General features: G+C 41.0%; 1 protein-coding gene across 1 annotated transcript; it reads right to left on the bottom strand.

The window, feature by feature from the left end:
* Window positions 1–13,396: 13,396 nt before the first annotated feature.
* Window positions 13,397–69,279, bottom strand: LOC140304046 (contactin-4). Its single transcript, XM_072383060.1, has 22 exons — window positions 69,219–69,279; window positions 64,063–64,186; window positions 63,135–63,310; window positions 60,014–60,109; window positions 55,209–55,412; window positions 54,691–54,793; window positions 54,421–54,605; window positions 51,626–51,768; window positions 51,413–51,542; window positions 50,975–51,125; window positions 43,738–43,865; window positions 42,991–43,163; window positions 38,884–39,001; window positions 33,285–33,443; window positions 31,425–31,574; window positions 29,970–30,040; window positions 27,941–28,175; window positions 27,714–27,829; window positions 21,096–21,276; window positions 17,463–17,575; window positions 16,443–16,611; window positions 13,397–13,488 (listed from the first exon to the last, which is right to left on the bottom strand). The coding sequence occupies exons 1-22, from the start codon at window positions 69,277–69,279 to the stop codon at window positions 13,397–13,399; spliced, it is 3,078 nt and encodes a 1,025-aa protein (XP_072239161.1).
* Window positions 69,280–72,089: the final 2,810 nt, after the last annotated feature.

Here is a 72,089-nt window from a genome sequence, read left to right as displayed (position 1 = left end):
CACTGACAGACGAAGAAATGAGAATTGTATTGACAACAGTGCAGAGGGGGTATCTGTATAGCTGTGTTACAGAGATGGAAGAATCTTCCACTCCATCTGAGTCTGAACACATTCTACATGTTGTGCCCTTCTACTCAGGGGATGGCTACATGTGAGCCTGAGTTTCAGGAACGCAAGTGCTCAAAATAACACCAATGACTCACTTAGACTGCCCATTAAATCAGCTTTCACACAAGAGAACCTACTTCTCTATAAGTCTGTACTGAACACAAAAGAACTGCAGAGGGAAAACAGCTGGGAGGCAATAAACTTCTTTCTCCAGCTTCAGGTTGAAAGGAAAAGCAAATAGGAAGAGAATTAACGTATGGAACCATGTGGCCACCAGAATAAGTTATTTCCTGAACACTTGTGTATGGGGGAGGTCAAACAAAAACACAGTTGCATTTTTTATCAGCGCGTAACATTATCAATAACATGAAAAATTGGTCTACAACTCTGATTTGAAGTTCCGGGATCTGGTTTATATTGTTGCTGTTGGAAATGGCTGAATTGTAAGAAAAACACATGTCTCAAGCAGAAATAATGATATTGATCATTGAACTTTTGAAAAAAAGAGGTTTACTTTGAAAAGGTTCATTCATAATAGAACAATAAAACCTAATATTACTCAGGCAGTACACTCAGGTTATTGCTGCTGTGGCCTCACTCTGTCGGGGATGACATTTAGGTCCAGATGTTGCTAGATATCTACGACTGATTCATTTGTGTATCCTTTAGAGGTTTAAAAAACACACATAAAAATAACTGTGGAAAAACTGTTAATTCTGTTACTGTTAATGAACTGTTAATTCTGTGTTAAGATTATGTGGTTATTTTTATGTGTTCTTTTTTTATTTAAAACCTAAAGGATACATAAATGTTCTCAGTGTAAACTCACAGTAAGAAGATTTGATACCCTTTGAAAATAAACAGTAACATTTTGGTCAATACTATAATGTCTGCTATTATCTTACTGTCAAAAAATCTAATCAAATCAAAAAGTTACAAAATACAGTAATATACTGTAAAATGAATTACAGTAAGTGCAATGTAAAAGGAAAATTACTGACATACTGTGAATGCTGCGGCTATTTTCCATCTCTGCTTACTTCTCTTTAAATTTTTCACACACACTGCAGATATTTTACAAAAACACATCCAGCCCTGGTTGTGCTGCATCTTTAGTGCATTCTGACCTTAGGTACGGTTTCCACTCACATTGACCTTTTGTAAGGGAATCACAGCTCATGAGATGACTCACACCTTTAACGTCTCCCCACGTTTTTCACTACATTATGACGCACACACTTTGCACACTGCTGATTTGCCCATGTATAAGGATGTAGAGGGGGAAAGATGGCGTTTGGTAGTAGCCTCTTGACAACAGGATTCAGACTAGTCTGACACATTATTTACAACGGTCCTCGGGCTGTCCTTTATTGCTTTCTTTCCTTCTTTGAATGGTTAGTGTTAGAAGTTTAAAACACACAGTTAGAGGGACGCCGCTTAGCTCAACTGGTTGCACAGGCGCTGGGAGTCCTCGAAGCAGCCGTCCCCGGCTTGACTCCTGGCTCGGGGCCCTTTGCTTCATGTCCTCCTCCTCTCTCTCTGCCCTCATTTCCTGCTGTGCAACTTTCCAATAAAGGTCACTAGTGCCGACAAAAAACACAGTAAGAGAAGCTGGGTTGTTAAATTTATATACAGGGTTAAGTTTAGTTATTGCTAAATGCATATATTCAAGATTAGGAAAATATACAAAGATAGAGCTTGCACATCTTAATATACATGCATTGGTCTTATATTAATGTCATGTGGATGCTCTCCTTCACAGAATGACAGCCTACACATACTTTAATATTTCAGTATTCAACCCTGAACTTAATGTGCTACATTGTGAGCTTGTGAACATGCGTTTGTATTCCGTCTATTTCTTTGTGAGACTGGAGTGATCATAGTGGTACATCATTTTTTTTACTCAGTCGATCAGATGAGCTCTGTGTTTGCAACTATCTGCCACAGAGAAAAACATCCTGGTAGTTAAACTCTTTAAAGATCTAAGCCAGGCATCAGAAATACTGACTCTTCAGATTGTGAATATGAAACTGTGCACAGTAGAAGAAAGGACACAGGAAAGAAATATCATTAGCAGTTAAAGAACTATGTTGCATTTAAAGCTCATGCGCAAGGAAGATGACAAGTAGGCAATTCATGATAGGATATGAACTCATGTTTCTCTAATCAATAATTTACAGTGGAGCGATCAGTGCAGCAGCATCCAGATCCCAGAGGATGTCCAAGGTTAATGGCATACACGCATTAAGGGGCTGAAATGCTAGAGGTCGCTTGACAGAGCATAACAGATATGAAGACATTATTGTTCTGATGTGAATGACAGAGCAAGCAGTGTGCCCGTGGTGTCGTGAGGCAGCTCAGAAGTGAAGACAGAAAGCTCAGAAGCACCAAACGTGAAAAATGTCAAATCTGCTTTAAATAAAAAGCCTGATGGCAGATTTATGAGATGATTTCTTGCTGTTACAGCTCTCCAGTAGGTAATCAATAATGGAAGGCTGACACACTGGGTACAGCATACACTTACCAGGATTTCATATACGGTGTGGAGAAGACGTGCTGCACGATGCGACAGCATCGAGCAATACATTCAAAGTAAAGAGTCATATCAGCAGTGCTGTTAGTGCAGGCATTCAGAGAAGTAAAATGGGCCACAATCACAGGGTATGTCTTCAGTGCAGCTGAATTGCTTCTTAAATCTGACTTTTCTCAATGTTTTATTCACAGCTATTCTTGGATGTAACCAATATCTGAACCCAATACAAACTGACAGTCATGTGGAAAGGACTTGCGTGAGGGCTGACAATAACCAAAGATGTCACATTTCTGCAGCTTTGAACACATTCTGGTTTTCATACCTGCCCTCTATTTTTGGCTTGAATTGAGGCTTCTTCTCAGATAGCAGTCAGTTCCACCTCCTCACAACTGCTTTATTTTTTTATTTGCTTGTTGTATCTTCAGCTTCTCAGAACAGAGAAAATCTTTGCTGAGCCAAACCTCTAAGCAGAGGTCTGAGACGCAGATATTGGATGGCGAAACTTGATTTTTGAGAAAGGCAAACATTCTAATGAGCTGAAAAAATTAATTTCTTCAGCAGTGCTATCAGTTTTTTCCGTCTGTTTTTTTATCCAGTATCCCAATAACAACTGAATAGAAGGTGATGACGTCAATGTTACCCTGAAATCCTCCTAATGATCCAACTGAACTTTGTTTTGCCGTGAAAGCCAATCTCTTCTCATTCCCAGTTCATTACATGCCTTGTAATACCTGTAAGAACCTTTTGATCCAGCACAGTCTCGCAAAAAAACATGCAATAGATACATTTTCACAGCATGCTCAAAGCTTAGTGTAACAATAAAGGTGCAAAAAGGTTTCGACTTGTTTCCATGGTGCAGCAGTCCAAGTGTTTTTTAACATGTTCTAGCTGAGTAGTTTTACTTTTGTGGAGGTTTAATGTAATGAAGAATGTAGGCTCATTAAAATCTGCAAAATAAAACATGTACATGTAATGCATTTATGTGGAAATGTTGTCATTTCACAGTTTTTGCTCAACCTTTTCACGTACTGTAGAGCAAATGCCTGCACTGTAATGAGGATTTTAAAAGGCAGACGTGGTCTTGTAGCATTTTCTAACCTCAGAAGTGTGCTAATTACAAACCGCATTACTTCATGACAGAGTTCTATGACCAGGGTTGCATCGTTTCTTTCAGCGCACTTAGTAATGGTTTATAACTTCAATAGTCCCTCAACAACTGAAATGGAGATGCAACGAGAATAAAGAAGACAAATTGAAATCAATTAAAGGTCAGATGGGGGATTTTCAGTCTTTTGAAATGTTCCACCCCATGTTCTGCGTTTTATTCCTCCACAATGCATCCACCCTCATGTAGAAATGAGTTTATATACCATCATGAATTGCTTGTCATGAGTTTTAAGGGCTTCATAGTCCTTTAACTACTCTCTTCCACTCTGTATAGTTTGATAATTACAATCCAAAAACAATATTTTTGTACATGTCGACTCAATAAATGCAAGTGTTGCAGGCAACCAGTGAGCAAATTTGGCCCAATCCTCCTGGTCCTACCGGTGGGTCCTATCCCTTTGTTTGCATGCCATCATGTAGCATAGGATTACTCGTTACTGTTGTGCATTTATGGGTAGCTGACCATCATGCTTCCCAAACTGGAAGGCTGTGTCAGCTCATAGTTATGTCAGCCCAGTCCTGTGATAAAATAATAAAGAGGAAAAACAGAATTTTTGGAAGTGTAACAATCGCCCGTGTCTCTTGAAATTAGTTTTTCCCTCCATGGTATTATTGGCTCAAGATTTATTTTTGTTTTTTGACATCTGCCCCAGCACGATAAATTGTGTAACAATATAGATATGTAAAGAAATGTCAGCACCCACGGACCCCAGTGAAGAATGAAAGTAATGTGTGCAGTGTTTGTCTGTCTGAGCCTTCAGCAGTGGTCTTTCTCACAGAGCTGTTCTTTGAGAATCAAGGAGGAGAGCTCTACAGGCTGCCTGTCAGCTGTCCCATGGTGCTCAGAGAGGGCTCCTGGTCTTTTTAATTCCCAGCCAATCTTCTGTCCATCACACCACTTTATCCTTACTTTGGAGCTCAGCTCAGGTCCACACCCTGTCACTTTTCTGACATATCTCACAGCCTGCACCTCGACAATACTAAAAAATATTGTCAGCTCCTCCCCATCTCCAACTCCCTTTCAACACAAACAACAAATCATATTTTCGAACTGGATGTGGGAGAAGAGCTTCCCACCTACCTCTCCACACCAATTCACCCCATACTGTACGTATTCTTGGCAGAAAATGTGTGCAATGGTGATGCAACCCCAAAAAATGACAGCCTTGGGTTTTGCTAACGACGCAGCACCCCATGCTTATCAGGTGACCCAGGCAGTTTCTGGGGATTGTCCCACAGGAGGCGTCGCATGTTGATTATAACGAGCGGAAGTGGATTCTGCACAATGTGCACAACCCAGCAAAGGTAAGGAAGGCACTCCTCGAACGCTGCCATTCTCAGGAGATTTCCATGAATAAAGGATTAGCCTCAAGCTGCGAGTCAAGCTCTGGTTCTTCCAGTTGCTTAACATATTTAAGGCTGCATTTTTCACCAACAGAACAGGCAGCTTAAAGTTAAAGAAGATTGTGCTGCAGTTTTGCAAAGAGAAACTAGCTTTACAGAAGTAGAGGGAGGTAAATTGCTGTAATTGATGAGGAATATGCTTTATCATGTCTTAATTCAAATGATGTGTCAAAGAGGGTGTGCGGAATTATATATGCCTCATCCATGTGGAACTTTATTTTTCTTTTATATATCACCTTAAAAATGCAAATGTCACCTTCCATGTTTGACCTGGTACGCATTATTTAGAGTGAATCAATGTTGTCTCAGTCAAAAATCTTGGAGTGAACTCGGTAGTAAGTCATATTGGTGTTGATTTTATCTTCCAAGAATAATGATTAACAGATACATATCCTCATGCATAATCCATTTAATTGGCTTAGTCAATCAGAGCACGCCTCTGATAAAAGTCTCACTGCAGGTGATATTATAAGACAGTATCTTGAAATACCTGCTCTTTGTTTGGTAGTTTGACAGTTCGCTCATTATGACTAATCCTGCTTTTTTTGAGGTGTTTTGACAGCTGACACATCTCTGGCTTTATTGGAACAGAATCGTGACTATTGGTGTACTTTTAAAAACACAAAAGAACTCCAGTAAGTAAGAATCATCAGCGTGTACTGGCGTGTGTCATTGAGGGTGCTGTTACCACCGAGAATGTATCAAGAACAGTATATAATTGGATGAGTAAGGTCAGGAAATGATAATGATTTAGGAATGAACTGTGAACAACTTCAAAAGCTGATGATTTTCACATACACTATTCTAAAACAATGTATTGCTGTCACCCGTAGCAGAAGATTGAGAGACACGTCTACTTCTGGGTGACAGCTCATACACTACAGGTATGTGTTGTTTTTTTTTTCACATCTTGAGAACATGAATACCTGAGAGCTGGCAGCTCTGTCATTTGACATGTTACAGTTTAAAGAGCTGACTCTGACACGGTGGTGCCCTCGCCAGTGTCTCATCTCCACAGCTGAGTGCTGCCATGCCAGCAAGCTAACATTAGGTGGGCAGACTGACAGTCGGCTAACATCAATGGATCAGTTTGGTGTCAGAACAATCCCATTTTTAGATAATTTAATTTTAGCTGGTTTGGCTGGAGTCACTGGCTGAGCAAGTTCACCCAGCATTCGCTAGACTGTCTTTTCTTTTTCAGTGATCTTTTTTTTTTCTTTTTCTTTGATCACAGTTAAACTAATTGGCATCTTTCCCATGTCTGTAAGTCAGCCAAGAATGCTGTGAGATGTTGGACAGAATCACCGATATAGGCTTAAACTAATCACCTGATTCTGTTAACTGTATGGTGATCAGTTTGCTTCTAAAAACACAAAATGTGAGTTAGCAGGACCATACTTTCTCCTGCTCATTGAATATGGAGATGCACGATGTGAGACCTGCATATTGAAGTGGGTATACATTCTAAACTTTGATATTTATACAGTAGATTGAGTGAACCAATAAGGGTTGACTATCGTCTACATAGATCCTTCTTCAAAGATATAGAGATAAAGTGAGTGCGACTGATTTTAATTTGCTTTCTTATCCTGTAAAATCACACTTTCCAGCAAAAGGAAACCTTTACTTTCAGCTGAATGTAAGTCGATGATAAACTTTCAGGTTAAAAAAATCTGTCTTGGTCAACATGACTTCTGGAAATGAATCTTTCGGTAAGTTCTTCTTGATCTTGTGGGAACACTCTAATTCTGTCTGTACCTTTCTTCCTCTGCAATCCCTCAACATAAGGAGCCTTCAGTGTACTTACTCACCATATTTACTGTGATTCTCCACTTTGCTCTCTGCAGTGCTGCAGAAATCTCTTCAGACCAATTTGGAGAGAAATAAAGCACTGTGTCCTGGTGAGATGTATGATTCATCCAAAAACAAAGACGTTGATTAAAAGGTTTCAATGTGAAACTTTATTGACTTGTTCTATAATCTCACAGAGATATTTTGATAATACAACAGTATTACATTACAGAATTAACAAACTGCAAACAAGCCTAAAGAAAGCACGTTAATCATGAGGGCAATTTGGGACATCACAATCATTCTCATAATATACATATTCCTATTTAACTGTTTTCCATCTCAAAAGAAGCTGGGATGCACCGTAAAAGGTAAATAAAAAATGTCATAGGCAAATATTAATTTACATCAGAACATAGAAAATAGACAATAAAATGACGATTTTATTAAATATCAGCTCATCTTGAATTTGATGGTAGCAGCAAGTCTCAGAAAAGTTGGCACCGGACAGGTCAGTAGCATGACTGGATATGAAAAGAGCACCTTAAAGGGGCAGAGTGTCTCAGAAGTGAAAATGGGCAGAGGTTAGGCATCAGCAAAAAACTACAAATTCTGTTGCTCAATGTAAAATTGTTGAATATTCCATCATCTACAGTATATAACATCAAAAGATTCAGAGAATCTGGTGACATCTTTAAAAGACATGGATCAGTTATGAATGCCCATGAATTTTGCCTGGTCAAGGCATGATTCTGTTCATCAAAGAAATGACTGCAGGCGCTCAGGAAATCATCTTTTCAGAAATCGTGCTTGTGAACACAATTCACCGTCCCCTCAGGTTAAAGCTCTATCGTGCAGAGAACAAGTCTTACATGAATATAATCGAGAATTGAACTGAAATTTTGAATGAATTTTGGAAATCAAGGACATTGCATCGTCCCCATTAAAAAGGAATAGGACCATTTGGCTTGTTGTAAGTGCTCCGTTCAAAAGACTGCATCCCTGAAAAGGCACCATCAATGCTGGAGAGGATATACAAGTTTTAGAGCAGCATGTTCAATGCTAAACCACATACTGTATCTATTCCAACAGCATGGCGACATGGTAGAAAAGTCTGGGTGCTGGACTGACTTGGCCGCAGTCCAGACCTTTCACCAACTTAAAACATTTGATGCATCACAAAGTGGAATGTTGAGCAGCTAGAATCCTATATCAGACTAAATAAGGTGACATTCTCCTCCCAAAAGTCCAGCAGCTGGTCTCCTCAGTTCCCAGATGTTGCTGAGAGAAGAGGGGATGCAACACATGGTGGCGAACATGACCCTGACCCAACCTTTCTGAGTCATGTTGCTGCATTTCAGGATGAGCCAACATTTTTCAGGAGATAGTGGAATGACTCATTTTCAACATGTGATACGTTGTTTGTGTTGTATTCTGAATAAATGTTGGTTAATGAGATTTGCAAATCATTGCATTGTTTTTACGTTTTTACATTGTTGGAACTGGGGCAGTGCATACCTAAGAGTTAAATTAGAAAATATGAAATAATCAAACGGAAGATCTTATAAAGGACACTTTGAACGGTTACTGTTAAATTATCAATATAAATTCAAATAAAAAAATAACGGCACTGTGTATTTACGACATTTAAAAGAATAATGCTTCTAAGCAGACATGTGGGACAAACTAATTTACACTCCTAACTGCATCGTAATTTTCTGCTTAAGATAAAATCTAGTTGTGTCACATTCCATCACAATATACACATTCTAAACAATGACAAATCATATCATGTGATTTAAATGGTAATAGTCATATGAGACAGATGTGTTTACTGTAGTTTATGTACAATGTAATGGGGAGGCCTCAAATGATATGAAATGAAAGTTAAAGTTTCAAATTTGACTTTCACTAAGTTCACTCAAAGCAACTGCTGTCTTTCATCCAATTTTCTCTGAAGTGTATTTTATGAAGATGAAATCTGGCTGAAAAGAAATTTAATCTCCTACAGTAATATTTTGAAATGAAATTTGACTAAGCAATGTCTTTTTAATCATATCATCATCGCATTTCCGTAGAATCCGTAAAATCATTCCAAAAAAGGGCTTTGTCTTGCACTTGTGTTTCTAATGACAGATTCAAGTATTTGTGCTATTAAAAACAAGACTTATTTGGAAAACTCTTCCTCTGGAGAACGTTTATACTAACTGGCCTTTTGTTTTTTTGGGTGATAAGAAAAAAAAAGGTACACCAATCAGCCATGAAATGATGAACCTCTTCCTGTTTTTCAGTAGGTCCGACAGCCCTGACCCACAGAGGCACGGACTCCACTGAATGTCTGCAGGTCTGCTGTGCTATCTGGCACCAAGCTGTCAATTCTAGATCCTTTAAGTCCTGCAAGTTGCGAGGCGGGGCCTCGTGGCTTGGACATGTTTGTCTAGCACATCGCACAGATGCTCTACTGGACTAATACCTGGATCATTTATCCCTGTGCATTATGCAGGTGAAAGAGGCCACAACCACGAGGGAATAGTGCTTGACTTTGAAGGCGTGTAATGTTTAGGTCGGTGGTAAGTGTAAAGGAGTATCCACCTGATGAAAAACAAATAGATATTTCGCACCAGGCCACCTTCTTCCACAACACCGTGGTCCAGTTCTGATGCTCCATTGTGGGCTCTTTCAGCAGTGGACATTTGTTAGCATGAGCAACCTGCAGCTACACAGCCCCATACTCAACAAACTGAGATGCACTGAGATGTTTTTCGTGTCCCTTTCTATCTGGGCGAGCGCTAACTTTTGCAGCAAGTTGAGCCACAGAAGCTCTTTTATATGATCGGAGAACACATGCCAGCCTTCGCTTCCCACATGCATCACCGAGCCTTCGCCACCCACCCTGTTGGGGGTGCATTCATTTTCCTCTTTTGGACCACTTTGGTAGGTCTTGACCATTTCTGACCTGGAACATCCCAGAAGAGCTGCAGTTGCGGGGAAGTTATGCACCCATTTGACAGCCATCATAATTTGACCCTTGTCAAAGGATATCCCACTCACAGTATAAGTGCAACTGTAACTGCATAGTCTGTGTTTTTCACCTCACTAGTTGCTGTTCAAAATGTTATGGCTGATTGTTGTACACAGAAGCCACATTTAGTCTGTCTTCTCTTATCCTATATTTTGCCTCCACCAGCACAAATCCTTTACAACTGACTTCACACAGAACGACTTAGAATACAATTCAACAATTAAAACACAGTACATAACAATCTACATTCTGCCATACAAAAGCCTGACCTTTTGCAAAATAACCACAATCATTTTGTTTTAGACTGAAGCACAGAACCAGTCGTGAGTTTGGACACACCTACCCATACATTACCTTAATAGGGCAAAGCAGCTTGAACATATCATTGCATTCACTGGATCTTACTCATCTTTTTAAGCATTGAGTCACAATGTTTCTTGATACGCGTTACAGCATCTGAAGCTCAGACAGTGTTTCATTTACAGCTTGGTCAATCTGGCTGTAACTTTATGCAACCTGTTAGTTTGTATTAGCGTTGACCAATAAAACTGCTTCGTTTTTATGGATCTGGATACACACTGAACCCTGTCACGTTTTGCATTTAATTGGACAAACATCAGAGATATTTGAAAAGTGTACACAGCTAAAGTATAACCCCAGTTAAGTCAGCATGTTTAACAGCATTAGCTAGTAGGTAAGACGTGGATTATTTGAATAAATCCTCCAGCAGAAACAGAGAAGCTGCTGGTTTCTGAGATTGAAAACCCTTTTCACTGAATACCATTGCTTAGCGACATTGGTAATTACCTCCTGTGATGGGATTATGTTCATGTGTGAAATGGTCAGGATAAGTTTCTGCTTTATGTGCAGCTTTTGTCTGAGGCGAACAGTTGGACTCGTCATAGGCAGAAAAGCACAGCTGTGATTAATGACATTAATGATGCTCCACTCAGGTGCACAAACAGTGCCACAGAGGCACTGCGCTCAACAGTAAAGATCTTTCTACACCAGGCCTGGACGCACCATCTGATATTGTTGCACGTTCTAAAAATAAATATGATGTCACATAATGTCATTCTTCATTTTAAACAGGATTTTGCTACTCGCACTATGAAGGCTGGGGCAGCAGGATCACATTTACGGAACAACTCTGAAGCTTTCTCATGACGTAAACAGGTTTGATTTTATCAGTGTTTTGTCAGTCGAATCCTTGAGAGTTGTTGGATCACTCACCTTCCAAAGAAAAGTCAAAGTCCAAAATGACATCTGACAGACTGATTCACTTCCGCAAACAAAAAAAATCGAAAGAATTCAGAATCCTGCAATTGGTGGAATTCTTTTAAATGTGTGGTTCTATTATTGCCAGCAGAATGAAACTTTGCCACTGACCTACTGACACCTGAAAATGCTCAGGATTGTTCTACAGCTCTCACGGGCTGATGAAACTCCTTGCTACTGAAGCAAGATTGGACTGTGTTTTGTGATTTAGAGGTGAAAGGACCGCTAAATCCTCCACTCTTACTTGATGGCTCCATTTTACTTCACATTGCAACTGTGTGCCCTGTGATGGACTGGCGACCGCTCCGGGGTGTACCTCGCCTCTCACCCAACAGCAGCTGGGATAGGCTCCAGCCCCCCACGACCCTGAGTTGGATTACGCGGGTATAGAGGATGGATAAATGGATATGCAACTGTAACTAGGTAACTATATGCAACAAAGATGGATAAAACAGTTCATACTTAGCTGGCAAACTTTCTGTGGCCAAGGGGGCGGGAGAACCAGAATGTGTAACATAAGCGTATTGGAGAGGATTTCATCAGAGTTCATTCCATGCCGTGTTTAACCCACGGTTACTGTGAGTTTTGAACTCTGTTAGCACAGAGGCTGACACTGACTGCGTGAGTGACTGGACTATAGAGATTTGGAGCTAACTAGGCTAACCAAGTCGCCGCGTGTTGGACTGCCTCATGCCACAAGACGCTGACCTGCACCCAGAGAGGTCCAGCCTGACCAGGGGAAGTTTAGCCGCGTCACTTTGCTTGGATTTACACAGCAGCTGGCTTCAGAAGCGGCTGCCCCAGCTGTTGAGATGATGCCGTGTTAACGTGAGTAACCCTGCTTCTGTTTGTCAACGCCAGCGCCATTTTTTCCGGCAGCTCAACAACATCCCCGCCACGTCCAGGCCTGCAATGGGTAACTCACACTTGCCGGATTTTGGTAGCTGGGTGTAACAAAAATGTTAATCAAAGCCGCACTCGCTGTTTGACTGTTCTCATAGTACGAGTCATTGTTCTTTTCAGAGGTCACAGTTAAGTGTTTATAGTAAGTGTGTCTAGTGTGTTTCAGTAAGTCTGAAAGAGCTGAACAGTGTTACACAAGCATAACCCACCTGAATTGTGGAACAGTTATCTGGTTGTCAAGAGCATTCTGATTATTGTAGCTGCCAGGTTTGTGGATCTAAAGAGACTAAACTTCTTTTGGGCTGCATTTAATCGTCCTACAGTGTTGTCGAGAGTATAGCACAATGGAGTGCTCTCAAGTCCAAAAAATGCTGCTCAGAGCTAATATAAACTATAACAGGCTGAAGCTTGGTATATAATGCACTGCAAAAAAACACATTTCTATTTACAAAAAGCGTTGCATACAGATAAATATGGGATGGACCACTGTCAAATACACGTACCAGGCCCCATCAACCAGAAGGTAAGCCGCACAAATCTATGGCCTGCGATGACATCCTCACATGCACGTTGACAGCTTAGATTTGTGACATTTTGGTAACGTCTATATCACTATTATATCAGTGCACATCGGTTATCTCGGTGCAAAGACAGCAGACATGGAGACAGCCAGAAAGCAAAATTACTTTTCCTAAAATGTCAAATTCTTCCTATGAGCCTCTGATGGGGAACGATTTAGTTTCACATCAACAAATGCTAAGAAATAAAAAGAAAGAAAGACTTTGTCTTCACAAGGAAAGGAGACTTGTCACTTTCAAACTGCATGTGGAGAAAGTAATTGGAAATTGAGGCAAAATGGGTGGAAATGTAGAGTGAAATGGGAGAAACTGGGACAAGAACCTGTGCTCAGGCTCACTTGCTAGAGTAAATAAGAGAGTCGTCTTTCCACTAACGTATGCACACCAGGCAGGGGTTACTCTGACAAAGAACCAAAGAGAGGACGTTTCAGGGCTGTCAGTGAGTACCACTTGGTGGGTATATCAGAGAATTTTCAATCATTCAGTTTTAGTTTGTAAACCAGTGGGCGACAAACATTCAAGTTGCTGATGCTTATTCCACAAATCTGACACGTAGAAGAAAAACACTCATTGCATTCATTTGAATGTCCAGGGTCGAATATAAATGCATCAAAGCCACAAAATATTCAAGGAAACTATAAAAAGCATTAAACAGCAAATGTTAACAGAGACTGGGCAGACGCATCCTTTTGAGTTAAGACCTAGAAGGAAAAGAAAAAAAGATGTTAGCTGCGAATGCGTCTCCGCACAAACCTGCTGTGTATGCTTCTGCCACACTAAATCAAAATCAGTTGTAGAGAAAATAGCAGAGATATTGTAGCTCTGAGCAGGGATAAATTGCTTGAAATGTCAAATAAGTCTGGCTCATTACCGCTGTGTAACGGTCATTAGTTTTGAAATATTACTGTGTTGCACTTTATAGTCAGAAAGCCATCAAGTATGAAATATGTTCAATAACTATGGCAATCCAAGTGCGATTAATATACGGGAGCTATGAACATCTGCATTTCTGCCATGAATGAAGAGGTTGCTGAAAACTGGTGAGAGAAGAAACAACCCTGGAAATCTTAGAAATCCACAAGGACAAAAACACACTGATGTGAGGAATCTAAGCACAGAGGAGAAGCCAACAGTAAAGAATGTGTCGTGTCAGGTTCATTTCACCAAACTTCCAGGGAAACGTTCACTATTTTGGGAAATTCACATATTTGCATTCTCATTTATCTATCTATTGTCTGTTTAAATCAGTCAAATTGGGGGTATTGGCTGGATTTTTTTATTGTTTTGTTTTAGCTCTTTCTACCTGTCTTAATGCTAAGCTTTATGCTAAGCTAACTGAACACTGATTCCAGCTCTGCCACTCACATAAATGATCTCCTCACTTCAGGTTTTATTGTACAACAGATAATGCATTGGCACAAACTTGGCAATGATTAATTTTACACTTGGTGATAACTGCTCCTAGTGGAACAAAATGGATATAAAACCAGAAAAGGGTAGATAAAATGAACCTGTGTATGGGAACATGACCTCATGTTCAGGAAAAGAAGCCACACGATGCTAAGCACCAAAACTTTGTCTTTATTCTCTGGTTGTTTTGTACTGTGACTGCTTTAGCTGGGACTTCTGTGTCCACATTTTCACCTTCTTTTTGGTCTCTTCTCCTAAGGATACTAATGGGAAAAGTGAGGGAGTAACGTTCCCAAATGGCAAAGAGAAGCTTGAGGGATAAAGTGCAGGGTTCCCAAAAGGAAATGAAAAGCAGTGACAGAGTACAATAAACGCCGGCTGTTACGCAAAAGTTTAAATGATTTGCTTGTCCTTCCTAATTTTTGTTTTTATGAAATCTATGTGAAAATGAGAGCTTAATTAATAATTTTTAAATATTTTTCACAACTTTCGAGCTTAAGCAGTGCCGCATGCATGCGCACCACCACTGCGGTTGTGGTATTAGAGGAAGCGAGTTGCACCCTTGTTGTCAGTGAGCTCCCAGGACCTGATTACCAGCAGATGTGTTTGTTTGTCACCCCATGCTGATTTGTTATGCTCTTCGTAGATTGTTGCTCATTATTAAGTGCAGATGATTGATGGAATGTTCTGCAGAACACACCTCTCCCATCACCATGGTTTCTGAATTGTGTTTTTTGCTGATTTGCCCCTGTTGGATAATACCAACCTGAGACTTTTTCTGACACTGTGTAGCACTTATGCACTGCTGCACTCCCTTTAAATCTAACATTTAGCAGTAATTTGACCCACTGGTTTTTTATATATATTTTTTTAATTTGAATCTCAGCTCAGTAAAATATTTCAATGGCTTTCATTATTATAATTTCAAACCACTTTGTGCCTTCATTCCTTTTAAATATAGACCGTATAAGACTGCTCTCAAAGGGAAACGTTGAACTCAAGTAAACCCTTATAATGACTTGGGCTTTAAAGGAGGACGCGTCAGACTGTTAGAAGGAGTCTGCATTGTGTGCCAGCAGAGGGCGCTCCAGTTTCATTCCGATCTGCGTGCTGTGCTAACCTTTAATAAATATAAGCTAATATTATTTTTATGTCCACACTGCGATGAAAATAGATGACACGAGTGGGCAAAGCCATCTAATAAATAAGCTGAAAGCGGTGTTTGGAAGTATTTTGCATTTACTCCAAAATAGTAACGAACGAAGATAAGGTTGTTTTTTTAATCTGTGTACAAAGCAGCTGCCGTACTCTACAACAGCAACAAATCTCCCCTGCAAGCTCGCTCCCCAGGTAGCGACGGCACCATTTAGCACCACGTCAGTGTCGACTGTTTAACGCCATCTGCCTGTTTTTCAGCACAGTCGGCTACACCAGGTCGCCTTTGCTGACAAAATGGTGAGGTTTATATGCCAAGATGCGTGGCCCATCGGTTTGGGTTTGGGAGAGGCATAAAACCAGAGTCTCGATATGAAATTTTATGTTATGCTACAATCCCATTCCACATAGTACAGCTTCATGACACCACGCAGGAAAAAAATGAAGATGATACTAAAGGACGGACACCTGCCCTCGCCACACGTGGACTGACAATCCCGGACGCCCATGTTTCTGTGGCCACTCAGAGCTCATTGCATTTGGAACTCATGGAAACTTGACAGTTAAATTCTGAGAACTAAGGAGGGACGTTTGGATACAACTGAACGTTTATTTCCAATTTCAAATCATAAACCCTTTTCATCATTGTTTATTTTCATCATCTACTAGCAGCTGAGGCACTTTGTGCACATAATTTGTTTTACTGTGAAGCACAGTGAGCTTATCTTCATGTATGAATTTCATTCTTATTATATTTCCCAAAACATTGAACTGTTCCTGTTACGCATTTTAGACAGCTAACAAACAAAAGCAACTCAAGGCACAAGCTTTCTGTTGGACATATTATACACACACACACATATATATAATTTATTTTTTATTTTTTTGGTCTTATCTTCCTGCTTTTAAGACACATTCTTATTGCAATTTGTGTGTGTATATGTTCTAAAGACCATTCTCAAGCAATGTAAAGCTGATATACTGTATAAGTCACTTAGGGGATTAGTCATGCATTGTGCTTCCATCCCACTGCTTTTTTGTCTGTTTCCAGCGCTAATCATTTGTATGCTGCAGAGTCTTTTAAACTCACTGGACATCTTTGGTATGCGAATGGAACCACTGCTGGTGCCATCACCGCCTTCAGTCAAGGGTTTGATCTCAATTAGGTAGCCCTCTCGGGAAGGGATTTGCAGCTCCACACTGGTCTTATTGGTTTCAAGTACAGTAGTCCTGCCAGACCAGTTCTGGCGATATGCAACCTTGAGGAGGGGATAGATCCTAAGTCAGAATTTAAATTCATCTCCTGTAATGGTAGGAAAGTCAACCTCTATGGCTTTTCAATGATAAGATGTACGTCTAAATCAACATACTTTGTGTGAAAAACGAAGAGAAAACATAAGAATGTTGATGAGGAGATGCAGCCAAAATGTGGTTCTGCGGTCCTTTTCTCAAGGAGGTCATGATTTCAGAAATCCTGAGCAGATCATTTGTCCCAGTGACTCAACCGAGGAAAGCAGAGGGGTTAAAACAGGACCTCAGACAGCCTTTTTTTTGTATTTAGTCATCCAAATATCATCTTTGCCAAAATGCTCTATTCTGACTTATAATAAAAACATGTCGCACAGACAGATAAGCTGCTTATCTAGTTTTAAAAGCATGAAGAATTTATATAAAATGGCTCCACTCCTCTTACCCATTTTGTCTTTGCCAAAATCTTAACACAGTACATGCGCTGGGTGCGTTCTTACAACAAAGCCCATACTCATCACACTCATGTAAATATATATACATACTGTAAATATATATATATACACATCTTTTATTTGTGGAAAACATCCAAAAAGTATGTGAGGTGGATCAAATGTGATTTATTGTTGCACTGCTTAGAAGAAGCTGAATTCTCTCTGCAGGATGACACCTTTCATTTTATCACCTGGAACAGATCTTTTAATTTTGAAAGGCCAGCCAGGGCCAATCCACAATATAACTTTAGAGTGCTGAGGTCTATCTTTCCACTGCAATGAGAAAACCATTTGTAGAGGTGACAGCTGCTGAGACTGTATTTGTTTCCCCAGTTCTGGAGTTTCCACTTTTTCTCTGACAAACTCACCTTGTATCCTGTCACTTCAGACTCATTCTCCATTGCCTTGACATGTTCCCAATTTAGAAAGATCTTAGAGTTGGTCAGGTTCCACTCAATGCTGCCGGGAGGCTGCCTTGGAGCTGCAAGATATGCAATTACACAGACACAGGGTTTACAAATGAATACACTGATGTCATCGGTAGTCTTCTCAAACTCTGCAGTTATTCATGATTCATTGCATTTCATCAGATTTACCTGAATCAAGTAAATGCTCTTTGGCCTTTTGTTTGTGTGTGTAAAACTCAGCTAATAAGGATGAGATAAAAAAGTTCACCCTGAAGCAGCACACAATACTGCATTACACAAATTATCAGTGCTATTATAAACAATATAATTAAAAAAATGGGAAAAAAAACATTGAAAAAACAAAAATACACAGGGCTGAGGGAATGGCTCCGGCTTTTTAGAACTACTGCTGCTACTACTAATAAAAGTCTTCACTGATTTAATGCGTTTGTGTCCAAAGTGCAGTAAGTCTGTAAATGAAGAGATGCAAAATCCACTTAACTGACTGCATTCATTTGCATTCAGAATGTCTTGAAGAATGGGTCCACAGTCAATCAAAATTGATGAGAAATATATTTTGTCACGATTTGCTGCAGTGTGGCCCCCAGAGCGGAGACACAGAAACGGCTGAAGTAGCTTGTATTCCAAAATGTTCACTTTATTGAGGACTTGCACACACAAACATCACCTGTGGAGTGGACAGAAGCAGGTAGGCAACAAACTCACAGGTGAGCTCAGGCAAATTATTTTTTGGATGTGGGAACCCAGGTCAGCTAGCTTCTAAACCAGATCCAGCCGTGGCTCTGCTCGACCTTGGCTCTTTTGTCTTTTCCACCTTGCTTGTGCTAACTTCTCTTTGTAACTTGCTCGCCTTTAATTCCATTGGTTTGTTAAGGCACATAAAGATTTGCTGTACAGCCTCACCCCAAATCCCTGAAATAGTCTGCGTAAAACATACGTCTGATCACACTTTTCTGCGATAAATGGAGCTCTGGAGATTCAAAGCAGAAATCATCAGCCATTACATTCATGGCTGATTTTGCTCATGATATATATTGTAAGATGGAAATAAATTTGTCATAAACATGCTGATGAGATTACAAACTAGATTTTTGTTAGACAGATTTTCTCTACAGAATTTTTAGGGTTTGAACCCCCAAACACCAGCTACTGTAACTTTAAATATAGGCCTTCTATGATACATTAGTTTGGTGTTAGAAAGCCATGACATCTAGCTGTGTATCTTACAACTGGATAGCTTAATATTATGTCTTCACAAAAATACATCTTCTCTGGATGCCAGCATTTGCAGAACTCGGGCTGCTTACTTATCTGCAAAGGAATATTGAGATGAAATTTGAATTAATTAATCTTTTAATAGCAAAGCTGAAATGTGGCACCACTGCAGATCTGGCAAAACACCGTCTTGGAGAATGAGATATATGTCCAATAGATTAAAGTTTATATTGTAGACCAGAGCTTTTAAAGGATGGGCACTGAAGTTAAGCATAGTGGATTAATGAAGAGCCAACACCCACTCTGAGAGCCAGACAGCTTGAACCTACTCTGAAAACCAATGCTGGAAGATTAATTAGTGTCATTTCAGCCCAGTGGACTGACTTTGTGCAGAGCAACGATAGACAGCTGGGGATCATCACCAAAACTTGCCTTTTTTTCCCACCAGGTTGTTTAACAAACGCTGACTTGATACAGCTGGGATTAACGGATACACCAATACACAGCTGCAACAGATGCACCGGCCCCTCCCGCTCCTGCTGGTGTGCTAATAATGCTCTGATATCTAAGCAAAACCGTGATAAGACATTCTCACCGTGAGAATGAGAATGTGAATTGCACAATTTTAAGTGTTAATATGTTACTCTAGAGCCAGAGGGTGCTACTCAATATCTGCAGCCTGACTATAGAACTTCAGTTCTAAACAGCTGGCTTTGGTTAAAATGAACTTTCCCATTAGCCCGGGTCATTTGAGCTGATCAGAGACCTGTCACTCAGGCTGTTCAGTGGACACAACCTCAGCATCTGAGAACAGAGAGCAAGTCTCACTTTAACATGATCTACTTTTATTTACTTGTGATTATTCTAATTATTCATGTTGAGTGAGTACAACATAACATTTTTTTTTTATGATCTGAAAACTCGGTAAGCACACTTATTTCTGCTTTAATCAGACGTAAATGTAACTCCCTTTTTATCACAAAGGAAACGGAGCAATTATGAACACAGTGAATATTTCCAGTTTTGTAAGATATGTACAACTTAATGTTTGACTGTACAAGTAAACTGTAAATGGGTATATTTTAGTTAAAAGGAGTGTAGCAGAGGCATCTGTGCTGCAGGTGTGTGAGCGACTGTTTATGTAAAGTGTTAAAAAAAACAGCTGGGACAGATGTTATCAGACTTCAATAGTGTAGCAATTTACTGCTGGAGGGTGAACTGATGTAAGCACACACAGTAAATGCTTCTTCTTCTTCAAAAGATGAATTCACGATTCTTATCTGGTAGAATATTACAGTTTGTGTGCTGTGGATAGCGGCGCATGATATAATGTAAATCTTAGGCAAGATAAAAAGCAGAAAATAAGCTGCCTCAACAACCATGATCACATCATCATCAGTGACTGTACTTCAGAGCAATGGATTTGATGTTTTGTTCTTAATCAGGAGGGTTTTTTTTGACACTCTTGGTGTAACAATGCATTTACTGATTTTTATTTTTTGCACATCTCATCTATTATATAAACTGTGCATTTGATTCTCAGAGCACTTCACAACCACCAGTAAAAAAAAAAACTAGTAACAACAATGTGTAAAATGGGTCATGATAATGATTGAAGAGAGCAAACATATGAGCAGTGAAGGAAGTCTGATGAAAGCAGAAGTACATCTACTTTCAGAGTTTGCCACATGACAGGTGAATGTGTTATTAAGAACTCAGCCAAACAAATGATTAAAACAATCTTCAATTCAATGAAATTAAGTCTCAAAACAGCAGGAAAACGAGCAGCGCTTTCTGCTCTGACGCTGGGGGGGGTTTCTGCACAACACCCTGATGGACAGACCTCAGATCAGCGAAACTGAACCGCACTAACCTCGGAGGCAAACTGCTTAGATCTGAAATCCCAAACCCACACTGTAGAAATGAAATGTTTTTGCTCTCCTTCCATCTGTGAACTAAGTTACCAACATTGTAAAATCGTGAAACTTGCCCTTCAGGGGGGCTGAGGATTCAGCAGACATACTATATATTGGCGCAGTGTGAGGACACCAGCAGGCGAGTGAGAAACTCGCTACAGTGGTTGTAAAATACTGGCGTAACTGTTAGTCCACAGCTAGTCTGGTTCTCTTATAGGGTATAAGAATAAAACGTAGCAGGAACAATAAAAAGAATCATTTACGTCCAATTTCCAGCCCAAAGCACAAGGACTGAGTCCTGAATTAAAAACGGAGTAAGTATTATCATACATCTCCAGCATATGTAGAGTTTGACATATACGGCATATATTACACTTGAATCAGTCAGAAAAAGGTTGCTTCAGTAAACATATGCCATCTTGCGTGCTGTTTGCAGACTCACGTGGTTTCTTTGTGGCGATGTTGAAAGAGGAGCTGCTGGGTCCAAGTCCAGCGCTGTTCTGGGCCCTGACAGAGATCACATAGACGGTGCTGCCCTTCAGGCCAGAGAGCAGAGCCGTGTTGTTGATAACCCTTACTCTGTCTGCTTCGCTCTGCTGAGATCCCTCCTCCCAAAAGAGAACCTGGACAAGAGACGAGGGGTGACTAGACCTCCAGGAACAGCGGATGATTTTCCCTTTACACCTGCTAAATCCGTCAGTTGTGATTGTTCTGTTTTCACACCATTCAGTTACAAGAAGCTTATTGTAATTCCTAAAAATATATAAGCAGTGATACTATCAGGCAAAAATAGTAAAAAAAAAAGGGAAAATACAGTGTGGTATGCTATCAGCTCAGATACCTTAGGTCCAAAACACAAGTCCCAACATGATATCTGAAAATCAGCAGCATTTAACAGCACTGAAAGTGAGCAGTATAAGGATTAGAGGCTTTTCAGGTTCTGTAATTTTTAGAAAGATTATTTAGGACCCCAACACGAGATAGTGACAGGAAAATGTCAAACAGATGGTTTGAGAGCAGGTACTTCTCAGAGATCTTGGTCGGGAGAGGCAGGTCAGAGAGCCTGGAGCTACTGATAACAGATGCATCCAGTGTTTATTTTTTCATTTGTTTTTTTTCTCCTTCTTTTTCCACCAGCAGTTTAATTATTCCAGTTTTGAAAGGCACTTGGGAACATGCCTGTTTACGGTTTTCCACCCACTCTGTTGTTAATCTAAACGCAAAGACTGAGAGCTGTGATCTAAGAAGACTTCTCCTGTCGAGCATGGCTATAGCGCACAGAACCACAAAAATAACATGTTCATGTGAGGGAAGCCCAGACTGAATGCAGCTAATTTCAAATCTAAGAAAAAGCACCCGTGTCAGGGTTCCCCAATTTGGACCGAAGCAGAAACTTTCATCCTGGTTCACTTTGTTTTCCACACTGGCTTTTTATTTAATCTTTTTTTTTTTAACCAAACCAACAGATGTAAAATACTTATTGATAAGATAACACCCCTTCATTGTTGAAATGCACAACCCTCCAAAGCAGAGCTGTATGATGGGATGAATTCACTTGGATCAAAGCAGGCTTTAACATTCATTATGTGTGTAAGCCTCATTTTATTTGCGAGTTATGCACATTGCAGTGTCATCAGACCGAGCAGCAGAGAGGTGCCCCCAAGCCGGAGTGAGAAAGAGAAAAGATGGCAGTTCTCAGGTCTGTCGCCTATGAGACTGCACAAACAGCTCCAAAATGACTGACAATCAACATGTGACCAATTACTGCCCAGAGCTGGGAGCCATGACATCTAAAAGACAGTTTGAATACAACACAAGCAGGAGGAAGAGTAAACTAAACGAGGGCTTTCTTGAGCGTCACTCAAGAATATGTTGGCAAAGATAAAATGTAGAAATTTGGCCACACGATAACTACACTTGGGCTGCATGGTGGTGTGGTGGTTATCACCGTCACCTCACAGCAAGAGGGTTCAATCCCTGCCTGGGGCCTTTCTGTGTGGAGTTTGCATGTTCTCCCTGTGTATGCGTGGGTTCTCTCTGGGTTCTCTGGCTTCCTCCCACCATCCAAAAACATGCATGTCAGGTTAATTGGTGACTCCAAATTGTCCGTAGGAGTGAGTGTGAGTGTGTGTGGTTGTTTGTCTCGTTTGTCTCTGTGTGGCCCTGTGATGGACTGGCTACCTGTCCAGGGTGTACCCCGCCTTTCGCCCAATGACTGCTGGGATAGGCTCCAGCCCCCCCGCTACCCGGTTAACGGATTGACGGTATAGAAAATGGATGGATAACTACACTTCAGCTGCCATTCCCGACATGACAAAAGTCCAGTCTCCGTATGTAGGCCGCTGGATATTCAGTTCTTTCCGGTGGTAGACATCATAATTAGTGCTGTACTGTCTCACTGTTATTTTAACCAAAAGTATGTCACAGATATTTCATTAAGGCCCCTGGAAAATGTGTCAGCTTCTGAAAAATAACAGAATATGCCTCCTTTCTCATCTGAGCTCAGAACTGCAGAGTCTGAGATGCAGCTCTTGGGTTTTTTGCATGGTCTGAACTTGAGGTGAACTTGCTACGACGTCCACTCCTGGGAAGACTGGTAACTGTCTTAAATGTTTTCCACTTGTGAATTGTTTTTCTCTCTGTAGAATGATGGACTCCAAATAGTTTGGTAATGGCCTTATAACCCTTCCCAGATTGATGGGCAGCAGCAGTTGCTTCTCTGAGATCATGTCTTTCCTCCTTGGCATCGCATTAACACACACCTGAATGCTCCAGACCAGCACCTGGCTGCTACTTACCTGCTGAATTCCTATGAAAGCAGTAAGGATGGACTTGGTTTTTCACACACTGCCTCTGGATTTTGGCTTATTTTTCTGAAAACATGACAACTGATTAAGGATGAGCTTACTTTTTCACATTAAAGTAAGTGACTCAGCGTAGGCAGCACCAGAGCCCTCAAAAACCGAAGCAGAGACATGGAATTTCATCATCAATTCTAGATTGTAATTACTCGTGCGCTTTACCCACTGTGGTATGTCAACATAACATAAGCAATGTGTTCTGCGCTGATCAAAAAATCATGTTATCATGTATTATAAAAGCTTTTTTTCTCAGTGAAACCCTTTTTTAGGCGTGTCCAGGTTTTACTGCTGCAGTGTTTTTGTTCATAAAGACGAAGCGGGGTTGCAGGTAGCTGGATTGAGGGCTGCGGCGATGACTTATTGTCCCATCAGCCTGAGACATTGTTTCCCTACGCCTTTTAAACTCTTGTTCCGATCCGAGCCGCATCAGACCGAAGTTGTTTTTGTGCTGATCCAATTAAGATCCCCCAAAAACTTTTAAGTCTACAAGTTGACTGTTACATTTCTTTATATGTTATCACTAACCGAGAAGTCAATTTTTATCTTAAATATTGGGCTAATTAATAGTCTGAAAGTTAGAAAAACCACTACTTCTTGTTACTTGGGAATCATTCATCAGTTCAGGATAAGCCTCTTACAAAGTAACTGTGCGGAGCTCTCTGAGTGTGAGGACAGAACATAATAAATGACTAACACGCTCGAGTTCCACTCTCTATCCCTCCCTCTTTGTCTGGAGAGCAGAATGCACTGTGGGAGAATTTCGGTATCCTCTTCTGGGAGATTCAGGAACAGCTACAGATGGAGGTTATTTTTGTAAACTCTCCAGCTAATAACCATAAAGTTTAAATTTCACCTACTTTCTTGGTCTCAGGATAAAGTAGGCAGCATTCTGTCTTTCTAAAGTGCTATCCAGCACATCAATACACTACCTGTAACAAACCATTCTGTCTTTGAAAAACTGCACAGACCAGTTTAATGAGAGAAGATGACATTCCTCTGTTTAAATGAGCGTCCTCGTTTAAAAAGCGTAACCCAGCCAGATGCTCATGTTCACAGTCTTGAGTTGATGATTTACTCAATGCCACTGCGGTTTATAGTCCGAGATGAAAAGTCTTTAGGTCGACCTAAAAGTGTACTTCTAACAGTGTCTAGCATAGTGTCTACACAGAAAACAAAGTAAATGATAGCAGAGCTGCAGTGGGGTCATCTGTCTTCCGTCTGTGTGCACAGAGGAGACTGGTGGACAGGTCACCATTGGGCTGATGAACTAAGTTCATCTGACCGGTTTTGACATGTGTTCTGATAATCTGTGCCTCAGCGGGAGATTGCTGGCCATGACAGGGTTGTAGGGTGGGAGAACTATTTCAATGTGATCTGCTACGGTGGCCCCACATGTCCATCCATCGTAGGCGGTGAGCAAAGGGTCACGTGAGTCTGCCCCCAGCTCTGCAGTTCGTCAGTCAGAAACAGATGGAACGCAGATGCTTTAATAAGAATGGATATAAAAGAAATACAAAAAAAGCAACAAAAAATAGAAGATGAAAATAAAGAAAAGCTACTTTATGCATTTGTCATTTTCTATTCTTTTTCTAAGCAACAATCAGCTTTTTTTTTATTGTTCTCCATGTAAGATTATAGGCAATATTAAATTTGTCCAAATTTGATTAGACCAGAGATCTGCTAACATTTCAAGTAAGTGTCAAATGTCTAGGGCTGGGAACATTTACGCATTATTTTTGCGTTAACTAATGAATTCCTTATCGCCGACAATTATTTGTCTCCCATTGACGCAGTTTTTATTATTTATCATTTTTATTGTAAACGTCTGTTGCTCACTGGCTTTTATTTTGAAAAAGTTCATTGTGAACGAGCCTAGTATGTTGCTTACTGCTGCGGTGCTACCAGGAAACAGTCAGAAAAGAAAAGAATGGCGGATGAAGCGGGCTAAACAAACATGGAGAAGGTTACAGAACTTTTACACGGCCATTTTCATTTCAAAGTTCTTCCAGACGGCGCAGTCGACAGAGCCAAAGTTTTTTGTAAGCACTGCAACGTTGAATTGTCTTATCACCGGAGTTCTTCGATCATATGACTGTACAGTTCCAATAAAAGAGCGTTATATGCTACTTTTAAATTCATTATTGGACTTTGCATATAGCAATGCGATTAATCGTAATTAATCACAGGAAATCGTGCGATTAACGCGATTAAAAAATGTAATATTTGCCCAGGCCTACTTAATACTTTCATTTATTTCTTCTGCTGAAGGGCTCTGAGGACGTGATGACTTCCCTTGAGAAGAACCACACTGGCGTTTTTGTAATTCTGAAAATATGTTTAAGTGACTTGATGTTCTGTACTTGCAATAAAGAGTCTCCAAAGACGGATAACCCCGAACAAACGTCTCATCAGGAGAGCTGACCAGGAACACACTCTGGGGCCATCTTTAGCTCGAGTCTGCCACTGCACACAGAGGGCACTCAGCAGCGATCGTGGGTGTGGTCGACCTACATTTCAACAGAACTCAGCCCAACACACGATAACTGAATTGGAAAAAAAACAAACTGAGAGGCCAAAAACAGAGTCATGGAATCATCCAGCGAACATGGCACAGCTGGTATCTGCTACAGCAAAACCTCGTGGATTCAATGCAGACTTGCACGCTTGTAACCGGTATGAAAAGAACTGCATTATTTGATCATCCCACATCATCTAAGTGGAAAAGCATTGCACTGATTAAAATGTTTGAGCTGGCAACAAGGCATTAAACACTAACTGATTCAGTGAGTAGCTTCTCCTGCCTTAAAACAACCGTGTTGGAGGACAAATCCTGTTGTTGTGGAAAATGTTATTTTGTTTCAGAGGGCTAAAACTTCTGGTCTGCTTCAAGTAAATAAAACAACTGAGGAGACTACTGAAACGACTCAAACTGGGTTACCAACTATCCCAACACTTTATTAAAAACCTGGAAGAAAAGCACTGAACCATCATCATCGATGATGAAATGTGGTCGGAAGAAGATCATCGATGAATCAAATCAAAGAAAATCGGCAGCAGAACTCACAGTGTTTAACAGTTTAAAAAGAAAAGGAACTAGAGAGGCTACCGTGCGACACACGGCATGGAGAAAGGCCACGTGGTTTCATTTTGTTCCAGTGCGATGGGTGCATCAGAGTAAGAAGAGCGGCGGATGAAGTGCTTCTCCCATCATGCTTTGTGCCTACTGTACAAGTCTGTGGGGGCAGTGTTCTGTCCAGAGTTGCTGAATATACTAAATAACCAATTTTGTCCCCACATTTTTTATTCATACAACTCTGGTCAGAGATATATGTTAAAACATTGCATCAGTGCGTGTTTAGACTTATGTGAAAGCAAACTACATGTTTAATCAATTTGTACTTTTTAATTCGGTTGTTAATCTTTAAGACCATCCTTTTCCCCATCCTTAAAGAGCCATACATAAATTCCATTCTCCTCAAGACTGTGCAGGAACCTCGGAACTAAAACTAGTTTGGTTAAACTTCACTATAAGATTGCGTTGAATTATTAGTGTACAAAAAAAAATCCCTTTATGCTACTCGCAAAAGAAAATATAGTCTGGAACAATTAATGAATAAAAAGACAAGTCATCAAAGTCAAAGTATGACTTGCTCAGTTTAACACAGGTGGTACTAACAAAGCATCGGAGCACTTTAAGCATTGGGACGTGAGTACTGTTTCTGGATTTCCTTATCTTAAACACAAACTCGTTTCACTCATTTAAAAAGCTTTGTCTTGCTCTCAGAAGTGGCTCCTCAGACTCTTTTCTTCCAACAACATTTGTACCAAAGTCTGCATAGCCTCTCATGCCAAATATCTGGGTTTTAGAGGAGACTGTTATTTTTACATCGGTCTCCCACTGCTAAATCTCAGGAGAGAGTTTGTTGTAGTTCAAAGTGACGCATGATTTTTCACACCTTCTCTTATTTGGTTATATTTTTTAATAGCAGCTATCTGACAGTTCTGGGTTCAGCTTACGGACACCGGAACAGTAGCCAGCACACCTCATTTAGCTCATGTAATATTCTACTGTCAGAGTGTCACCACTGGCAGATATCCTCAGAGAAATTCCAGCTTATTGTACTGTCACTCGTACAGGGATTAACGTCTGGTGCTTGTTTGAATATTCCACATATTATTTCAAATTTTCTTTTTCATACCTCATACGCAATGATCTTCTCTCTGCTGGACCCGGGAGGAACTGATTCCCAGGACACTTGGATCTCAGAGGCTGACAGAGCACGGGCCCGTACTCTTGATGGCGCCTCTGAGGGTTCTGCAGAGAACAGATGAATAATGCATGATTGCAATTATGAGAGAGAGCTTACACTTTCTGGAATTAACACTGCCGTGGTTATTTCTGTATTCAGTACATGAACACACTCGCCTTCTTCTGCAGAAAGCACTTTAGCAACACGACTGAACGGACCCTCTCCCATGCTGTTATACACGCCCACAGTTGCCTCAAACTGAGACAGGGGAGCAACGCTGTCATTTTTGTAGATATATCTGGATGCGTCAGGGGAGGCCAGCACCGTCTGGATCCAAGTGCTGCTGCCAAGTGGGCGGAAAGCCACAACATAGCCAAAGTCCTCTCCGCTCTGTTGTTCCTCTGGAACTGGCTGAGATAGGGACGGAAAAGTTACGCCTCTGACCAAAGCAGCTGTGAGCAGAAACTGAATGAGAAAGCTGCAGGAATTGTGTGTTACAATCAGAAGGTACACCGTCTGTCAATTCTAAGGCTTTACATATGAGGACATGATGAAAAAAATCATCTGGTCCACACCAAGTCTTAAGATTAAGTAAATATTAGGTAAATATAACCTCAGATTAAAAACAATCCATGACATATCACACTGAGTCATTATCAATCCAAAGAAAACCTAAGCCAAAATTTAGTGTGTAGAAACTTTACAGTTTCCATAGAAACTAAGATTGTAAGTGGCAGAGAGTGCTGCTAATCAAATACAATTAATGAACTGCTCATCAGCAGGTGTGAGCACCTCTATAAAAGCCCACGTTTTGGCAGTTTGCTGCTCTGCAGCATTCAGGTGTGTGTTAACACAACGCCAAGGAGGAAAGACATCAGCAACGATCTTAGAGAAGCAACTGTTGCTGCTTATCAATCTGGGAAGGATTATTAGGTTATAAGTCCATTATTTTACAGAGAGAAAGATTATTCACAAATGGAAAACATTCAAGACAGCTGTCAATCTTCCCCTCAGACTCTACAGGCCTCAGTCAGCATGTTAAATGTTAAAGTTCATGACAGCACAGTTAAAAAAAGACTGAACATGTATGGTTGGAAGGGTTACAGGAGAAAGCCTCTTCTCTCTAAAAAGAACATGGCAGCACAGCTTAGGTTTGTAAAGTTACATCTGAACAAACCACAAGACTTCTGGAACAGATGAGACCAAAGTGGAGATGTTTGGTCATAATGCACAGCAGCACGTTTGGAGAAAACCAAACACAGCATATCAGCACAAACACCTCACACCAACTGTCAAGCACGGTGGTGGAGGGCTGATGATGTGGGCTTGTTCTGCAGCCACAGGACCTGGACACCTTGCAGTCATTGAGTCCACCATGAACTCCTCTGTATACTAAAGTATTCTAGAGTCAGATGTGAGGCCATCTGTCTGACAGATAAAGTTTGGCTGAAACTGACTCATCAGCAGGACAATGATCCCAAACACAGCAGCAAATCTACAGCAGAATGTCTGAAAAAGAAAAGAATCAAGGTGTTGCAAAGGTCCAGTCAAAGTCCAGACCTCAACCTGACTGAAATGCTGTGGTGGGACCTTAAGAGAGCTGTGCATAAACACATGCTGCAAACCTCAATGAACTGAAGCTACATTGTAAAGAAGAGTGGACCAACATTCCTCCACGATGTGAGAGACTGATAACATCATACAGAAAATGATGAACTTTAACTTATTGCTGCTAAAGATGGTTCTACAAGTTACTGAATCATGGGGTGTAGTTAGTTTTTCACACACCACTTCTACATTTTGGCTTAGTTTGTTCAAAAGATAACAACACAGTGTAACATATCTGAGGTTGTGTTACGTCATTTGAAGTCTTAGAAGTAAAATATGTCCATTGTTTTTCTTTTACATGGCTGTATGTCAAACAACCTGTTGAACATTTGTACCAACACTGTACTTTTTAGTACTTTAGTACAAGCTGTCACTCAATTCTAGATCTACACATATGACATTTGCACTCGCTCTGTCTTCATTCAGATTTACACAACACTGGGGAGTCAGCAGGCAGCAAATCAGAAGAGCTGCACCTTTAATAAAAAGCCATTCCACTGAAGCCAGGCCACTGCAGACTCTGCCAGAGCTCAGTTCTCATCAAAGGAAGGAGGCTTCGTCACAATGAATGCTCAGTCAAAACAATCATCCACTTACCTCCCACATAATAACCAGTTCTCCCCGAGCTCCCCCACCTCCGCTCACGTTAAGTGGTGCAACTTTAGGAACTAAACAGAAACAAAAGAAATGTGTTCATCTTCAGATGCAGGTGTTGAAGATTCTGTTATATCATGCAGCTTTCAATTAGGTGATCACAGCCACTCTGGAGCGTCTCATCCACACAACAGAAGCCAGTCACACAGAGGGAGCTTTCGGGTTTTTCATGACAGTGGCATTAGCTCTGGTGCAGGGTGCTGTTATTAGTGAAGCACCGCATGCCAGTCCCCATGTGTGAGGCACAACAGGAAGCGTGGATCAACCAGCAGGATGGGACTACTTAACCAAGATGCTCAAAGAATGTCATGTCACTCAGTGGGGTTACATGAGTACCATCGGATCGGATTAATGGCTAAATTACAATAAAACTGAGTTATTCAGTTCAGGGCTGTAGCTCAGGAGGAAGAGCAGTCGCCCACCAATCGGAAGGTCGGTGGTTCAACTCTGGTTTCCCCAGGCTACATGTCGAAGCGTCCTTGGGAAAGACACATGTTGCCTCCCAGTGTATCACTGGGGTATGAATGTGTATGAATGTATGAATGATTAGAAAAAGTTAAGTAGTTAAGACATGCTATATGAGTGTGTGTGTGTGTGAGTGGGGTGAAGCACTTTGAGTGGTCAGTCAGACTAGAAAAGCGCTGTACAAGTCCATTTACCATGTAGACATGGTACATGTCCTTAATCTGACAAGAAAACGGATCGGGTTACATGCATGTAGACGGCAGAAGCACGAGGTGATCGGATTAAGTGCATCATCTGTGTATGCTTGAGATTTTTTCCCGGGATCATCACCCGGAAGTCGAAGGTCACTGTTGTTACTGATATTACTGTCGCGATGGAGAATGCGCCATTGTGCATCGCTTTTGTGCCATAACCAGCTCATCACCAATCTAGAGGGTTGAGCTTCATCTTGCTCTTCGTTCGCCATCTTTCTCGAATGTCTTATTTTTGTTGCTGTTGGTGGTGAAGACCGGAAGTGGCTCTATTAGCGATAGTTGAAATGGGTACAGCACTACCTATCGTACTGTGGTATTGCATGCTTTGTGCCAGTGATTCGATTCATTCACCATCATCTATCCAAGGATAATTACCCTTTCTCAGATAAGGAGCATAACCCAACTATAGCTATAATCAAGTTAATCTCATCATGTAGACCCACTGACTGACTCGTGACTTTTGTTATCAATTAACACTCCCATGTTTTTACTCCATGAGCGCTGACACACGACATAAAATCTTTTCAGTGTAATTCGGTGTCCACTTATCATGATTGCGGCCTTGTAATCAAAGCACTGAAGATGAACAACATGACAAGGAGCGCCGACGAAAAGAAAAACTAATCAAACAGTTCGGCGACACATTCCAAAGTGGGGAAAATACAAGCCGAGAGGATACCTGCTGCTTTAGTTCGAATCTGTTTAGACGGCGTGCTGGGTTCTCCAACACCAACACCGTTGATTGCCACCACCCTGAATTCATAATCCACCCAGGGGTTCAGATCTCTCACTGTTGCGTGCATCATCTGTCCAGGCACAGAATCAGGAACTAGGATTAAAGAATTAAGAATTGAGATGTGTTTTTTGTCTCTCCTTCTTTCTTTTTTTCCCCCTTAAGTTTTGCTGAGGCACATTTGTTCTCCTAAAATTATAAGAACAAAGAGATTAAAAACCAGTCAAGTACATCAAACTCGAGCGATGACGTCTGTAAATCTTTTAATACTTTTCCAATTACAGCGTGTCACCGGTCCAACAAATCTACCCGCTCTGCCACCATTGTGGATACTGCGGAGTATTTTTGGCATCTCACAATGCAAATTTAAACACAAGTGCAGTTAAATAAACAGAATTAAGAAGGTGTTGCAGGAGGTCGTTTCAATTAATGTGACTGACATGACAGCTGAGCGTCTTCCTGCACAAAGTCTTAAGTAATCGAAGATAATGTTGCAGAGGGAAAATAATGAGTTTGATTGTCAGGAAATAGCATTACCAACACAGGTCTTTTAGAAAAGATACAAGTTTGTTACCAAGTTTTCTCTTATTGAAAAAGAAGTTAAAACTCATTAAAGAGCTTTGTTCACATGTGAGAAACAGTCTTTAAGGTTATTGTAGATTCAACAAATACTGTGCAATCCTGATCCACCTCTCATTTCTTCATATTTTGCTTCCAAGCAGCCAGACTTTCTTGTAAGTGGTCTTGAACAACAGTTCTAAAGACTTCCTGAAGGTCGTTCAAAGTTTTTCTTTTGTTTTTGCTGCTTGTATCTGACCATTTTCGGAGGATGTGTTTTCTTTTTGTTAAACCACTTAACACTGACCTATGAATCATTCTAGCATAAACAAGAAGCCTAACACAGGGTATAAACCAGCGTTGTGTCTGCACATAACAAACAACTTAGCAGAGAACCAATTTGTATTTTTAGGCACTTTGTTTCTAGCAGCCTGTCACAAAGGAGCATAACTGGTTCCATTTTCTTTAGCCGTACAAAAACATTGACATAATAAAGAATTGCACCAACGAGGTGATTACCAAAGAGCTCTTAGCTGAAAACTAGGCACATGTCAGCATGGTGTGCAGTGTGTCCCTTAAAAAATTAAAGAACCTGGACAAGTGGAGGAAAAAAGAAGAGGTGGCAGGTCTGACAAACTATCTGCAGCAGATGAACAGTATCTGAAAGTGATGTCCTGAAGAAAGAGGAAAAAATCCAGCAAAGACCTGACACAGGACCTGAGAGATGCATCTGGACCTTCAGCTGATCCATCTACTGTTGGCCCAAGCCTCATCAGAAATGGTCTCCATGGAAGGGTGGCTGTCAAGAAGCCATTCTTAGGGAAGGGAAACAGGGAGAAAAGGCTGAGCTATGCCAAATGACACAAGAAGTGGACTGAAAATCAGTGGCAACAGGTCTTATGGAGGGATGAATCCTCCCCAGAGCCTGGGCCTCAACATTATTGAAGCAGTGTGGGATCATCTGACAGAGAACGGAACAAAAGGCAGCCCACATCCAAAGAAGAGCTTTGAGATGTCCTTCAAGAAGCCTGGAGAACTATTCCTGAAGACTGATTAAAGAAATGACAGAAAGTTTGTCTGAGAGGGTTAGTATTGTTCAAACTGTGTTATGTTTCAATAAATGACAGCACCTTTTCCCCGTTTTCCTGTTAATATATAAAGAAATGAAGAACGTCTCGAGTCTTTTGGCACAGAAATGTATATTACATGATAGTTCCTCTGCTTTTTTTCCCTCCAACAGTTGTTTACCTGTCCTGACAGTCTGCCAGCCAATAGAAAAAGGAGTTCTGGCTTGCACCATGTACATGGTGATAGGACTGTGGTTGTCAGGTCCAGAGCCCCAGGACAGTTGCACGGTAGTATCAGTAACATCAGTCACCAGCGGGCCCGCGGGGGCCCCGGGAGGTCCTGCAACAGCAAGAAACACAAAGAGACACTTGCATTAGCCTCGCTGCACAACAAGAACAGTATAAAAGAGATTGTTTCAGGTAAGATTCCTGCTTTGCTCCATGAGACTCCACCACAGGTGTTAAGAGATTCATAACTCAGGCTCTGTTGGGAACACCAGTCTCATCAATATTGAATATTACAGTTCAGTGGGAACTGTTACGGACAACAGGGGGGCCCGAATGCACGACACAAAGAGTTAGAAATAAAAGACTTCTTTGTCTTATATCAGGGAGTGAAGATGGGTGGAGGTGAAGGCAGGGGAAAGCTGGTTAAACGGGGCAGAGCAGGATGTAAGCGTGGCTGGATGATTGATTGGCAGGCATGAAGATGAGCAGGAAAGCAGATATGCAGTGATCCACAAAGGCTGAAACAATGAGCGGGTGATGACAGCTCGAAGAACTGAGGCTGATATACTGAAGGACTGATAGGTGGATGGAGCGATACTGATCAATATCCAGAGAGCCAGGAAGGTGAGAGGTGCGCCACACCCACAACACGCATACATTTAAAAAACAAACAGTCAGAGAAGGACAGGAGAAACACATGGGAGAGAGAAATAGGTGACACACAAGGAATAAACTGGAGATTCTGTTGTGAAAAGCAGTGTGTGAAAAACTATACCCATCCTGTGATTGAGTAGCTCGTAGAACCTACTTTAGCTGCAATAAGTTGAAGTAATTGTTTTCTGTATGATGTTATCAGTCACTCACATTGTTGTGGAGGAATGTTGGTCCACTCTTCTTTACAATGTAGCTTCAGTTCATTGAGGTTTGCAGCATGTGTTTATGCACAGCTCTCTTAAGGTCCCACCACAGCATTTCAGTCAGGTTGAGGTCTGGACTTTGACTGGACCTTTGCAACATCTTGATTCTTTTCTTTTTCACACATGCTGTTGTAGATTTGCTGCTGTGTTTGGGTCATTGTCCTGTTGATGACCCAGTTTCAGCCAAGCTTTATCTGTCAGACTGATGGCCTCACATCTGACTCTAGAATACTTTGGTATACAGAGGAGTTCATGGTGGACTCAATGACTGCAAGGTGCCCAGGTCCAGTAGCTGCAGAACAAGCCCACATCATCAGCCCTCCACCACCGTGCTTGGCAGTTGGTGTGAGGTGTTTGTGCTGATATGCTGTGTTTGGTTTCCTCCAAACGTGCTGCTGTGCATTATGACCAAACATCTCCACTTTGGTCTGGTCTGTCCAAAGGACATTGTTCCAGAAGTCTTGTGGTTTGTTCAGGTGTAACTTTACAAACCTAAGCTGTGCTGCCATGTTCTTTTTAGAGAGAAGAGGCTTTCTCCTGCAACCCTTCCAAACAAGCCATGAACTTTAACATTTAACATGCTGACTGAGGCCTGTAGAGACTGAGATGTAGCTCTTGGTTTTTTTTGCAGTTTCTCTGAGCATTGCTATCTGACCTTGGGGTGAACTTGCTGGAATGTCCACTCATGGAAAGATGAGCTGTCTTAAATGTTTTCCACTTGTGAATAATCTTTCTCTCCGTATAATGATATAGTTTGGAAATTACTTTATTAGTTTTTTTTCTTCACTGATTTTTTTGCAGTTTTTGTTTGTAAATTACAAAACAACAGTTGCTTCTCTAAGATTATTGCAGATGTCTTTCCTCCTTGGCATCGTGTTAACGCACACCTGAAAGCTGCAGACCAGCAAACTGACAAAACTCCTACTTTTGTGGAGGTGCTCACACTTGTTGATTACCAGTTAATCAAATGCACTGATTAGCATTTACACTTTTTTACAAACTGCTTCTGGACTTTGGCTTGCTTTTAATTAAATGAATAATGTCACGGTGTAATCTGTCAGATGTTTTTATTCATCTGGGGTTGCATTTTCCTCATTTTAAGACCTGATAAGAACCAGATTACTTTTTCATCATGCTCCTATATGAAAAATGTTAGAATTGAGGGACTCGTGCCTTCTTTTCCACATGACTGTAAAGAAAATCATCCTTTTTCAAATGACTGTGTATATATGTCATCATGTAGAAGTTGTATGGCGGCAGTCACAATCTGTATCTAAGTAAAGCAAATTTCCTTGCTCTAAGAATTTCATGCGATTTAAAAGTTCTTTACTGTGGTTTTGCAGTTGTTTGCCTTTTAACATTACAGCTTGCTTTGTTCTTTGTACAGCAAAGATTAAGCTGGGACAGCAGTATTAAGGTGTGCATTTGTTTCACTATGTGCACCATTGTCAAATAGGAACAGCAAGAACAGGCAACAAAGAATGTAAAAAAGAAGTTCTCCTTGTGGAGCCCCGCTTACCCATCATTGACAAGTGAAGGGAGGAGACAATTATAACAAGAGAGGATATTCATGTCAGGAATTTAGAAAAACAGGGTTATTTACTGAAATTAGCAGAGGTTCTAACATGACATCAAACCGCCTGGAAGTTGGATAACTAACATGAGATTTCCCGCTAAGCCTTGCAAATCTGCAAAGGCAGCACTGTACCCTCAGTGTGACAACCTTCTGCTGGTGTAAAATCACGAGGCATAAGCAATGCCTGGTTTCAGATTACACATATAAACGTAGAATTCGTATGTAAAAGCTGCACAGCCTAGATTGGCCGCAGACTCTTTCTAATCAGAACCGTCCAGACAACATATTATTTTCCTGCTTGGCAAGTGTGGCCGGAACTTTCATCTCCATTTTCATACCGTACTTCCACCGAGCATTGGCTTTGCTTTGAGCTGAAAAGTGGTGTGGAACATAAAGGCGCAAATGGAGAAAAAAGAACATTTCATTCAGTCTTCTCCAAATGTGATTTTTGGCAGTGTAGTTGGGTGGTCGGTAAATGGTCAGGGCTGATAATTACAGCGGGGAAAAAAATGCATAAAAGCTCATGGAAAAGGGACAGTCAAGGCTGCTGCAGAGATTAAGCTACTAAAATGTACAAAGCATAAACTCATTCATATTACATCTTAAATTTGAGAAATATAGAAAACATTGAAGGTATGTTAAGTTAAGGTTGCTAAATTAGCATTGTGTTTGAATGCTAATTAAACTGTCTCGTTCTTTGATGCAGACTTTAACTGAGTTCTGGAGTTCACGAGCCAAGTTCAACCAGCCAAGACTTAACCTAAGCACGGGTTTAACTATCATTAATATGTGAGAAAACTTCCCCAGAGCATTTTATGAACTAAATAGGGTAAGAAACTAATGAAGGATGGTAACAAAGCATTGGGGTGGCACAGATGAAAATGATCTTTATATCCTCCACAGTGGTGAACACCTGGGTCTCTCACACAACAGTGCTGGAGGTTGAGCTTCTCGGGACACTTTTATACAGACAATTAGAGTTTAGTATCTGCAGCATGTAGTGGTTGTTACAACATGCAGGCGCTTTTCTCCCGCATCTGAGGGAGATATCGCATGAAGCACACATTTGCCACATTTTCTGTTTTTACGTGTTTTCAGACTGTGCTGATAAACCTCTCAGTGTACTTTTTTTATTTCTTCATTAATGTCTCTGTCTGTTTTCTTGTAACTTGGCTAAGAGAGCAACATCCCCATGCAATTCATATCCCATGATCAAACATAATGGAAAATAGCAAGTATGGCCTTGTTTGTTTAAAGCATTAATGAATAAGGCTGCGAGTTTCAAATTATCCCTACCACTGAAGAATATATTTATTCAGTAATGATCCATTTCAAATGTCAAACTTTTTGTAGCATTAGGCCAGGAATACATGCTTTTTAATCAAATGTACATATAAGCAACTCGCTCCGTTGTGGGCATAATTGCTCACATACTTGCAGACGGTTCCACCAGGGGGCGCACCAGATAATTCAAAATGGAAAGAAACATCTTCCTCACTAACATTTTCCTCCATGCCTGGATGTTTCCAAAATACTACTGATCTCTGAGCATATTTGCCACTGTGCTGTGGAAAAGATACATCATGAAGATTTGGGTAATTAGGGACTTTCTCTTCTGGCTTGTCATCACAACTTCCTGCCATGTTTCCCGCTGCCGACGCTATGACCCTCCATCTGGTGAAATTTAGCCCTACGCTATCCTGACCAGTCACCTACATATTGCAGCTTGCGAACACGTAGTGTTAATTTCTGAGGAAACGCACAAATGACGGTCCAAATAAACACTGGATACACGAAGCAGAAGTCATAAACACGCATATTCATAATTATAGCAAGTATATTACTGGCCTAGCATGCTATGCTAATAACAGAATATAAGTGCAACTCTTCTGGATTCCACTTTCTGTTTTAACTAAAGCCTGTCCTGCTGCTCTCACAGTAAATTACGAAGTAGATTTTCTATTTTCAAACTAAAAATTGAGAAAACTAGCCAGATTCACTGCTAAGCTAACAGCTTCACAAAGGGAAACACAAAAGAGCCAATTTTCTCCATCTAAAACACCTAAAAGAAAAAATAATTTCACAGGCAGTTCATGCAAAGTCTCTATTGTCTCTATACATTTGTTTTCTTTGTCCCCAGCTTCTCAATGTCCGAGTTGCTGTGTGCCATTGCATAAAATTGACTGCTCACCAGCCGCCGATCAGTTCTGTCAAACTCGTTGCATAGCTCAGACATGGGTATTATTTTGCAAAGTTTCAAAAGATGGTAAGTGTTTCTGCATTTCCAGACTCCTTACTCATTTTGACCTTCATGTAGCTGGTATCGTTGCATTTGACAGTCGGAACTTTGAGTGACAGTTGATTTAGCGGTAGAATTCATTGCTAAGCCACCATGCAAGCAATGACAACCAGCAACACGGACATTCTTCGACTGAGAAAATAATAACAAGGTAAACAACTGTCTGATGAAAAACAGATGGGGCGTAAAATTCACTATACATAGTGTTCGCTCAAACAGCTGACATTTTTAAAGGGTCAGTAGTTTTCTGAGTAGCTGTTAACTTAGCTCACCTGTCAGAACTCTGACTGCTGTCTACTGCAGTTAGGACACAAACTGCTCAGAAGTGTATCTCAAAACCTCTCCTTACAAAAACCAAAAAAAAAACAATAATATATCATTCTAAATGAAAAATTCAGTCAGGAAACTTAGAAATCTGCACTTTTTTGTTTTTCTTTGCAACCCACCCTGGCAGTCTAAGCCGTAGACTAGCCGTAGACGCCTAGTGTTCAACTAAATGATAATACAAGAGGAGGCTGTAGATATCTCTGACTGAAGTTTCAACATCTAATTTTAATATCTACGCCTTCAACAGAATATACAGTGTGATGTTGAATTTGTCAAAAATCTTTGCCTGGCAACTCTTATTCAAAAGCTGAAACATGTATCTTAATCTAAAAAAAGTACACATAAGCATTCTCCTGAAAAAGAGGACATGAACAACTCTGTGGAGAGTGATGCAGAATCCCAAACAGTGTTGGGTAAGGCGAAACAGTCATACCTCTGACAATTAAGTCTGCTGCAGCTGAAACTGTGTCAACTTCAGTGTGTACCATACACACATACTTCCCAGAATGCTTGAGCTGGATGTTCCTCACCATCAGGTCACCTGCAAATCCCTAATGATAGATACAGACACATATAAAAGTCCTAAAAAGAAGCATAAAAAAAGCAATAAAAGCAATAAAGTCAACGTAGGAAATATAAGTGCTGAAAAATCCTCAGTCATGTAGTGTAAAGTCTCCATAAAAGAGATTGTAAGAATCCACTAGTGGACAGCTAGAGGGGGGAAAAGTGGCATGACAGTCGAGCAAAACAAATTAATTCAGCTTTACATTGTAAGAAAGGCTGCACAGAAATGACTGTTTTGAAACAGTTGTTTTCTCCGGATCAGTCTCTGCTGTGTTTACACTTACCCTGACAGCTCAGATGAATGACTCTAGCAAGAATTTTCACAGATGCTTTTCTCACTTTATGCTGTGCAAACATGCACCCTGACAAGCACAGGTTTTGAACTTTTTCTTTTTTCTCTCCTGCAAAATACAGCAACCACTTCTGTGTTAAAATGACTAAATAAAGCAGGTTCAATGGCTTTTGGTTATGCTTACTATGGAAATGTCAGTGTTGTATAAGGACTTCAGTGGGCCTGGTGTGCCCAGCTGGAGGGATGATAAAATTCTTATAATCACAACAATGTAGGCTTCTTTGCTTTTGCTGAGGAGGAAAGTGACTGATTCACTCAAACAATGGGTTGACTTCCCGGCAGGAGAAATGTCATCCATGTTTACAGGCTTTCTCCTCAGACATGCATTAACATCTGCTGGCTTCGCTATATTTAGGTATGAATGGTGTTTTGACACTGTGAGAAATACATTCATTTTCTTTCTCTCAGATAATTAAATGAGAACTCTGATATTTGTCAGACTTAGATTAATTGAAGATAATTTTCAGTTGTACTGTTAATCAAACTACAGCAAGCAGAAGGGTAGCTTAGCTTAGCATTAGTCTGTCTAATCTCTAAAATCTCTATTTGTTCAATTTAGACACAAAACAAAAGGATTCAAACATGAATATTGTGTGTTACTATGTTTTTTGGCTGGGAACACTGAAAAAATAAATGTCTTAGCAACTAGCATAGACTCCAGAATTTGACTTTGTTCTGTTTAGCTTAGCAAATAAAGAGTTAAGATAGTGATTATTAAATTTGTTATGAATTTAGGATCTTTTATACAAAACAATTTGAATTATTAAGCCTTTGAAGCCCCCATGCATGACTTTAGTACAGACAGAGCAAGCTATTTCAGTCATTTTTGAGTATTTATGTTAAGTAGCTTTTAATTTGAAAGAGGATAATATTTTGTTTGGCTCCGGTTAAAACTATTAAATATTTTTATAAAAGCCCTTTAATGTTTTGTATCTTATTCATTAAACTGAGTCACAAAAGTTGTTATTACGGTGGCCCTACAGTGCATAGCATGATAAGAAAAGAGAAAACACAATATTTTACAAAACGTTGTGTGATTGGACACAGCCCAAGTCTGCTGCAACAGGTCAATTTAATTTCCTGTTTACGGTATGTGGGGCATTTGTTATCAGTAGCCGTAAACAAAAAGGTGGGAATGCACTTGCATGCTTTTAATTACATGTTCGATCGTTTACGTCTGCTGAGTCTGTTGTGTATGCTATACTATGTGTACACGAGATGCTACATGGAAGTGACTGGTAGAGGTTTTATGCAGATAACAAATATCCAACCACCTTCATTTAGTGACCTCAAATACCATCTACCGTCTGAGTTTGTTAGTGTGGCCTCTAGTGGAGTCCTCTGGACAAGAACAATTACGCCGACAATGCAAAAAGACAAGTGTGTTCTTGGCATAAGAGCCCTTACAGCTTCCAGTGAGCTGCGTTTGTCACCACACAATACCGAAGTCGGCTTCCGATTTACAGTCATCCCGATTTACAATGGGAAAATTCACTGCTTTTTTTTGGGATCAAGACCACCGTAGACCAAGTTCAGATGAAAATGGCTAGACTTGATTATCTTACTGACAGCATAAACTCTAAAACACAGTTTGTGATTTGTGAAACTTTGACTCTTACTTGTCAAAGTAGTCCAAATTAGGCCGTTCTACATAATGCGATTTTATCAACAGAACCGGTCTATAGTGCTGTACATGTGTTTCGTGAACTGTTGCATGTTTTTCTTTTGATGTTATCATTTTAAAGAGATAATTAAAACAACTGAATTACAGGGAGTGACTGTAACTGTCTGACTTTCCTGAGAAATCTCTGTCATGAGGTGAATGAAGCAAATGGAAGCACATTACTTGGGGTTGTGGGTTCAAGACCAGGAGGTGGCAAATGCACTCTAATTTTTCAGAGTAGCACACAGAGTGGGGACATAGTAAAAGCAATAAGGCAGATGGGAAAAGCAAAAACAACTGTCAAATAAGAAAGGTTGAAGGGGAAGTGATTGAGAAACTGCAGGATCAACACCAACACGAAGAACAAGAACAAGTTACTGGGAAATACAAAAATCAATACAGCAAAAGCAACTGAGAAACAGTAAAATAAAAAGCTATAATATCATAATAATATCTAATATCAAAAGCTTAATCAAAACAATAAAAACAGAAAAATAAAAAACAATGCAGTACAAAAAATAAGATTAAAACTACATGAATAAATCAGTTAGATTCCATCAAAAATGATAATACAAATATATTTCCAAATGTATCTATTTTTTCATGCATCTTTTTAATATTTCCACATTTTTTCACTTCTACATTTCATCTCTCATTAATTCCTTTTTCTAATTCCTCTGTCATTTTCCTAATTAATTTACAGATTTATCCTTTTTTGTGGCGCTCGTATCATTCCATCGAGTTGGTTCAGTCCAACTCATCAGAGCATGCTTTGGCTGTCCATCAAGTCTGCCCCAGCAAGTAAAACATTACTGACGTCACATGTACGAACCTGCTCGGCCAAGAATTCATTACTGCAAGTGTAAAATACGACTGCACTGTTGATCCATTAACTAAGTTTGTAAAGCTGCCCACTTGTTGTCATTAACTTGTTAGTTGGACAGCTTTCAGCTGTAGGAGAGATGCTGGTGAGGGAACCGCATCAGAATCAGCTGTTTTCAAGTATTATGTGGCCTCTGATGGGTCTGGCAGCTCTCATGTAATACAACTAACTTCATACATGATCGAACGCCACACATCCATTCTCTCAAGCAGTGGAAAACAAATCAATGAGTGTAACTGATAATGTTGCAGTCTCAGAAGGACAGAACAGGGCAGAGCAGGCAGCAGCATCTCAGGCTCTGTATGTTACATTCTGAGGTGCGCATCAATATAAGCCCTTCACTCATGTTAAAGGTGGTCAAAATGATGATAAACGTTGCATCTGCGTTAGATGGTGATGCTGCTCTTGCAGCAAAGCTTCCACAGGAGTCTCAATTAAATTGGTAGTATTTCTTTCCAACCAGAATTCGAATTATATACATTTAGTAAAAAACGTTTGTTTACAATTGCTCGACCTAACAGAGTAGTGAGAACGGCAACATTCAGTTCTGCTGTTGTTTAAATGGGTCACTTTAGACGTTTGAGCCGATAATTTCATGTTCTTGATTCATTCTTGGTATTCACTGCATCCTCAATCTAACCAATGAAGACAAGTGTTTGCTCTGGCATTTTAAACACAAACCAGTGCCCACAGAGGTGGCCACACGGTTTGTCAGCAGTCAGCAGTAGTGCTGATGGGTAAATTGCAGCCTGTCGAAGAAAATAAAGAAAACTAAAAAAGATTGTATTTGATTGCAACTCATGGAGCGCTGTGTTATTTGACATATCTGATGACAGCAGGTAACATACAGAGAAACATCCAGCTGAAGAAATTGCTGCTTTAGAGGTGTGCCTTTACACCAGTGTAAACAATGTCAAGTGATGATTTGACACGTATAACCAACACTGAAAATAGATCTGCCTATTTCTAACATTTCTTTCTGTGGCATATAAACAGCTTAAAAAGCAAAATCTCTCCAACTTTCATGAGTGCCCACGTAATATTTGGAAAACTCTCCAGACTCAGGTACTGTACACACCCCTCCGATCATCTCAAAGTGCTCCTGCCTGCTGAAATCAATGGCTTTGCCGTTGAAAAACCACTTGAAGATGGGGCTCAGGGAGGAGTCGCTGGACACCTCACAGGGCAGCACGATGCTCTGTCCCACGGTGGCATCTGAACTCAAAGGTGGAACCATGATCTTGGTTGGCTCTGTAGCGATACGGGAGATAAAAGAGGTTAATTTGTTACTGTATGTGAGACCGTATCCTCATAAAATCCAGCCAAATGAAGAAAGTAATAAAGCTTAATTTTCCCCTGAATAGTGAGACAGATTCTGGTCTATTAGAGTAATTAAGTGACCTTAAATAACTTCACTTAGGAAGCAAAAGCCTTCTATAACTCTGTGATGAATAATTAAACACTGCAGTCACAACTAGAAACAAATGAAACTCTCCCTATACACACTCACACTTGTGAACATATATGTATAAATAAAATCATCACTATTTAAAATCACAAATCTGAAAGTGCTACAGGAGCTCTTTTTAAATGAAATGAAAAGATTCTCCAGTGCTTTGCCTCACTCTGCTACATGAGCAATAACTCAAAGCTGACAAAACCATGGATGAGTTATACGTCTGTCAAAAGCCGGCGGGAACATAAAACCGCTTTATATTTCATTATCAATTTCATGCTTGAGGTAGTATTTTTTCCCTCTAACAAAAGTTTAAACCCTCGGTTTTAGGAGACCGTAAAAAAAAACCTTGGGCAAAAACAGAAATACCTTTCACCACCAGTATCCCTGCGCTGCTGGATGCCCCAAAATGGTTTCTGGCCACACACGTGTACCTGCCCTCGTCGGATTTGGAGATGTTGGTGATGCGCAGAGTCCCATCCTCCATGATAGTCTGCCTGAAGAGATTGACAACAGCTAAAATAAACAGCCTCTGTCTGTTGATTTGCCTAATTACTCAACTTATGATAACAAGTAAATAAACTACAACCCCAAGTAAGTGGGGTATTAGTGTAAGATGAGAGATTTTACTGTTTCATGACGGGGCAACAAAATGTAAGTGGTACGAAAGAGAAACAGCTCATGTAGCAGCTAATCAGGTTAACTGCTAACAGGTCAGTGACATGACTGGATATATGAAGAGAGCCTTAGAGAGGCAAAGGCTCTCAGAAGCAAAGATGTGCAGAGGTTCAACAGTCTGCAAAAAAAACAAATGTTCGTCAATGAAAAAGAGCCTTGGCACAAAAATCATGCCCGTGATCTTTGATTTAAAAACAGACATGATTCTGTCAAAGGAATCACTGCACTGGTCCAGGAACACTTCCAGAAATCATCGACTGTGAACACAGCTCACCGTAGCATCCGCAGATGCAGGTTAAAGCTTTAACTTGGACACAAGAAGCCACACGTGAACATGATCCAGAAATGAAAAAGGGTGGTTGGATTAATGGAAATTCCCTTTGGAAATCATGTCTTATAGAGGGACCACACGGCTTGTTATCAGTGCTCAGTGCATGCGACAAAGTTCCAGGGCTGCTGAGTAGCTAGAATCCTCTATCAGGCAAAAATAGGACGACATTCCTCTCCCAGCAACTCCAGCAAGGTCCAGCAACTGATCATCTCGGTTCCCAGACACTTACAGACTGTTGTCAAAAGAAGAAGGGATGCTCCACAGTGTTCTGTTGTAAATGTAATAATAGTTTATAAGACTAGCGAGTCATTGTTATCTAATTTTATTCATATTTACACAGCATCTCGACTCTGGAACTGGGCTTATAGTTCTTGGCTGTGACACTTTCTCATTTCTCGGGCTGTTTAAACTTTTTTTCCTATTTCCTTCCTTTTTTTGAATTAGGGCTTTAATAGCTCTAAAATATGTTCCAAAAAATCTATTTGCACGCTTCAGAAGATAACAATAGCCTTTGCCGAAGCAGAACAGATTTGGTGCAGGGTCAGCATAGTATTGACAGCACAATAGCTTAAATGCACATCGTAATTGGACACACAACAGGGCACCAGGTTAAGGGTGGGAGGGTGATAAGAGCAGAGCAGTGGTGGAAAGAGGCAGTTTGAAAAGGATCTTCACATGCAGTCTTATCGCGCTGCAACATGCAGAGACAGTATACACATTTCACAGAGGTAATACGTTGGAATTCCACATATAGACGAATCTTATTTGAATAAATGTATGGCTGGGAATTGGATGTGAGCAGTTGAGAAAGCTGGAATAACACAACAGTTACTCAGAGGATTCGTGGCCTCGTTGTGGCATGAACATAACAGCTGGTGGCTTATTTTCTTGAGCTACATTTAGTTTTTGTAATCATGATAGGGAAGAGGGAGGGGTGTTGGGCTTAATTTGGGTGCGAGGCAGCGGGATACTAGAATAAAATAAAAATAATTAACTGATAATATAGGATTAAAATAAAAAAAGAATCATGCATGATTCATCCATTGTGGTTTTTTTTAACTGTTCATCCACTTCTACATGCAGGCCTTTCAAATGTGGGGCTCCATGAGATTAGCAAATGCGACGAATCAACTTCCTCATCTTCATTAGTCACATTTCCACTCACAGCCAAAGCAAATCTGAAACAATCTTATGAAAAGCCACAAAACCGAAATGTGAATCGGACATTTTTTTTTCAATAATCTTGGCTGTGTAGTATTGCCAGAGGGTGGCAATATAGGCTTTGTCGCTAACTAACTACAGGAAGTAGTTTTCCTTACTTGAAATAAACGTCAGTGAAGAAAAAGACAACAAAAAAACAGCCGACACTGAATTTATTTAGCTGTTTTCACAGCTCCAGGAGTTCAATAACTGTAGTTACGTCAGGTTTGAATGATTCTGCCAACATGTTATGTATATATGTTTTGTATTTAGTTATATTTGGATGTTTGATCTTTCATTTTAAAGTATATTTGTTTTAAGTATCAGTGAAGGCAAAAATTAAGACACTAGTGCTATTTTAAGTCTTATTTTAGCACCAGTTTGGTGAAAAAAAACATGATCACATGATCAATAATCTACAGTGAAAACTCCAACAGAATCATACAATCACCTGGATCACGTATAAAGATAGAAATGAACTGGAATGAAAAAAAAAAAGATCTGAAAAATATCTGCTGAGCAGTGTTTACGGGTACCAATTTAAAGCTTAACAGCCTAAACAGCAGTCAAGCATAATGAAGCAAAAAAGTAGATGGGCAAAAAAAGGGCTCTGCTGCTTGTTACACTCACTTTCATGAGCTCATGGTAATTACTGAAAGCAATTCAGATGAGGGTATCCATGTTCTAAAAAGCTCCCTGTTCAAAGAGCCTTTAGTCACAAAATGAACCTTAAACATCTAACGGGAGTGGAGGCAGGATGATTTTAAAACCTGCAGTAGGTATTAGTGCTCCTTTGCTCATAATGCTTTGTAGTGTGGAATGCTATGTTGGCGCCTTGGTTCGAAACAGATACGTCTAAGAGCATGTAAACACACGCATTAATGAGGCCGATTACGCTCCCCTGTTGTGACCTTTAGACTCAGTAAATCAAACAGGAATGCTGTGAGCAGCCGGCTCGAAAATCAAACAATTTCATATCGGCTCCAAAGAATAAATATGTATTCACCCGGGCCAAGCCGAGGCCCAGAGAGCATGTCTGACACACGGTGCTTTGTGCTGATTTATTGACAAAAATATCAAACGCTGAGTGATGGAGGAGCACTGAGAACATGACCTGAGGGGCAATGAGGTGCAAAACAAATAGATACGTAAAGAACTATCTGCTTTGTGGACAAATTCCGTTCCAGGCTGTGCATTTCTATTCAAGTCCAAATGCGCTGTCTGTGTAATGCCTTGGTAATTCCCCCCCCGCCTTTTCTCAAAAGCAGCCCATGGAAAATGTGATAAATAATCAGTCCCACTGGCTGCATGCAGAGGCACGTCTGGTGGGTTACGAAAAGTGAGAATATGGCTGTACATATTGACCAGAGCCAGAGCCGAACAGCAGGAAAACACTTCATACGTCACCTGACACACACACACTGACCAGCATGCAATTCAACAACGGCACCACGAGCCTCTGGGCAGACTAACTCTTTTTTTTGGTGTCTGGAATGTGCTCCTTATTACGATTTTTTTGATTGTTTTTTCCTGATTGTTTGTCATTTTCTCAAATAAGACATTTGATTGCAAACAAGTTATTTGTTGTATCAAATAGTGGAAAACTCTTTCAAGGCAGTACGATTCATTTCTATTTAAATCCCAAACAACATGGCACAGTCAGATGTGCTACTATGAAACTACTAAGATGAGGGAAGTCGGTTTGGGACCGGGGGGGACTCACACCGCCCGTAGTTGAATAACCTTTGGCCAGATCAATCAATATGGTGACCCTCCAATCTGAAAATGGCAACTTCACCAGGTGAGCATATTATGAAAATGTAACTTACAACCTATAACATTTCACCTATAAACTGGAGCAACTTTAGGAAAACCTTTGCCCGTTTCCAGTTAAATCCACTTTGGATTCCGCCCAGTCGGCAAACAGACCCCTCTCGCATCGCTGAATTCCTTCAGGAGTCAGGGTCTTTTGGGGAAAGCATTAAATATTAATCACCCTGCCTGATAAGCCTTGTTAATGAAGAAAAAAGCTTCACAACACGGTTTGTTTATCAAGTGATCTGTGACGATCTCAACATAAGAAAGAAAGAAAATGGCTGCTTCACTATGACGATGACACAGGCAGCGTTTTCACCCAAAATGCATTTCAGAGTAAAGAGCAGCCTGAAGTCGCTATAAGAGTTGTAAAGTCGACACAGCGGCTGTTTTTTAATGCGCTTGAACTCGACAATGACATCACTACCCCACAGGAAGAGCATTAGAAGAAGCGTATTATACAAAATAGCTGCACTTTCACCTTATCTGCTCTCATTTAATGCAGCATTTGATACTTTGTCACCACTGCAACAGCTTCAGCATTGTAGGTTTTTAAAGATGCCAGTAGAGACGGACGTGCTTGCACACGCTCCTCCTCATTACATCAGACATCAGATGAGTGCCGAAACTATATCAGCACCTGGTGTGGCAGGTACTGTGACATCGATGCTAACTCTAAGAAAACAGTGAACACAAACATAGCATAAACTCTGCATTTGAAAAAAAAGTACACACTTAACTATTAGCACTATAAACTATTAGCACTATAATGAGGGCAGCTCCCCTTTGAACGAGGAGGCAGGGGAGAGCATTTGCTCTTTCACTAAATGCTCGCAGCTGAAGCAAAACCTCCTCTATGAATTCAAGCACAGTCCCGTCATAACTGACCCTGAAACCACAAGCCATCCAATGGTGCTGCGTCGCAGAAATAATATCTGTGCATTTGAGGAATTGGTTGTGCCAAACATAGGGCCTGCTCAGATGGCAGAATCATGGTCCTCAGGAAGAGCCTGAACCTAACGTAACCCTCAATATGCTCCTTGGTGTGTGACCGTATGTATGACAGACATATGAGCAAACTGCACTTCCAGAGAAGTTTTCTGTGGTTCGCACCTTTATTTAACAGACACATGTTCAAAGAAGTGGTTTCCATCGTGGTCACTGACCAACCGCACTGGATTTAGAAAATAGAAACGACTTCACAATTTGATGCCAACAACACACTCCAACAAAAGCTGTGAGAGAGGCAAAGTTAGACAGAGATTTAAAGAAAAAAAAACAAAAGCAGCCTCATTCTGAGAGATCCCACGACCAGGTGACGGTAGAAAAGGAGCTTAGCTTCTCCAAGCAGGGCTGGCTCATGGCTCATCACTTTGTGCCAAACTCAAATAATCAAGGAGTTCCGAAAATATTTCTCAAGGCAAGATTACAAAGAACTTTGGTCTTTCAACATCGACAGAGCCTAATATTGAGAAAAGATTCAGGGAGTCTGAGGAAAGTTCACCTCTGAGCCGCGGGAAGGCACTGCATTAGAACCCATCATGCCACTGGGATCAACATAACTACACGGGATCAGGAGTACCTCAGAAAAACATTTTCATTCAACACAGTCCACTGCTGCATCCAAGATCATAAACTGAAACTGCATGACAGAGGAAGAAGTATCAACTCTGCAGAAAAGCCGCAGAGTTCTCTGGACACAGGATGATGAAAGATCAGCCCGACTGGTGTCAGTGACAGGCGCAAGAGCCAGCATCTGTGATGGTATGGAGGTGCATCAGTGTCAGCTGCATGGGGGGCGTGCAAATACACGGGTGGAAGCACCTCTGAGTACCGCAGTATTGTGTACAGAACACACGAGGAAACATCTTTTAATGGTAAGAGAGCGGTTATTTCAGCAGGACACTGGCAGTTTTATTCTGCGTGATCGGGTGGAAAGGAGCTATATGTGCAGACCGTTTACCGTCTGGAGGTCAAATTTGCAGATGACCTCACATTAGTATCGGAGCAGTTCTGAAACGGTTTCACTGGCATGTTGAGTTACCCATTTTGAAATGGCTAACTGCGATAGAGTTCATTTACAGAGAGGCTACGTTGCTTTTCTTTCTTTTTATTTCCAAGCCTCGTCAAAGTGTTGGAAGTTGCTGAAGCTGCAGTCTGACAGGAACAAGGAGGCGAAAGTCGGGATGAAAACTGAACCTGTTATATAAGTTAATTATGCTGCTTCAGACTGAAAGGCTTCTTTACACAAAAGACATGCTTTGCACTGCATGTCTGCTGGTGTGGGGCTATGATGAACAATGTTATAAAGGGAAAATGCCAAGAAGTCTAAAGTGGCCCTTTAGCTTAGATTAAGTCAAAATAATGATTCAGCCAGTTGGACCTGTAGAGCCTCTGAATGGAGCAGTGCTAATGAGGGCCAGACTTTCTCTCAGCAGATTCATACTGACTGTTGAAGGGGACATCAAAAATGAAAATATGCATCTCAGAGCATGTAGTTGGATGACGACCAGTGAAAAAATTCTGACTCGAGACAACTGTGTTATTTTGTTTGGGGCAGCCTTGGTCTAAAAATATGCCTTTAAGTGTGCTGTGCAGCGTTCCATCACAGTAGCAGATGAGAGTAACATTATCCAACCTTCCCATCTTTATCTCCACCCACAACTTCAAATCCTCAAAAGCTCCTGTTTTCTTGCCTTTTGGATTCACTGCAATTCATATAGTTCACTTAACCTCAGAAAAAGACGGGCTAATAAAGCTCTACTGGTAGTTTGCTTAATGTTTGATGTCCAGACGCAGAAATCCAAGCACTAGTTGGCGTTTACCGCTGTTTCTTTTTTTCATTGTCAGAAACTGAAAATTCTGGAACCCATTAGTCATTAAACACAACTCCGCCCTTCTACACCATATCCGCCGGAGCGGTGGAGTTGAGTGGCTCTCTGCGCCCTCTAAAACTGGCTGTTATGAACATAGGTGCACAGACGGGTGCTCTTGTACTGTGTCATGTCATAAGACTTCAGGAAATTCTATTAACCTGTGAAAAAAAGCATCATATATCTCCTTTAATGAAATGTGCCTGAGCTCTGTTGGTAGTTGGGTGTATTACTGTCTGCTAAGGCTCCCTGCAGCATAAAGAAAATGCTTCTTGCAGCTCATAGATGTTGCCTCAGACTTTAAATTGTAACAGCTTGCTGCCCTTCATGTCGCCTGAATTAAAAAGTTTCATTGGAGGATATAGTCAGAATATTTTTCTCTGTGGTTTGCACACAGAGAGCATCACTACCTGGTAGCTGTGAATCTGCTTTGAAGATTCAAAGTTCTAAATGAAATCCTGTTATTTATCTTCTGCATTGGACAGCTGATAAGATTCCAGAATCATACAGTTGTCCTATTCTTAAATGAAAACTTCTCTTCAACTGGCATCTAATGTGTACACAGTTTAGGTTGCTGACAAAGCGCCTATAAGGGAAAAAAAAAACAGTTTTTGACCAAAACAGCCTTTTTAAAGCAAGACTGTGAAGAGGCATAAATAGCATAAATAACAATGAGTGCCATCGGTGTGTTGCGCTTTCAGCACCCTACCTCTCGCTGCTCTTGAGGGGCTCGCCGCCTCTCCACCAGGAGACTGAGGCCCTGGGGGAAGCACTGGGGCGACATTCTAACACCACCTCTCCCCCCCTCTGGATCACTGTGGACTTCTTCACGGGCCGCTGGGTAAAGTCAGGCGGCGAGGCTGAGGAAGAGACCCGTGTTGAGGCCATTTGTCTCGCTTTGTGGAGGCACAACAGCTGTGCGCCAGTCAAAATGTCAAGTGCACCACCAGCAATTACAGAAATTAGATTTAACCACCAGATGGGCGTATTGTTTGAAGTAATTATGGAAAGGACAAAAAAAGTTCATTGGCTGGTTAAGCCTGTATTTGAGTACTCGTTTACAATAAGATAGGAGGCAGTGTTATTCTGCTATCAGCCCAATGTACAGACAACGCATCACTGACTCTGCCTACAGTTTAGAACTTACCTACAACCTTGAGCTCAGCGCTGGCATAGACAGATCCAAATTCATTTTCTGCCACACACTGATACATCCCTGAGTCTGATAAACTAATCTTGGATATGGTCAGTCTGCCGGCTTCGACGTGGACCCTCCCCTGAAAATCAAACACAAGGAGATTTTTATGCTATATATTTGATATATAAAGCATTCACACTCCAGATACTTCCGGTGCCTTACCGTTGCTGTCAGTGGCTGACCGTTCTTGAGCCATCTGTACGTAGGCCGAGGCTTACCGATGGCTTTACATTCCCACTGCAGGTTAGCATCAATTGCCATATGGGCATCTTTCAGTGTTTGAGCCCAGTGCAGATGCTCAACATCTGCAGAGAAGACAGATAAACATGAATCATTTTGGAGAAAAGTGGCATTGAAATCTGTACATTTGAACATAGAATGTGTCAAATGTTGTAAATAAAATATTTTACGATGTCATGAAAAACGTTGGCTCATCTTGAATTTGATGGCAGCGACGTGTCTCACAGAGGTTGGGATAGAGAAACAAAAGGCTGGAAGAGGAAGCAGCTGGAGGAGCGAGTTGCAACTGTTTCGGTTAACTGACAGCAGCTCAGTGACATGCCTGGGTTACTATTCAGCATTACTTCACCACATTTATCTACAGATTTCATTGCTGGATACATTACATCACAAGTCTGACAAGACTTATGAGAATATGGAATACTGTGTAATACTTTGGATGAAAACGTATGTAGAAGTTGTGTTGAAATGCTTGATTGAGTTCAATCCAAAACCTAATTCATGTTGAAACACTTGAGACACTTATTTTGTGCAAGAAAAGAAAAAATCAGTTTGTGCCCAATGAAAGCACTGCAATGGTGCAAGAACAATGAAGGAGAAACGCACACAGGAAGGTAAAGACAGAGACTGGGAACTGTGAAAGGAGAACATGGAAATGAATGGGCTTGGAGAATTAAACTGGGGAATTAAAATACAAGGGAACTCAGAGAGAAATAAACTAATCTCCAAATAGAAGAAATGTACAGCGACTTAACTAAAAATACATTGCAAAATGGCAATAAAATGTCTAAATAGATGCATTTAGGGAAATAAATAGAGAGAAAATGCAATTAAAAAAATAAATGGACAGAGAAATTCGGGGATCAATGATCAAATGTATAAATGAATGAATAATAAATCATTAAATCAATCAAGAAAATAGCAAATGAACTGGCAAAGTAAATAAATAGGGTTACTAACACAAAGGTAAGTGAATAATGATCAGTTTAGTCACATTCGATACGTTTCTTATTGCATGGATTTTTTTAACACTACTTTCGTCTCATTTATTGGCACGCTAACTTATGGAGTGGTTTACATGTTTTTGTTACATATTTATTTCAGATCATGGCAGTTCTGCGCTGCGGTGCATTTGAAAGCATTTTTAGGCTTCTGCTTTGCCCCAATAGAATCCTGATTGTATAAATGATCTACCAAGATCATCCTCGTTGAAGTTGGAAGCCTTTCGTGACTTTGGCTTTATTTACTCACTTTATTCACTTACAGAAAGTTAACATTCTGTCATTTCTAACGTTGTTTTCTCCTACTGATAGACGTCCGTTAGCTGTGGTGCTGTAGCGGCTGCCTGACTTGACTGCGATGACATGAGCAGGAGCAAGCCTGACCACTTCTCCAGGCAAGGTTTGTCCTAAAATTTACAAGCTAGAGAGTTGGTTAGCTCCAAATCTGCAAAAGTCACTTACTGGTGCCTGGAAAGTTGCCAAATCAACTGGCAAACCCACAAAGTTGGCAACACTGTACCACACTGCAGATATCAGGCTATTCAGCATCATCAGAGGACTTGGAACACAATGAAGTGTGCTGATTTTCTTCGACTGGGTCGATAATATCCCATTTCATTCAATCTTAAAAGTACATGTGTTTATATATGTGCATTTGCGTACATATGATCAATTGAACCTCCTTTTGATTGGCACATTGACGTGACACAGTTGGAGCAAAATCGAGCGATCGAGCCTGCATTCTGTTCCCTGATTCCTCCTCACACGAGATTTGCTCTAAATGAGTTTGAATCGCTTATGAGTTTTTAAAAATCTGTCACTTGATGAGGATCCAGACACAGAATACGCCTGACTGTCGTCTGAATGAGGCCTTCTGGTTAATTAAACCTTGAGACAGTTACTCTGAACCACAGAAGTGGAACAAACTGAAGGAGATGAGAGATTGACAACCTTTAAATCCACATTAAAAATGTCCATGCTCTTAAGTATTTCCATCAAGGATGTGAATTTCAGTTTGCGTCCTTTTCTTCTCTTTTTGAATTTTGTATTTTAATGTTTTAATGTCGCTCACTCAGTAAAAAAATGAATCCCATCTCCTTCAGGCTGCATTCCGCAAAGCACCTTGGATGGCAATTATGTACCGAAAGCTTTTTGTCAACAATCATTCATGGCTAAATGTTTTTCATTACTGAGCTCAAAACTTGACGCCTTAAAATCCAAACAGCAGGTGCGTGAAGTCTGACACTGATGTTCCTGTGCTCCAGGAACAGGTGAGACACTGACTCACGCCTCTGCTTGTGGCAGCTGTGAATATTCACTCAGGATGGCACTTTCCTAAAACATTCAAACGACTCTTCCAATCTTTCCGTTTGACAGCAAGTTCCTTTTGATTGTACGGGGGTGGCTGAATTATCTCGACACCGCAGTAATCTAATTTTTCTACTTTTCGGCGTGCCTTCAAAGGAACATGTTGTATACTGGGGGAGATTTTGAATGTCTTGATCACAAAAACATAACAAGCTAAATTAAGTCCAAATTATCCTGCAGATTTTCCTCGTGTTAAAAAGCCATTTCACGCCCAGGAAGGTATTACTTCTGATTATACTTCTATATCTTATTGCAAAGCTGGATAATAGTTACCACTGAGAAAAGAAAAGAAAGGTTAGTATTCACCTCCACTGAGTAGAACGTGATACAAATAAAAAGCTTTCTTACTCTGGAATATGAGCTGCCCTCTCGCGACATTTCTTCCTCTGCTGTTTTCCGCATCGCACTCGTACACACCAGCATCCTCTGGGCGAAAGTATGGAATTTCCAGAACCCCAGCGGAGTGGTTGATTTTGATCTTGCCAGGCAGAGGATTTCCATCAGCTCTTCTCCATGAGATGGAAGGCACAGGACTGCAGAAGTAACACACGGAAGGTCACACTGACCACGGAGGCTGCTTCATAAATGCAACAATGAACCGTGTTGTCTGACACTTACTTTCCTAAAGCAAAGCATTCCAGCTTCACTGACGATCCTTTGGAGACGGGCAGTTTGTCAGGAAACTGAACCTCGATCTTCGGCTCATATTCACCCATCACTACTGCGCGAGGGACAAAAGCAAGTCACGCAAGTTCAAAGCATGCAGATGGTGTAACTCACACGGATGACACTGGCAGGGATGGATGACCTTGTCTTACATGTATGCTTTAGTGCAAAACTGAAGTGCTACACAAAAAAGTCCGGATGGGGGCTTGTACGGGTGTCAATCTTCTGTCTGTGTGTGAGCCAGCATGCATTCAGTTTCTGTAAATATGTGCCTCCATGCAGATACAGAGGTTTTCTGGCATACATAACCCTGTGCAGTTCAGAGGCTTCCGGATGTGAAAAAAAAGTAGAAGCAGAAAACAGTGTCACAGTGGAGACAAACAATTTATCTCCCCTGGCTCACCCTCCCTACGAATGTGCGTGTCAGTTCAGTGCACAAAACAATCACAAGTTGGACTGGGTCCGCTTACCGTCCCGCCGCACCACCACAGGGGTCGGAGAGCTGAACACCGTGGCGTTGGTCATCATGTTCCTCACTGCACACGTATAATTCCCCGCGTCTGAGGCTTCAACTTTGGCTATGTACAAGTTGCCCGTCCTCTGAGAGACGAAGCGACGGGCGTCCTGCTGCAGGAAGCCGCGCTGTCCGTTGAAAACCCATGAATATTTGATCTCTGTGAAAAAAAGGGAGGCAAAACAAAAATACAGGTCACAAATTGTGGATCGTGACACATAAAAAAGAAAAATGGCAGGGGAGCGAGACCTCACATATGTGTACGAGAAAAGATCACAGCTTATACAGCTGAGGGGATTTTATTTCTCTGCCAAAAGCGAGAGATGAGATGACACAGAAAGCACAAGGCGGGTGGTATCCAATAGTTTTCTTTTCTTCCTGTCATCACTACCACACGAGGCACAAAGGCATATAACACAAGTTAAAAGCATAAAACAGGAGCTTGCAGACGAGGTAACTCACACAGATGTCAGTGGCAGGAATACAACTGTGTTAGCGGTCGGCTGCTGATCCTCTGCTGACATTTACGGGCTCGATGGAATGACAATCAGCCCGAAGCAGGGGCACGGTGTAAAATTAGGGTGAACTCCTTACAAAAAGGAGGCAGTCAAGTATTTCAGGTTTGATGCCAAAAAGTAAGAGAAGTCATGACATTTCTTTTTTTAAAAGCTGGAAAATAAATGCAAAAGTTTGCCTGACAAACGGAACAGGTTGACCGAAGACGGTGGTGATAAACCAGTGTTAGCCGGGTCAAATATCAATATCACGGTGGTAAAACACAACGATGGGCTCAGCTTATAAAATCATTGTTTGATATTCAGGGCTTTGCACATTTTTTACAGTTCCTCATTTAGAGTGTAATTCAATCAACAGAAGACAGAGAGACATGTATTCATCGACTGTTTTTCTTCCAGTTTTCTGTTGATCTTGCGGTAATACCGTAATCCGGAATGCTTTTGGCCACGAGAAATTGAAAATGTTTTGAACACGTATCGAAAATCTCATGACGTGACAGCTCTAAACTGAACTTACAACAAGCTGTGATGGAATTGCTAACATGGAGACAGTGGACTGAAGCACGGAAACTGATGAATTGTAATACAGTTTGAGGCCACACTGTTGTACTGGCTGATTATCTGGAACGTGAGGACAGCAAATCGATATTGTGTCAAAAAAAAATGAAGAACCTTCACAAACGTAACACTACCTTGTGTTTTATTGCAGTAACATGTGAGCCACACCCACAAACTATCCATCCAGCCATTTTCTATATCTGCTTGATCCAATTTTAGGGTCACGGGGGGGTTGGAGCCTATCCCAGCGGTCATCGGGCGAGAGGGACATTTTAGAATCACCAATCAACCTAACATGCATGATTTTGGGCGGTGGAAGGAAGCCAGAGTACCCGGAGAGAACCCACGCAAAAACGAGGAGAACCAGAAACCCTCTTGCTGTGAGAAAACGGTGCTAACCACCACACCGCCAGCCACAAACAACTCCTTTCTTTCAGTGACATCCTGACTTTAAAGCTTGGTGACCTGATATCGCATCCTTAATAACACCCATTGTCTTTGTGCTCAGGATGCTTTGTTTTGAGAACATTTTGGTTTGAAGCCAAACAAGAAAAAAGCTTGTTAATATGAACAATTTAATTACACTCTAGACCACTGTGCCACATATCTAACCTTAAAATAGACTTAGACTTAGACTTAAAATAGACTTATTCACTTATATCACCTATTATTTATACACTGAGTCTCAAATCTCAAGGACAGAAAATTGTGTCGCTTTTTGAAAGGTGCTATTATATCATTACATCAGTCACAAAAACAGGTCTTAAAACAGCTGTCATTTTTTGGGGGGGATTTTTCGTTATGTAACAAAGGAAGCTGCTGTGATTGCCATTCATGGTGGACGAGCATTCAGCTTTTTCATTCTGGTTAAGCAAGACATACCTCAAAAGAGAATAAAACTGCTTTCACTTATGGGAAATCTTTTCTGTGATCAAGTGGGGAAGAAATTATGGCATCACTCTTATCTTTGGGCCCTGCAACAAATTTTTTGCACGGGTCTAAAAATGCAGACGAATCTGCAGCCAAAAAGCGAGCGCTCGCAGAGCTTATCGAGCTGATTGACAGGAAACACGGCCCCACCGAGAGAGCTGTCAGCGGAAACAGTGGAGACGAGTTTAAAAGCTCCTTCGACTCAGTGTGGCAAAAAAAAGTTGGAGCAAGTACAAACAAAATGGGAGGGTTGTCAAAGGAAAGCACACGGGTCAACCGAGGAATTCAGAGCAATATGCCCGAATACAGAAAAAGGTACAACGAAAAGAAATGAAAGACTAACGGGGAGAAACGGGCGTCAATGAGCGGGACTGAACTGTAAGAAACTGTCTGAAAAAAAAAAATAGGGATTTCCATCCACAAAAGCCACATATAAACCATCACTAACCACCTGAAGAGAAGAAAACAAGGTTAAAGTAGGCTGAAGGGAAGCAGTTGTAGACTGTGGAGGGATGGATGGAGGTGACGTGAAGAAGAAAACCTGCTATAAACGATACCACTGTTTAATATTGCATTGATGATATGACTTACAAACAAATATTTAATCATAAAGTACAAATTTAGTATATTAATGACAGTTGATTTCATTAATGCACCTGTGTACTATTTCCAGGTAAAATGTCCTGAGGATAATGTTATTGGCCATGTTGATATTGCAAAAAAACCCTTTTTAGTGATGAGTCAGTGTGATGATGGCAGGACCAGAGGAGAAGGCAGTCATTACCACTACAGTAAAGGCACAGGTGGCCACCGAGCTAAGAGTTTCCCTTCAGGAAAGACACATGAACTCGATGACATGAATCAGTCTGGATCTCAGTCTGATCTGACACTTTATGGTGGAAATGAAAAAAAGCCTGATCTGTTAACTGCTGCACAAGGAAGCCGGAACCAGATTGATGAAGGAAATCATTTTTCATGAGTGAAGTTCTGAAAGATCTCAAGCTGTTATAAAAGCCATGAATGGCGCAAAAAGAAAGTCCTAATTAGGATTTTTTTGGGTTTATGATCATGTCATTTTTCCTCATGATTGAGTGATTCATCATTTTTTTCCCCTCTACTTCAACTGAGGAAAAAAAGCTGTGGAGTTCAACAAGCTTACTGCATTTTTTTAAAATTCATGTTTGAAAGGCAGAATATTTTGCTGTTGAACAAAATAATTTTTGCTCGTATAAAAAAGTTAAGCAGTTCTTTATTCATCTTTTTTTTTGACAGTGTTGAAGTCGGCTGAATCTACAACCTGGAAATTCTTCCCACTTTCCCTTTATAATCCCCGGTCTTACTGACTTTACTGTGGCCTGTTTTATATATTTAACAGTAAATGATGATTGTAGACTTCCTCCCTTTTATCACACAGATTAATAAGGGCACATGTCAAAATGAAGAATGGAAAGGAAGGATGAGAATATCGGAGCAGGGGTGTAAAAAACTCACATTCAGAGGGGAGAAAGACAGAGAGGGAGACGAGTCTGCAGGGGCTGCTATCAGTGCTGCTATCAGTGCAGCCCCCCCCTTATTCTGCAGTCAGCCCTTTGGACTGGGCAGGCGCTAAAAAGTTCCACTCCCTTCCTTAAGGGAAAAGTGTGAATTAAAATCATTACAAGAAAAGAAAGTCAGGGCAGGAAGTCAGACATTTCATGATTAGGGACTATCAGAGACGGGGGCTGCTTAAGAGCTGCAGTCTCACAGCAACAGAGGACTCGCAGGCACATAATCCCACGTCCTCTGACAGAGTTTAACTCTCACAGCGGCTCCTCTTAGGCCACTTACGTATTGATTGCTCAGAAAAGGTTCAGATGATTCCTCTCTCAATAAGGTGCGTCGTTAATTTCCTCAAGTGTTGCACCAACAAGCACTAAAGGAACTTTGACATCACACAAACCTCGCTGCCGTAAGAAAAACACTATTTTGTGTCATTTTCAATTTTAAAAACACCTCCAGCCAGACTTATCATGCTGTGCAAATCCCATCAAATGTGTGACTATGCTCTGTTTAAAGGGGGGGGATAAAGAGATGGAAGTATTTAAAGGGCAGCAGGGGGAGGTTTGCAGGGCAAATTGCTAAAGTGTGGAATCCCACATGGTCCTCAGGTTTCGGCTGGAAACAGAGAGTGGAGAAAGGCTGGTACGCTGGCGTGAAATTGCACTGGTGGGCACTGAAAAGCTGCAGGAGTCCGACCACTTTGAGGGCCTGCTAATCAGCAGTGCACAGACACATGAGCCGACTCACAGCTGTGCCACAGGATAAACGCTCCCTCTGCCACAGCAGCCACCAGCAGCCTTTACTACCCAACAGATAACCTGTCCACAACCAGAGAAATAATATCTATGACAGGTGGAGGAGGTGGCCACTATAGACTATAGATGACAGCATGGTCACAGATCATATGGGCAAGAAAAGTGAGCTCAAGGTTAAGAAGAGTGAGGCTGTGAACTATAGATGAAGGCAGGGGTCTGGGCAGGTGGAGCAGTGGCTGATCATAAAATCCCCGTCTGACAGATAAAGAGAAGTGAGAGTGTGTGAGAGTTCGAAAGAACGGCGGCTGCAAAAGGAGGTGGTGGAGTATAAAAACAAAAGTGTCACAGTGGTGTTACAGGGAGATAATAAGCAGCAGAGTGAGGAACAATAAAAACTGCTGAGGCAAGCAGGAGCGTGATACTACAGCAGACAATGGCGAAGAGTTACGGTTGGAGCGCCATACCTCCGTGATGGGGCGGGGGGCCGCACAGCAGAACCACGGCTTGGCCCTCCCTCACCGACACCGTCTGTCTTGGCTTCCTGCTGAAGTTCTGCAGAACTGTTGAACGTAACAGAAACCACCAACTTGTCAGGGTTCCACAGCTGGAGAAAGTTTAACCTGAAATGTGGTTTCTAACATAAAGTCAGGTGAAAAAAAACAACCTCGTATTCTAAGGTTTTACATGTCGGGACGTCATGAAAAATAAAATCCTCTGGTCCTGATCAGGTCTTTAAATGAAGTAAATACAACCTCAGATGAACAAAGAACACATGACATGTTACACTGTGTCATTATTATTTAACAACTAAGAACCACCAGCGATAACTCGAATAAATGACATTATCAGCCTCTGAATTTCAGTCCGCTCGCCTTTGCCACGTTGCTTCGGTTAATTGAGTTTAGCAGCATTTGTTTCTGCACAGCTCTCTTAAAGTGTCACAGCATTTTGCTGTGTATGATCGTGTTAAAATGAGCGAATCCATGAGCTGTGTTCATATTTTCTGTGAATTCGAAACTGAACGAGGCTGTATCCACTGACAGTGGATGTGCCTGCTCCTACAGAAGCAGAACTACCAAAAACACAACTAACACATCTGCATTAGCACCACGCAGACATGTAGAACTACGCTCCTGCAACAGAAAACGAGAGAGCGAGGACAGCGCTGTTCATGAGTTGGTGAAGCCTGCCAGCTGAATCTGACGGATTTCATAGATGACTCTACAAAGAAGCAAGCTAGAGAAGATCACCTGTAATGTAGATTTTAGTTAGCTGGTCTTAGTTAACTCACTTCTTTTGGTACAGTAGGAAGTAATTCTCTTTCTAATCCTACTCCCTAATTCTCGTGAAGTTGCACAACACTGAAAAAAACCACGAAACACTAAAAACTTTTACAACATCGTCTGTTCTTTTCAATGACTGTAAGGTGGCCAGGTCCTGTGGCTGCAGAACAAGCCCACAAAAGTGCACACACTGATTATGATCAATTCATTTCATTTGTTCATTTGATGACCTGGCTGCTACTTATAGTTCCTATGGAATTATTGTTTGTCATGATTTATGTTCTGTTCCATGTCTTGTCTCGTCATTTTCTGTTTTATTTTGAAAAATCACTAACTTCCCCTCTCGTTTCAGGTATCTTGCCCTTCCTTCTGTGTCAGGCGTCTCATTGTCTTCCCTGATTCCCAAAGTGTTTCCACCTGTTCCTCTTGGTCCCTCATGTGTTCAAATAGTCTGCGTTTCCCTTGTCTTGTGCCAGTATGCTGTCTCTCCCCATGAGTCTCATTACCAGCCTTACTTTGAACCACAGATTCCACAGTCATAGTTCCCCACGCCTGCGGTGAGCGATCCTCCTGCTGTGCTATCTTGTTTTGTAATTTATTCTTATCCCTAGTCATAGTTTATTTAATAATCCGGTAAGTTTTCATAGCTTTGTTTGTTCCTCCGTTTTCCAGGAGAGATTTTTGTGTTGCAACCTTTCATAGTCGCCTCCGTTAAAGGAGAGCTTTAAGTTTATAATTAAAGTTTCATAGTGCCTCTGTTTTGTTAAGAGTGCGTCTTTTGTTAAATCTGCCTCGTTAGGAGAGCGTGTCTTTGTTTTGTTAATTTGTTCATAGCCTTTCTGTTTTCCTCCTGGCGTGGAGAGTTTTTTTTGTTTTGTAACTTTCATAGCCGCGCTTGTCCTCTGCCATAGTTACTGAGGAGAGCGCTTAGGATTTCCATAATCCGAAAAGACCCTGCGTCTGTGTCCTGAGTCCGCGGTTCCTGACATTGTTGGTCTGAGTTTGTATTCATGTCACTTTAAGACCTGGCAATCACCATATGATTTTTTTTTAACATCCTGACACGTAAAACCTTGAAATGGAAAGACTTCCTTTTTGCATGATTATAAAGAGTATGTCCCCGTGCACGTATGTTCACATCGTCTATAAGTCAAATACAACATTCTCCAGCACCTACAATAGATCGGACAAAGATGCACAGATCGAGCTTTCGGAATTACTTTCACCTTTAATTAAGTGCTGCTGTGCAGCATGAGAGAATAAATAGCAGGGAGACATATGAATCTGAAAAGTCTTAGAAATACCAGCAGATCTCAGGAGAGATCATGCAAATATCAGCGCTGGTCAAATCAGAGCTCAACCGATTTAAAAATCCCCCATGTCAAGACATGCAGGCTTCTCTTCTGAACCTCATGTATTCCACTGGTGCCAACGCCGGCGCGATGAGGCGACGCACAGCATCTGAAAAACGTGCCATCTCGAGAATGGTGCGTCTTTTCAAACATGCAGGTAAAACAAGCATTTACAGCCAACGTTTGGTTAATTACTTTTGAAAAAAAACACGATTAACTGACCCTGCGGCTCAGATTTATGCATCATGGAGAAACACAGAATCGAGTCTAAGCAAGAGACACGAGTGTGTTTTACTTTGTGAGGATAGAAATCTTCATTTTGATACAACCCGATGGGGAAGCTCGAGAAATCGTGGCGCGGATCGCCAGTTATTAGTGATCTTCCTCCAAAGAACAATGAATAGCCGTACCAAATTTCCTGCTGGTCAAGATAACACTTTATTAGATCTTTCACTCTGGAGAGAAGCCGTGGAGCCAAACTGGTACTTCAGGAGAATACTTCATTTGAAATCCCATTGACATTTGTGACCAAGCTGAGGGTGATGCAGCATTATTCATTTCTCCATTTATTTATTTATTTTGCAGCATTTACAGGAGCAAATACCATATCCCATAAGCCCCACATGTTTCAGGATAAATGGCATAACTCAATAGAAGGGAAATTCTAGAACTAGTTTTTCATTTCATGTCCAATAGACGTTGTCGGAGTGGCTGGAGATTTGCAACCTATCATTTTCATTTTTCTGAAAGGAAGAGGAGAGAAAAATACTTTTTAATCAAGTAATTAGAAATATGAGGAGGAGGTTCTGCCAGTCATGCCTTCTCTGCATTTAAAAGCCCTAACTGTGCTCTTCTTCTATTGTGGTACCCATAACATATCGTGTTTTAGTGCTGTTTTGATCAATACAGATATCAGACATGTACATGATGAGCATTCAGAAATAACTTACATGCAAACTGGACTTTGGCCTCCCTGCTGACAACGGTGCCAAATGTGTTGGTGGCAATGCACTGATACACACCTCCATGATTGATGAAATGAGGGTTATTGATTAACAAGTTACCCTCCACAAGGCTGTAGTTTAGATCTGAGTCTGTGTTTATATCCCTCCCATCCACCTTCCACCTGCAGACACAGTAAATCACAGTTAGTCAAGCTGCGATAGAGGCTTATCTTTCAGGTGTCTCTCTAAAATCCTAATTCCACAGAAGTTAGGACATCGTGTGAACTTTCATAGACCAACACTTTATTCACAGCTGAACATAGAAGACGTAACAAATGTTGAGAATGAGGCATTTAACTATATTCGCTCATACTGAATGTGATGGCAGCAACACACCTCACAGGCGGCAACAAAAGGCCCATTTAAGGTCCATTTGAAATGGACTGAGACAAAGTGGAAAACTGATCTGTGGTCGTGCAAATAAACATTTCAGGCGTCCGCTGGCCTAAAGAAGTTGGTGAAACACTTATTATGACAAAGAAGACCCACGACTGTTGAGCAGCAAGAATTCTACATCAGACAAGAATGGGACGACATTGTTCCGACAAAGGTCCAGCAGCTGGTCTCCTCAGATCCCAGACGATTGCAGACTGTCCACACTTTTTTGTGATGTGTTGCTGTCATCAAAACAAGATCGGAGCAAAATGTCTCACTTTCAACACTGGAAATGTAGAATTTAGCAATTAATCGCATTCAGTTTGAGTGACATTTCATAAAACATCCCAGCTTTTTTTATATGCTTAGAAAGAGCACAGAAATCATCCTAAGACACACATGGTTATGGAAAGAAAACACTTTCTAATTCAAACGAGGTTTGTACCATTGAGGCTCCACGTTGCCGTGCAGATAATTAAAGCACAGTCAGAGCACTCACCTATAATGTGGAGGTGGGTTTCCCTTTGCTCTGCAATTAAGAAACACCAACTTATCTCCAGTGCTCATTGGGAAAATACTGTCACTTGGCTCCTGTGTGAATACGGGACCGTGACGAGCGTTCTCTGTGTAAAAAACAAACATTAGCTGCACAGTGACACAGAGCAAATGACACTGAATTCATGCAAAAAGAAATCACTCAGGAACCTGTATGTACACTCTACGCCTACCATTATAATTGGCTGTCAACATGGCTGTTTGAGCAGATTCTGAATTTATTAAACCCTCTTGTGCACGTGTCAGGAGATAGATGTCACAGTGATGAGAGAGCAATTAACAAGAGATAACCCTGTGTGATTTTGGCCAACTGGCACATTCTGTGCAGGCTACGACTCAGCCATGAAATTGTCTTTTATTTTTCTGCCCTCATTCACAGAATGTTTATGCTAATGGGAGTCATTCTATTAGTGTGAATGCTTAAGTGGTGTAAACTCAACAGAAATGTTCTCAAAGCAATCATGCTTTATGGTAACTTTTTAAATAATAACAAGTTAAAAGAAGTTTTGAGAAGAAAAGAAGTTAGTAGGAATTAGTAGTGAGATGTAAGTGACTGTTGTACTGATGACTTTCTGAATCCCAACTGGTCCGAATCCCAACTGCACCTGTTTTTAAAGGATCAAAGGGTAATGGTCCTCTAGCCCCTCATTTTGATCACTCATCGGGCCAAGGGCAGGAAATGGGATTGGGCCTCAGTGTCTCTCCTTTCATTTAGGTCTTATTTTATAAAGTATACACACAACCTTACTTTTTGCCAACTAAATCAAATGCGTATTATTGCTAGTTAAACTCTAAAGAAAGAAAATTTACATTTTATACTCCATAAACAATACTGGCAGAGCCAAATACTATAGAAAAATTCACTTCCACTCGTGCATGAGGCTTCTGTGAAATTATCCGTGCCAAAAGGTCCCTCTGCAAACATCCACATGCAGTCAAAGCACCTCTAATCACATGGATTGAGGAAGCTGCCTCGGCTTGCAGTTGGATTAATCTCAATCCTCAAAACATACACATACCAGACAAAGTAGATCAAGATCAGAGCAGAACAACACAGAGATGTTAAAGGTTTCCAAAGAAGCTGACTCTGGTCTCAGCTGGCGTTTTGGGTCTGTTTTTTCCTACTCTGAGATGTTGGTGCTCGAGTGTGACATCCGCAGGTTGTCCCCTTATCTCTGTCACTTATAACCAAACTGTGATTGAGAATTTTCTTTCCAAGGTGTCAGCGTTCCCAGGAGCCCACTTCGCTCACACTTCATATATTGGGAAAAGGAATATGTTTTGAAGCACCACGGCTTTTTCTATGCTGGGCGATCCTGCCGAACAAAACAAGCAACAGGGAAGTTGAAGAAGACGCCACGCCACCAGAGACCAGTGTGACGGTTCAACTTTCAGCACAACAGTCAACCAAAGCCTAGAGACTACCCTTCAGCTCAGCTAAAGCCCAGTCTTAAACACAAAAGAACATCTGTTAAGAGACCAAAGGAGAGCAGCTCCCAGATGCTGTGAACAGAAGTTTAAAACAGATCTGCCAGGAAGCACAGGGCAAACTGCAAATCGAGCTGAGAAAAGCCTTTCGAGACTTACCTGAGGAAAGTGGAAGCTGTAAGGAGCTCCTCAAAAGTATGGAGTGAGGGTACGCACGCTTTCACTTTGTCATTAAAGGTTACTGGGCGGTGTCAGTCACTTGGACCTTCAACCCACTACAGTATGTGGAAACAGTGAGGTCATTTGACAAAATTCGACAGCACTTGATAAAATGAAAACAAGGACAGAAATGGATCCATGCAGTGTTCCGTGTCAAAAATAATCGGAAAGATAGACAAGCAACCACGCTCCTTAATTGAGTTATCCTTTATTTCATCATTATTTCAAAGCAAGTAGGATAACTTTGTCAAGTTGCTTACAGGAGAGCTTGATTAATCAGAACAATGCTCTGCTCTGGTTATAATCTAATTAGCACAGAGCCTGTAAAGCTGTCGTCTATATGCATGTTGTTGGAGCGTGCGCTCTGTCAAGCTTGTTGTTTTGGTTGGCTCCAACCAAACTATCAATACACGGGAGTAATTAACTGATGGTGCACTAATTACTCCAATGAAATCCAGAATTTCTTTGGCAGATGCACAGAGGCGCGCTCAGCCTCTCTTTGCACCGACGCCACGTGTCGCACGCCAGTGCTGCTCTCGAAAACATGCTTCTTTTTGCCCACTTCAGAGGATCAGACATGCGTTTTTTTCATCTGATTTTACACATTTCTAACCTTGACTGGGACAAACAGTGCTCCCTCCCACATCATCACCATCATCATCATCCTAATGAGAGTGGGAGTCTTTGCCTCAGGTAAGGGCCTTGTTTCGCTTGCCTCTGAGGGAGGTGCTTTGTATTCTACCCTGCTCGCAGTGTCCTCTAAATTAAACAAATTGATGAACCTTTAATAGCTGGGCTATTTCACCTGGGAAACGATTGGGTGCTCTGTGCATCTGCTGGAGAACATGCACGCTAGACTGACCACCAGTACACATAAACACACGTGCATCTGAATAACACTTAATTAGGCTGCATGGAAATGCATGCAAATCTAAGCTCAATAGCAGTATATATATGCAGTATAGGATGAACTGCCATCTGCATGAGCCTCCATTCTCTGCTCTGTGTTATCACGGTTCATGATATACTCCAGTGAAAATGCTGACTTCAGATGAGATGCTAAATCAATGGAAATGGAAGCATAAATAACATTAAAAGAGACCCCCTCTCCATATGCTGTCTAAGTTTCACTGTTTTTGTGGGATGACTTGTAAACGGTTAGCTTGAGCAGAGGATACAGTATATCTCTCAAATATGACTGCTGACAGTAAATCTCCAGACTGCACATGTTATGTAACCAGATGTACAGTGAGAGGACTTAGTAAGATTGTAATGCCTGAGCTGTTGCTCGTGCGGGTATCAGAAAACTAGAGCCGCATGTTGCTGTACTCTTCTCTCAAAAGAAAGAGAACATCCACAAAACTCTGGTTCTATGTTGTTGATGAGGGAGTACAGAATAAACGAGTGCTAAGGAAAGACTTATTGTTGGTTTTTACAGTGTGTATCCACATTTCACGCAAGTGTCAGCAGCTGGACATAAAGCAAGAAAATTGCATAATAAAACTGGGGGACATAAAAGGGAGTGTGAGTACTCTGCAATATGTTAGTCTCATTTTAAGTCGAAGATTGTGCCTGTGAGTCTCGTGTGCTCTGAAAGGAAAAGGTAAACTGAATTTAAAGACCCATTCCGGCAGTTATTAATTCCTTTCAAACTCATCTGTTTCTCAAAATTGTACATTTCAAAGTTTTTGTCATGAAAAGAAAAAATCTCCGATTGGACTTAAAATGGCTTTGGGCGTGACTCTTTCTCTTTATTCGGCCAAAAAAAGATGTATGAACATAATAATCTGGCCCCTCCCATATCGACACCCTCCAGCAGCTGGCACTGCCTGCTGTGTTTAGTCCAGCTATGTTTACCATGCTCTGTATAACACCTCTAACACTGCGGTGATTCAGCCGTACATGATTTAACCAGAGAAAGAAGAGAAAGATAAATTATACAATTGAGAATGATAATGTATTTACTTCCTGTTGCTGTCAATCAGTGCTGTGCAAGTTTCCGCTTCACGAGTCCAGAGTTCAGTTCACACAGATTAAAACTGAAGTCCGCGTTCACAGGTCTATATTTCAAATTCTGAACAAGTTTACGGACACAAAATGAACCAGCTTATGTTCCTTTTGCACTTTTTAGGACTTCCTACAATATTTTACTCCTTAAATGGTACAAATGTTATGGAGTCCTATGAAGTACTGGAACATGGGCCCCACAGCCATCTAAGCGGAAACATGCACATCTCTGCCTTTACCTATTGGAGTCATGATGTATGTGACACAGGTGAGGACGGAGTCGGTGTGCAGAGCAGCTGTCTGCGTCAGGGCCAAAACAAACGATCAACATACATTACAGGTGCTCTCCCCCGACTTTCTGCCATGCAAAGTTTTCAAATATATCCTTAAGATTCAGCTGGCAGGCCTCCCTCTTATCTGATGCTTTTACAACTGTAATCTAACAACCTCCTTTTGGCTTAGTTTGCCTCTTGTTGACAGTTTCTGTCGGGCTTTCTGCGGTGAGAATGTTGCTGTGTAGATGTACACATCCATAACGACATGTCTGAAATTGTTCCAGTGCAGTTGCATTAGTTGCAGTATTTATGCTCGAAACTGGTGAAGAAATCATCGCAAGGTCTGTGGATTCCGTTAATTAATGCATTTATGCACAACATGGCTTTTTATTAGAAATTACTCTAGCTGGTCGGCCAACTGCCAGGTGACTCAGCCAGCTCTCGCAGCACTGTCAGCCTGAGAACTTTCCCCTACCTGCGGTGCGCCCGGCTCACTCAGTCTTGCTTTCACTATGTTCTACTTTAGCATGCTAGCTTCTTATTTCACCGGTTCCTCACAGCGCATGCAAAACGCCCCTCCTTGCAAGTGGTCACCATTGATTCTGCTAACATTTTACAAGGAACATAAAGGCAGGCTGACCTTAACTTCCTGAGACTGCCGTCAAAGCTGAAACCCTCGGCCATAGCGCTGATGGCAGATTTTGCTCATGATACGTGCTGTAGCTCATAAAAAAATGTTTTTAGGACATGTTCTACAAGGTTGAAATTGTGATTTTTATCGGAGGAATTTATTAACTGTGTTAACCAGAAAGCATATCAGTCAATCTCAACAGTGAATTGTGACAGTTTGATATCACAAATTCCTTCCACTAAACTTCCAAAACCACACTCCTTAATCCAAAAGTCTGACACTGTGGTTCAGAGATGCTCCGCTAAGCTCGCCAAAGCTAAATTGAAATCAGATTTGAGATATTTTGTATGTTTTTTTCCCCTCCAATTTAGGAGTCGATTTTATATAGATCCAAAAGCTATTAAAATGACTATCCTTTTTAAGAATGCTATCCCTCCACTTGGAATGAAAAGATAAGCTAAAAATGCGCAAAAAAAACCCTTGTGAAAGATGTATGCATATCAGGTGTGTCATGAAAGGCGATTTGTCTTGGCATCTCACCAGCAAGGCACTGTTTGAGTGACAGAAGGATTAACAGTTCCCATGGCAACAACATCTTCATTTTCCAAGGTCAAAGATTCTCCTTCCCATCCAGTTGCCAGAGAGTGAAGAATTCTTCCTGGAAGAAACGCTCCTTTGTTTGGCACTGGAAGAAAAAGAGGGTATATGTGAGCACTGTGGGCATGAGGAGATGCAGTCTGCATCAAGCCTCCTGGAAAAAATTTATTTCCAAAAAAAGAAGACTGGAGCATGTGGAAAATCGGTGAACCATTAATAATTCATTCAAGCGGGTAAGCAGAGCCTAAATTCTATGCTGTAGGGTGAGCTAGCAGCTGATACCAGGGGAGCTGATATTTGGTGGAAACATACTGCAGCCACACTATCTGCACAGAGTAAAGTCAAGGAAAAAAAATCAGGAACAGCAAGTGTTGAAGAGAGCATCCTGCCAAAGGCAGCGCTTTCTAAAACCTGTTGGTTGGACATATTTATTGTGAAAAAGTACACAGTGTGTTAAGAGCACAGTATCCATCAAAGAAACAAGCATTCAATGAGGACAGAATAATATGAAGGAAATCGGGGAAGTAAAACTGTGATTCCCAGCAAAAAAACCTGAAAAAAACAGACAAAGCTTTTATTATTTGGTCAAAACAGTCATGTATCATTATGAGAACAATACAGAAACTCCCTTTTTGCTTTTGGAAAAAAGCCGATTTTGGATCATCTGACGGAAAAGCTAAAGCTAAAAGTTACATAGAGCGGAGCCACCAAATCGCATTTGACAGTTACTTTGTTACTACACACTTTATACAGCAGAAAATGGTCTGCCGTGTGTTCTAAAACAATCTAGGTTGCAAAGCTGTGCTGCCATGTGAGCCGTGTTGCACGGTTCCACTATGTATAACTGTCTAATGCAAAATTGATGCTGTGTAAAAATCCACAGCAATAGCTTGAAGCATTCTGAAATTTTTGAGGTTAGAAAGGTTCACTCTTCTCGTGGGACCCCTCTGAGTAGCTTTTAGCTTTAGCACGCCCACAGGAAACCCTCTGCTGTTCAAACTAAGAGCACTCTTACAACCGTCTACTGTGGGAAAGACATGACTTCTAATAAGTACTTCACAATATCCACCTTACCGTCAAACCTCTATCAGGTAGCATGTTGCTGGCAGCTCACTCAGTGAGCACAACAATGAGCAAAGAAACTCAGCTTTTTTAGCTTCTGAAACCTTTCCTTTTACTGTTCAGCTTCATTGTTACAGCTCTCATTAGCTCCACAATACAAGTTCTGTTCAGTTCAGAGCTACTTGGGGGATAAGAAAAGGGAGCATATTATTTATCAGGTGACAACCAGCATGACTTCTACTCAGGGCTAAGGTTGCTTCAAGTGTGGTAGATGTGTGAGTAAGCATTTGTTAGCTTTCAAGTTACACATCTTAACTAAATTTTATTAGTACACCAGGTTTGTTTTCACTGCCCTGAAGTTGCTAAAACAACAGGAAATGTAGGTTATGTATCTGTTATTTAGCAGTATGTGCAGTTTGCCTGGCAGCAGAGGATGTTCTGTGAGATGCTATTCTTTGCTAATGTGATATATTTCCTGCTGAAGGACATGATGGAGTTGTCATGCTTGAAAGTCTACAGCTACAAAGAGTCGATAGAGTAGATGAAATGTTGTCATGTGCTCTAAACCACTCCATGTGGGCTACAAATTGAGCTCTCTTATCACTTTTTTGTTCTCATTTAGTCAAACTGGCACAGGTGAAAGTGTGTAGATTCAGCTTACATATTAGCTGTCTGCAAGGATCTACAGTACCAAAATCACTCAGGCTACTTTACCAAAACTGGAAAACCTGAGGGGAAAAAAAAACTCTGGGGTATTTTTTAACATTTATACTTACTAATTATTCACATTAGAGTTAAGAATTACCGTGGAAAATGTAAGACTCTCCGCATATTTGCATCATGATCACAGTATGTGTTAAGATCTGACTGAGCAGTAGCTGTCGCCGGCAACACTAAAATGGAGTCCAGTCAGGCACAATGCAGATGTCGGGCACTGAGGGTTTTAAAGTAGCTTATTTGCTTCTACGAGCTTTGTGTCACACCTGCTGATGCAGCTGTGACTGCAAACTGTGTTGATAAGGAGCCAAATCAGCGGGCCAGACTACAAAAACATGTTATTTTCAGAACAGTGGCATACACCTGCCCTTTCAGCTTGCTATTTTTCTACAGTGGAGCTCTCACTGCACATACTTGAATAATTTGTACCCATTGTTCTGTCGGAAAAAAAAAAAAAAAAGGATTGTTGACCCCAAAGATTTACTGGTTAAATTCCATCACATAAATTAGAGGACTTCTACCAGTTTTCTACAAAAGGAAAACACTTCAAGGCATTAAAAGAGTTCCATAAAGGCCTTCTGGCTTTTCTTTGTCCTTTTCTTTCTTAGTTCCTGTAATAAATTGGGTCAGACAGATGCTTGCAACAAAACAAAACAAAACACCCATCATGAATGAAATGAAGGCCGAGCATTACTCGAGCAGAGAGGCGGTGAAGTAGATTTATTCTGCTCTACATTATTCATTCTAAGAGGGCTCAATACAGATCATCCAAGCTTCATCTTGTCAGTCATCATTATTGATTTTGTTTCCACTTTTTTAACCTTCTGCCTTTTTGTTTGTCATTCTGCCCACAGGCTTGTCACGAGTCTCAATCACATATGGAAGGACTGACCGATAATGGGAGATTTGCTCGATGTCTTTCCTTATGAGACTTGCTGAGTTGACATATTTTGCTGTTCCAGAGAAAACCAATAAGGAGACTTTATCCATCAAACAACAGAATGAAAAGAAAGAAAAAAACTATTCTTTCGTCTT

This window comes from Leuresthes tenuis, unplaced genomic scaffold (assembly GCF_036924035.1).
Source record: "Leuresthes tenuis unplaced genomic scaffold, fLeuTen1.0.hap1 SCAF_3, whole genome shotgun sequence".
Taxonomy (NCBI): Eukaryota; Metazoa; Chordata; class Actinopteri; order Atheriniformes; family Atherinopsidae; genus Leuresthes; species Leuresthes tenuis.
This window is presented reverse-complemented; position numbering and strand designations above follow the sequence as displayed.

Bases quoted from the DNA above. Each gene is read 5' to 3' on its own strand.
- LOC140304046 (XM_072383060.1), bottom strand. From the start codon at position 69,279: ATGAAGATGTTGTTGCCATGGGAACTGTTAATCCTTCTGTCACTCAAA. The intron at 31,575-33,284 runs GTAAACAACTGT...CTTTAATCCTAG, and splicing joins CTGGCAGACTGTCAGGACAG to TTCCTGATTCTGTGCCTGGA. The intron at 16,612-17,462 runs GTGAGTTTGTCA...CCCCTCCTCAAG, and splicing joins CTGAAGTGACAGGATACAAG to GTTGCATATCGCCAGAACTG.